This window comes from Chenopodium quinoa, unplaced genomic scaffold (genome assembly GCF_001683475.1).
Source record: "Chenopodium quinoa cultivar QQ74 unplaced genomic scaffold, ASM168347v1, whole genome shotgun sequence".
Taxonomy (NCBI): Eukaryota; Viridiplantae; Streptophyta; class Magnoliopsida; order Caryophyllales; family Amaranthaceae; genus Chenopodium; species Chenopodium quinoa.
In genome coordinates this window covers 2156354-2228442 of record NW_018745684.1, presented here as the reverse complement: position 1 = coordinate 2228442, position 72089 = coordinate 2156354, and the positions used below count along the sequence as shown (strand labels likewise).

General features: G+C 33.7%; 4 protein-coding genes and 3 pseudogenes across 6 annotated transcripts; 1 reads left to right on the top strand and 6 right to left on the bottom strand.

Moving 5' to 3' along the window:
- Positions 1 to 1857: 1857 nt before the first annotated feature.
- On the bottom strand, positions 1858 to 3802 carry LOC110717628 (deacetoxyvindoline 4-hydroxylase-like). Its single transcript, XM_021896375.1, has 3 exons — positions 3180 to 3802; positions 2547 to 2868; positions 1858 to 2421 (listed from the first exon to the last, which is right to left on the bottom strand). The coding sequence occupies exons 1-3, from the start codon at positions 3713 to 3715 to the stop codon at positions 2164 to 2166; spliced, it is 1116 nt and encodes a 371-aa protein (XP_021752067.1). The 5' UTR covers positions 3716 to 3802; the 3' UTR covers positions 1858 to 2163.
- Positions 3803 to 6429: 2627 nt separating this feature from the next.
- On the bottom strand, positions 6430 to 8444 carry LOC110717539 (annotated as a pseudogene).
- Positions 8445 to 16948: 8504 nt separating this feature from the next.
- On the bottom strand, positions 16949 to 21974 carry LOC110718185 (annotated as a pseudogene).
- A 1047-nt stretch (positions 21975 to 23021) lies between these two features.
- LOC110717756 (deacetoxyvindoline 4-hydroxylase-like) lies at positions 23022 to 25211 on the bottom strand. The gene is made up of 3 exons (XM_021896520.1): positions 24418 to 25211; positions 23695 to 24016; positions 23022 to 23587 (listed from the first exon to the last, which is right to left on the bottom strand). The coding sequence occupies exons 1-3, from the start codon at positions 24945 to 24947 to the stop codon at positions 23321 to 23323; spliced, it is 1119 nt and encodes a 372-aa protein (XP_021752212.1). The 5' UTR covers positions 24948 to 25211; the 3' UTR covers positions 23022 to 23320.
- A 1665-nt stretch (positions 25212 to 26876) lies between these two features.
- On the bottom strand, positions 26877 to 29142 carry LOC110717552 (1-aminocyclopropane-1-carboxylate oxidase homolog 1-like). 3 transcript variants are annotated; one of them, XM_021896283.1, is made up of 4 exons: positions 28821 to 29141; positions 28204 to 28749; positions 27658 to 27979; positions 26877 to 27428 (listed from the first exon to the last, which is right to left on the bottom strand). In XM_021896283.1, the coding sequence occupies exons 2-4, from the start codon at positions 28728 to 28730 to the stop codon at positions 27162 to 27164; spliced, it is 1116 nt and encodes a 371-aa protein (XP_021751975.1). In that variant the 5' UTR covers positions 28731 to 28749; positions 28821 to 29141; the 3' UTR covers positions 26877 to 27161. The 3 variants fall into 3 exon arrangements, with proteins under 3 accessions (XP_021751975.1, XP_021751977.1, XP_021751976.1); XM_021896285.1 differs by having other exon boundaries at positions 28204 to 28743; XM_021896284.1 differs by having other exon boundaries at positions 28204 to 29142.
- Positions 29143 to 30079: 937 nt separating this feature from the next.
- Positions 30080 to 33239, bottom strand: LOC110718176 (1-aminocyclopropane-1-carboxylate oxidase homolog 1-like). Its single transcript, XM_021896983.1, has 3 exons — positions 32267 to 33239; positions 31770 to 32091; positions 30080 to 31423 (listed from the first exon to the last, which is right to left on the bottom strand). Exons 1-3 carry the CDS (start codon positions 32803 to 32805, stop codon positions 31175 to 31177), a joined length of 1110 nt encoding a protein of 369 aa, XP_021752675.1. The 5' UTR covers positions 32806 to 33239; the 3' UTR covers positions 30080 to 31174.
- A 14179-nt stretch (positions 33240 to 47418) lies between these two features.
- LOC110717538 lies at positions 47419 to 51415 on the top strand (annotated as a pseudogene).
- Positions 51416 to 72089: the final 20674 nt, after the last annotated feature.

The following is a 72089-nucleotide window of genomic DNA, read 5'->3' as shown; positions in this document are numbered from 1 at the left end:
TCCACAACGGGAATAAAGGCATGCACTGGGTAAGTAGGGCTATTACTCAAATTCCTAAAAGTATGGGAGGTTTAGGAATTTGGGATATGCCCTCCTTTTCAAACAATCAACAAGGATGCACCACAATCCGCAGCTTCTGCTCTCAAGGGTGCATAGAGGGTTCCAACCATGTGGAATTTGCAATATGCCTAGACCTTATGTTAGAATAGGGAACCCCTCAATGGGAGGGACAAGCCCACAAAAAGTTACTCAGTCCTTCAAGGAAGGCTTCGTTTAGAAAGTCGGTAATGGGAGGGATATTAAAGCAATCAGTATGCCTTGGGTGAAAGGGGAAGTCCCACTTCTTAACTCAAATCAAACGCTAGGGCTCTCCTTGAATTGGAAAGTGAAGGATTTTATCAATGAAGAAATGATCTCTTGGAACACGGGAAAGGTAAGGGAATGTTTTGACCGGAACAGTGCAAAATCAATTCTGTCAATGGAGCTGCCATATTCAAGGGAGGATGATTTCCTTTATTGGAAACACCACCCATCGGTGAGATACACGGTCAAGATGGGGTACTACTACCTTTCAGAGGAATTGGGCTTGAAAGATCCTCCGTCTCCACTACGGATCAGAATTTTGTGAAGCTTGTTTGGAGAATGAATATTCAGCTAAAATGGAAGCTTTTCTTATGAAGACTTTTCATGACGGTATTGTAGTTAAGGTTAACTTAGCTAGAAGAGGAATACAAGTCAATGAAACTTATGACTTTTGTGGGATGGAAAGGAATGATAGCCAACATCTCTTTCGATTCTGTATTCTGGCAAAGGAAGTCTGGGAGAATGGCTCCCTGACAATTTGCCTTGACTTTCCTAGGTCCAACTCTTTGAGGAAATGGATCCAGAGCTATATCTTGCTCTTTTATAGCGAGGATGGTAAGCATGGCAACACCCGTAGTGTTCTGTTCATTGCAACTTTATGGGGGTTATGGAAGACTAGGAACGCAAGATGCTTCAATGGTGCTAATGGAACCGCTAGCTTAGTTGCGGAATTCACCAACTTAGCAATGAATGACCATGAGGTTTTCACCCAGCATAGTAGCCACCACAATGTCGACATGGTCGTGATAAGGGACGACCCAATCATTCCACCAAGCTTCAACCATGTGCAACTAGGAAAAGAAAAGGTGGGTTATGACAACTTCATTGTGGAAGTGGATGGTTCATGGGATAAGAATACTACCGAGCGGGGGTTGGTTGGGCAGTCCCAGGAAATAACCAAGGCAACACAATGGATGAGGGTGGGAAACACGGAGCAGCCTCGTCAGTAATTCAATGTGAAGCTTGGGCATGCCTTGAAGTCATGAAATGGGCCCAAGCAAAAGGAAAACAGGGGATCATGATCCTGTCACACTCTATCTCCCTCCTCAACAATTTACAGGATAACCTTGGTAAGGACATCACGATAACTTGGATCTTAAAGGAGATAAGGGAAGTGTGGGCCAAATTCCAAAGATGTGCAATCTTAAAGGTTCCAAGAGAGCAGTACAAAGGGCAAACGACATAGCAAGAAGATGTCGTTTTTCCATGTCTAATTATGTGTAGTTCTTTGTGTGTTGCCATTTGCTATTGTGTAAAAAAAAAAAAACAAAAAAAAAAATGTAAAATAATTAAAGTATTTTTACTCTTTGATTGAACTAATGTTACTTCCACCCATATCTAGTGGTAAATCTACTTGTAGACCACTTTAAATGTCTATAAAAGAGTTTCACGACTTTATCTTTATTAAGGTAAAAGGAAAAATTAAGGAGACTATAATAAATATGTAAAGGTTTAATAAAATGGTTCGGTATTAGTTTTTGATGTATTGCTGAATTTCCTTAATCAACTAATTAAGTATAGCTGAAATCATCAAATAGAAAATATTACGGAGTACATTGATAAAGCATCACACCAAGTAAAATAATGGCTAATAGTTTATCATAAGAGCCTTTATTTTCTATATAAATGTCTTCCCAAACATTTGGCCCTTAGAAATCACAACTTAAAATAACGATTATAATGCGAATTTTGATTGCTACATATAGCTCTTTAACAAGTACAAATTATGATGGTATTCATAACAATATTGTTGTAAGTTGTGGTTGTAATACCATCTCTGATCAAATTAACCCTACATCTTCAGGACAATGAATGTAGCTTGAAATGATCAATTCCGATCTCATCAAGGGATTTGGAGAAGAAGTGTGTGAGGTTCTCCTCAGTTGAGAATTCACGGTAAATAGGTGGGTTTTCTTCTGATGTTAGCTCCTTGATTGGACCATATATTTTCTTAGACGAGAAAAAGCCTTGGACAAAAAATGGAACAGAAATTCTTGGTCCAACGCTGTTCACAGTTGATCTGTGGTAGACACTCTTTAATCGGCCATTAGATACAATCTGTGTTCAAATTGAAGTAATTAAGTATTAGATCACTAGTTTAGACTAAAAAATAATTCACCCAGCATGTATTTCAACTTTAGAACTATAATTAAAATAAAAAAAAATAAAAACAGAAACAATACCTGAAGTGCATCTCCAATGTTAACAATCAAGGCACCAGTAATAGGTTCAACATTAACCCATTGGTTTTCATGAAGAACTTGGAGACCCCCCACTTGATCTTGTAAAAGTACTGTGAGGAATGTGATATCAGCATGTCCATTAGTTCCCAAGGTCAATTGTGGCTCTGGACAAGCCGGGTAGTAGTGGCAACCTAAGGACCATCCTTTGCTGATATCGAGTTCTTCAAGATGCTTTGGTTTAAGTCCAAGACCCATTGATAACAACTGAAGTATGTTGTTAACAAATTTGACCATATGGTCGACATACTCTAGTGTCACATCCCTGCGAAAATAATTTGTATTTAATATATTTGATCGAGTGAAACTTAAATAACAAATAGTAACATGAACTAGTCCTACATACTTAATAAGAATTCAAAAATTGAAAAATTGGGACACAACAAAGATACATGGGATACATAGATTTAATTTGTTATAGTCAAAGCAGAAATTTTATGCAAGTTGTTGATTTGGGTAATCGCGCGGGTTCCTTTTAGGCAATAATAGAGGATGCGTAAGGGTAATATGTAAATACGATGTATTCATATATATACTTAAAAAATAATCTGATTTACAACATAACAAGGAACTCACTTGCATATTGGAGGTAACTCTTGAGGATCAACTTCACCGGTCAGAGCATTGAAATAGAAAGTATCCCTCCAGTTAGCAGCCTTTGATTTATACAAGTCATGGTTGGAAAGAAAAGAGGCCTTTTTCGAGAAAAAATCACGACTATAAATTTGCTTCTTAGCCTCATCATCTTGTTCATGAAACATTCGAGCTCCTTCAATCATTTTTTCCAACAATTCCAAGGGAATTTCATGATTTATCACTTGAAAAAATCCCCATTTTTTAGATGCTGAAATGATTTCGTTTACGACCTTATCAATTTGACCATCACTTTCACCAACATGAGCAAAATCTATGACGGGTACACCTATATTTTCAGCATTAGTACCCAAATCCTTAGAGCGATCCTCGAGTGGTCTAACAAATATGCTAGGAACTTTTTCAACTCCTCCATCTACCAACCCCTTTACCCCTGTTTTTTCTTCATCAAATGCCTTGAGATTGTTAATTCGATCATAACTACTTTGTGTTTCATTCATGAATGGGTAGTTGCTCATTGAATCTTTCAAGCTTTACAGTATGAAATGGATCGGAAATTGTTTTTTGGACTTATTAGGAGTTAGTGCGTTATGTATTAGCTAATAAAACAAATTTATAGTCAAGTGTAATTATTCATTTCGCTTTCCACTCACATACGTAGAAGAGTAGAAATCCATGTGCATTTAATAAAATTTAGATTAATCTAAGCATTGACTCGATTGACTTAGCCTAATCAAATATACATTAACGTTATTAACATTCAATGCTATCTATACTAAAAGACGTTAATATCTAAGAGAGTTTATGTTCCGCATAAAACCCTGGCCTACTCTAAGCTAGACAAAAAGGTTTTTATATTAAATGTCACATGTCAACCCTTCAATATAAAAAGTAAACATGGTTGTTGCTATGGGTGAGCAAAAATTTCGGGTACTCAGAATTGAAACCGGTGGTTTCAATTCAGAGTAATTAATTAAGGAACCGATAGCAACCAGTTCCAATTCCAATTCTCATTTTTTTGGACCGGAAATCGGTTGAGTATCCGGTTACCCATTATATATTAAACTAAATATATTTTAAAAAAAAAACAAAATATGTTGAATATATGTAGTTAGTAAAATAAAAAATTGTATTATTAATACCTAACATAAATAAAATAGCTTCATGCATATATATTAAACTAAATATATTTAAAAAAAAAACAAAAATATGTTGAATATATGTAGTTAGTAAAATAAAAAATTGTATTATTAATACCTAACATAAATAAAATAGCATCATGCATATATAAATATAAGTATTAATTTAAATGCTAAAAATGAAAACAGATCAAATTAAATAATTGTATTAAATTTTAACATTTATGTACAAATTAAAGTGGGTACTCGGAACCGGAATCGGTATCCGGCGGTTCTAATTTCAATTCCTAAGTTTTAGGATCTGGTTGAAGTGATTCCAATTCCAATTCCGAATTTTAGGAACTGGTCCCAACCACTTTTGGATCCGATAACTAAAATTTTGACCAGATATCCGATTCGCTCACCCCTAGTTGTTGCTAGGAATTGAACTTGTGACCATTCAAATGAAAAACAAAAATTTAATTACCATTAATGTTTTAAGATACTAAAAAATAAAGTCTTACAAGTTACAAATGTATAAGTGTTAGACCTGTATATCTCCGATGCCTTAATTTTAATACAAATTGTTTTGACAAATAATATTATACCTTTATTTATTGCAAAAATTATATTAATATAAATTTTTAATATTTAAAAAGTTGTAAGAGTAATTCTAATATATACTAACACACATTATGTGTTTTATATTAGACAAAAAAAAAAAAAAAAAACACCTTAGTGCATTGCCTGTAGCACCCATTAGTTATAAAGATTAAAAAATTGATTATGCTTATCAATTCGTCCATATACAAATAATAATTAGCAAGTTGCGCACCATAAGTGCTGCATGCCTTTATTGTTATTGGGTAAGCTACCATACCTTTCTACTTCCACTAAAACCCAAAAAGTTTATTTCTAGAAGATTAGTTGCATCTATCCTTAATTGTAATTAGAAAACTAAAGGCAAATAATGTAAGTTAGTCCATATTTTGTATTTGTTGGATCAGGAATCTTATTAAATACGGATTTGGGTCGCATCCGTCACTCAGAGAGAGTCCACTTCACAAACTAAAGAAGGTTCTATCTCAAAACTATATAGCAATATAAAAAGTAGTCCCTTAACATTATAAAGTGTTTAACTCTCTCTTATATTCTCAATATGAGATTAATGTAGGACACTTATATGTAATGTTATTTGGAAAATTTATACTTCAAAACAAATCTTAACCTTATACAAATTGAAGAATGTTACTGTATTGCTTCTGCCATATGATCGATCATTTGTCGATTCAGCTAAATTTATTTATTTTTACGTAATAATTGTGAAGTCTTTTAAACACTTTTTTTAATTAACGAGTGACTATATAGGCACTTATATAAAATAACTCATCAATTTGTTTCTTAATTGTCCCAAACCTGCTTTCAAATTTTATACGCAACACGATCATTCATTGTAATTAATAGTTAACTCCTCTTTCTTTGATCTAAACCACCATACAATTTTGGTGTGTTGAATGAGTTTGTTGTCTAAATTTTTTGAATTAACACTAATAAATTCTTTTTGCATGTATTTCTCTTTTTTTTTTTTAAGAGATAAGAGAAAGAGAGGGCGATACCAATGCATGTATTACTTCGTTCTTTACGTATTTTAAGCCGAATTAACCGCTTTTCACTGAACTACATACATATTTCAAAATTATGTTGTGATAAAAAACTTTCTATCAATAATGTAATATATATCATGCTTTAATAAATTTGTAGGGGGTGCTGACCATTACTTCACTACATCATCCGCATATAAGTAAATTTTTGGTATCTTAACTAATTGATTCAAGTTTTGAAGGTATAGTACTTAAAATTTTAAATCGAATTCCATTTACATCATTGATTGTTATCTCGATTTCTACCAAAAAAAAAAAAGACAATTAAACTATTAGTGATAATTAAAATATACAGAATTACGGAGTTTCAATTCAACTTATTTATGCCTTAACTGTTACCATAAAGTATTTTATTATGATCCAAAAAAGTAAAAGTACAACATATTTCAGATTTAAGCATATAAGATTTTACTTGTACAATTCTTTGATCATAGTAAAAGTACTACATACAAGTCAAAAATAAAAGTTAATAGAATAACAAGCAAGTCTAATAATGATAAGAACATTAATGTGGAGTACAATGCGCACCATGCATGCTAAGCTCCCAGTGCACCATATAACAATTAACTTCACATATCAAGAAATTTCAAGCAATTTAACAAATTAACAACACCCACTAAGCTGCCACGAGTAAATTTATCTACTATCTTTAAGTTTGAAATAATCAATTCCAATATCATCAAGAGGTTTGGAGAAAAAGTATGTAAGGAACTCCTCAATTGTAGGTGGATTTTCTTTTGATATCAACTCTTTTATAGGACCATATATCTTCTTAGATAAGAGCGAACCATGAAAAAAGAATGTAGTAGAAATTCTTGATCCAACACTTTTTGTAATCACTCTATGATACACACTTTTCAATATGTCATTTGATAAAACCTGTATGCATGATCGATAGAAGATAAATATTAGACATACATAGTGTATTACAACAATAGAGAGCCAAAAAGTTAAGGAAAAGAGATAATAGATCGAACCTGCAATACATCTCCGTTGTTAACAACCAAGGCCCCAGACACAGGCTCAACATTCACCCATTGATTTTCATGCATAATTTGGAGGGCGCCAATTTGATCTTGTAAAAGTATTGTGAAGAAGGAGAAATCAGAATGTCCAGGGGCTCCTAAGGTCAATTGTGGCTCTGGACATGCTGGGTAGTAGTGGCAACCATAAGACCAACCTTTACTAATTTCCAATAATTCTTCAAGATAATCAGGTTTGAGTCCAAGACCCATTGATAGTAGCATAAGTATGCGTTTGCCAAGCTTTAGGATATGGCTCACATATGCCAATATCACATCCCTGAAAAAAAAATTGTTATACGACATATAGTTGTACGTTTATTTTTTTACATGGTAAGGAGACCCTGACTAGACCTCAATCCTAACAATTTTTTTTGATCCAATATTTGCGAGCTAGACAACTTAGTAGTAGAGGGGAGGGTAAGAGAATCCCTACTCCCAAGTACCCTCACTTGGTAGAATTCAAACCCAAACCTCTAAGATCTAAGGTAAGAACCTTACCAAGTGAGCCAACACTTTATTGGTATATAGTTGTAAGTTTATTTGCCAATGTGTAAATCTGACCATTAATATTTTCAGTTTTTCATTGTTATAAATTACAAAATGTTGATATTATGAAAATAAGCATTTTAAGATTTGTAACCAATTCAACAACAAATTACATGATAATATTTACTTCATATAATTTATAAATTATTTTTAAAATTCAAGTCAATGTCGTTTAATGAATATTGCACCAAATACATATATTGTACTTTAAAAAACAAAGGGAGTATATGATATATATGGATGCATATATAAAGCAAATCTATGAACTCATGAAACCGTTTACTTAAAACAAAGAAAATGAGACAAACAACATGCTTGATCAAACAAATAAATTAAATTACAAGGTTAAAACAAAGAACTTACTTGCATATTGACGGCAACTCTTCAGGATTAAGTTCACCGACCAGAGTGTTGACATACAATGTATCTCTCCAAGTAGCAACTTTTGATTTATACAAGTCATGGTTAGAAAGAAATGTGACCCTCTTTGAGAAATAATCTTGACTAGCACTTGTACAATATAGTTGCTTCGTAGTCTCAGCATCTTGTTCATGAAACATTTGAGCATCTTTAACCATCTTCTCCAACAATTCCAAGGGAATCCCATGATTCACGACTTGAAAAAATCCCCATTTTTTGTGATGCTGAAATTATTTCTTTTACGATCTCATCAGTTTGATCATCACTTTCACCAACACGAGCGAAATCTATGACGGGTACACTTATATTCTCAAGACATGTCTCCAAGTCTTTAGAACGATCCTCTAGTGGTCTAACAAATACGTTAGGAACCTTATCTATTCCTGCATCAACCACCCCTTTCACCCCGGTTTTTCGTTCATCAAATGTCTTTAGATCGTTAATTCGATCATAACTTCTTTGTGTTTCATTATTCATGATGCTATGGCGGTATGGCCACTCTTTGAATCTTAAAAGCTTTCTTGTAGAAGAATAGTTTGGAATGGAGTTTTTTTAGTAGATCATATACAAGTGAAATTATTACAAAAGTTGACGCCACCTGAGTTCTCTTATTATTAACGTAATGCATGTGAATAATCCATGTGCATTAACAAAATTAACAAAAATCAAGAAATTTTTTTTTGACTTATTTAGCAAGTGATCAATTATATATTTACCGGTGGTGAAGAGGAAGCGGAAAATTTGTCCTTTCCACTGACGGCAAGCTCGTCCTTTTCCGTCACCTACAAAGTTTCGTGGGCTTGTTATAACCAGTGGATCAAGGGGTTTTGTTTTTATATAAAAGTTTCTGCTAAGTAGGTCCTTTAGTTTTGTTGGTAGTGTTGTTATTTTGCTTATGGTTTTTGTTTGATGATTTAGAGTGTATGAGAGAATTGTGATCGTTTGACTTATTTCGGATGATTTAGGGCCGCTGCTTAGCGCGCTTGCGCTGAGGTCGCGCTTGATCCGCGGACCATTCTGGATCCAAAGTTGATTTTCGAGAAATCGATATGGCGCGCCCGCGATGTTGATCGCGCCTAAACCGCGCACCCTTTTGGATCGAAGCAGCAATTTTGCAGAATTTGGGAGGCGCGCCCGCGCCTACTGTGTCGCGCTCGCGCTGTCTCCAAATTCTGTGGTTTTTGCTTGCGGTTATTTCTCTTATTAAAAGAGGTTTTCATTTTTACGAAAAGTGGGACAGTATTTTTGTTAATTTTTCTTCTCCCCAAGGATTCTCCACATTTTTCTCTCAAACTTCTTGCAAACTTTTGTGAGAAAAATTCTTGAAATTTAGCCAACTTTGTGAATTGTTCATCGTATTTCGATTCTAGTGCTAAGAACGAAATTTACCGTCAATTGTATCTCAAAGAGGATTTATGGTTTAACCCAAGCACCGTGTGGGGGAAATAAACCTCTTTAGGAAAGTGTATACACGTCTTTGACAGTGTATCAAGGATTGAGTCTTACGGGACATTATTATTCTCATGTTCATGCTTGTTGTCTTCTGTTTGGAGGAAAGGCAAGTTTGATCTTTTTACACTAGTGTAGTCTTTGTAAATTTCTGTAATTTCTTAGATTTTGATAATACTTGATTGAAATACTTTGTGTTGTATTTGATATTTACAATTTATATTGTAATCATATAATTTAGGATTTGTTTCCACATATATTTTTAAGTGTTTTCTTTATTGAAATCACTGTAATCCTAACAGTTTTAAGTATAATGGATGCTTTTGAAGAACTTAGGGGGGATTTGTGTTTTGCTCATATTTAAGAGGATGATTTGACCTCTAATAAGTTAGAGCAGACAGTCGGGGAGTTGGAGAATCCCTTTGGTATTCTGAAGTATGTTAGGAGTTTAAAAGATGAGGGAAACCAATTTTACAAACACAGTAATATGGTTTCAGCAATTGCAAAAATACTCTTTTGCACTCAAAATTTTATCTTTTGTTCTGCTTTGTAACGATGAAGATAAATCAGTTTTCTCGAGCGTTGCTATGTCACTTAATCTGAACTTGGGGGCTTGTTATGTCAAAGAGAGAAACTTTGACAAGGTGGGTCAATTGTGTTCGGCAGTGTTGTGTTATGATACTTCAAATGTGAAAGCTTACTTCAGAAGAGCAGTGGAAGCTTTAGAGCAGAACAAACCCGACTTAGCTTTCATGGATCTTTCACAAGCAATTAAGATTGATTCTAACAACAAAGAGTTTCAACAAAAAACTCAATGAGGTGACCTCTAAATTGGGCTGGTCTCATGCGGTTACAACAGAGGATGAGAGGTTTAGAGATTTCATTCAATTTGAGACGAATGAAGAAAAAAGAAAGTTAGTAAAGAAAGGGAAAGACGAGGAGGATACGATCATGGAAATGGCTGCGGTCGTAGATGTGTTGGTGTAAAAGATGACACCAAAGTGGAAAAGAATGTTGTGGAAAATCATTGGATTTGGAGGGTAAGGTCAACCCTACCGATCAAGATGAAAGGCCCAACATTATTGATACCAATTATGTTCTGAATTCAACTTCAGAAGAAAAAAACTCAAATCTTACAGGGTCAAGTTATCGGTTTTCGAATCGAAAACGAATTGATTCTTATTTGCATCTCACCCCGACAATGTATGGGGCAGTTTCCAAGGGACGAACACTACTCTGCTATTGTTCTTCTAGGAAGAATTTTATTAGCATCCGAGTACTTGATCCTCCAAAGAAGATGGATGGTATTGAAAATCAAGAAGTTTCTACACCAATGGAGATTAGTCACCCCCTATTGAAGGGCATGATAGGTGTGAAACAACTCCAATTTTGACGCAAGAAGATCCGACTATAGGCATAGTCACTCAAGCATCATCTTATGAAAGTACGACGATGTCCTTCCCGATGCACCAGTCCTTTCCCCGTTGAAGTCTACTACGAACCACAGAACCTGCTCCTCTCAGACAACACTGATTTTTGCCTCCTCCCGCCGTTCTAGATCTAGAAGGAAAATTGATTTTCAAGGAAGTAAAACTCCCTCTGTTATTACTAACTCCTTGTTTTGCAGGATCAGTGGCTCTAAAAGAAGAGCATCTTGTTCCTTTGAAAACATCTGGTTTCACAATAGAAAAAGATTGTATGGTCCTACCCCTAATGTTGTAGTGTGTAATTTGTTTTATGATTAACATTATGCTTTTTCCGATATCAAAAAAAAAAAATTATTACTCACTTTATAAATAGGTCATGTTTCAATATAATATTAAATGATGACAACAAAAAAAAAACATGCATAGCATATATAAAACCAAGAGTAGTATTCTTTCAAAGCGGTCAATATCATACTAAAGTGGAGTAAAGGCAAAGGCGAGTGTTTGGCTCAACACGTTGAATGAAGCACTTAGCTAGTAAAGAAATGTAAGGTATAGAACGAATACTATAAATTAAGAAAATATTTATTACCAGACAAAATTCATGTAAGTTTAATATTTATGTAGCAATTTAACACAATGTTGTAATTCCATCCCTCGTAAATTAGTTGCCATCTCTAGGATGTTGAAGTTTGAAATGATCGGTCCCAAACTCACCAAGAGACTTGGAGAAGAAGTATGAGGTGGATTCCCTCAATTGTAATATCCCTATAAATAGGAGGAATTTTTTTTGAGGTTAGCTCTTTAATTGGACCATAGGTCTTTTTAGATGAGAAATTACCACGAAAAAAGAATGCAACAGAAGTCCTCGGTCCAACACATTTTGCAATCACTCTATGGTAGACGCTTTTTAACACGTCATTAGCTATAATCTATCAAAATATATAGAAGACAAAAATTAGAACTAGTGTGTCATCACAATGATATATAGCTAAAATTAACTCACTAATTAAAAAATAGACTTTTTAATTATTACTTAACCAATTTAAGTCCCGTGCAACACACGATTTTTACTTAACCTAATTATAAAATACAATGTCAATTAACAATAATTTTTTAAAAAAATTCAATATTTTTAATTGAAACAAATACTTGAATTTCTTTCAACAAAAGTTAACTTGAATTTTATATATATTGTATCGAAAGTTAGATCATTAGACATTTAAAAAAAAACGCAAAATTAATGATTATAGGTTTTATATAAAAATGAAATTTTATGTTAATTATAACCAATGCAATGTATTTATAAACCCCATATGTCCCTATTTTGTTGGCATGTTTTAACCAACACAATGTTTTATAGTATACTTAATTTGATCGGAAAAATATTTTATACAAATTTAATTGACTTATTTTTGTGACAATTAATAATCAAGGTTTTTTATTTTTAGTTTATATTAATAGTTATTGAATTGTAGATTTATCATTATAAATAAATCAATAAATATATAATAAAAGCTAGAGTGTCAATCCTCGTTGGAGCTAAAAAAAAAATTCAAAGAAAAAAATACGATGTAGAATGATATGAAATACGGGAGTAGTGCATTATTCTAATATATTACCTTATACGTAGTATATGTTTGTTAATTATAGAAAAATACCAATTATAAATATATGAAAGATATGTTATAATATTTTCATTAAATGCATATAAAATATACTTCGTATATAGTTGCCAAAGTTAAATATTATAGGATGTATAAATTAGTATTCATGAAGATTTTTGTAATAAAAAAAAAGGAAAGTAAAAGTGGCGGAAAAATTGGTTGCTTCTTATTATTAATGGTATTTAAGAAATAGGAGGAAAAAGTGGATAAATTACATTAATAAAAGTGAACAATACAATTATAGACAAAAGATAGAGGGAGAAAGTGGAAAAAAGTACGAGGCATGTGCAAAATTCAAGGGTAATTTAGAAAGTACAATGAATAAATTTAAAAAAGTGAGGGAATAATGGTCTTTACATACTATCCAAAAATAGAAACATGAACAACATTTTGGATCTTCAAAATAAGAAAACAGGAACTATATTATGGAACGGAGGGAGTATATAGGAAGATCAAATGCAAATGGAAGTACAATTAATAATTAAAATACAACACTACAAGAAATAGCTCGAATTCCAACGGACACGAAAATCCGTCGAAAATTACGAATTTTTCGATGAATTTAAATTCCGTCAGAAATTTCCGGCAAATTCAAAAATTCCGTCGAAAATCCGTCGCAACTTTCTGACGGATTTTAAATCAGTCAAAAAATACCAAATTTCCGACGGATTTTTTCCGTCGGAATTCCGAATTTCCGACGGAATTAATTTCTTAGGAAATTTCCGAGGGATTTTCCGTCAGATTTTCCGTCGGAAACTATTCACAATATGAAAAAGAGAATCTAAACCCTAAACTTCTCTCCAGCCGTCACTTTCCCTTGTTTCCCCTCTCTCTTCTTCTCTTCCCTTTCTCTCTCTTCTTCTCAGTTCTCACTCCTCTCCTCTCCTTTCCTCTTCTTTCTCCGCCCTTTCTTTCTCCTCTTCCCAGTTCTCAATCTCTCTCTTTTCCTCTTCTCTTTTCCGCCCTTTCTCTCTCCTCTTCGATCTCTTCTCCACTTTCACTCTCCTCTCCTTTCCTCTTTTCCCCACCAGCCTTCATCACCATCAGTGAACATTTCGAGGTTTTTCGAACGCCATCAACTGAGTAGCTAAAGGAAGGTTCATTTCAAACACCATCAACTAAAGGTTTTTCATGTCAAATTCGGCCATGAAAACTCTAGATCTAGAGTTTTCATGGTCGAATTGGACCTTTAAAACCCAAATTCGAGGTTTTTCGGTGGAATGTGAGGTATGTCCTCTTTTTCTTTCATTTAATTTGGTTTGAGTTTTTTTTTCCTACTTTATTTTATGGTGGTGTGTGATTTATATACAATGGTGGTGGGTAGTTTTGGGTCAATCTAGGGTTAGGGTTTGGGTGGAAAGGATGAAATAAGGTGGGTTGTGGGTTGTGGTGGGTGCGGATCTGGGTTAGGGGTTTTGGTGGTGGTGGTGGGTGTGGCTAATGTGTGTGCGTGTGTGATGTGTGTCCGTGTGGTGGGTGGCACTAGGTTTGTGGTGGCTGTGGCTTAGGTGGGTTTAGGGTTAGGGTGGGGATAGTTCAGATCTGGGCTTAGGGTTAGTTTGGGGAGAGATGCGGTCTGGGCTTAGGGTTAAGGTTAGTTAGGGGCAGGTGGTGGTCTGATGTAGGGGGGTAGCGGCGGTGGTGGTCTGATGTTGGGGTTAAAGTTAGTTAAGGGTTGGAGGTGGTGATACGCCGTGCCGGTGGTGGTGCGGCGTGTTTTTTTTTATAATTTGATTGAAGCATTTTCCGACGGAATTTCTGTTGGAAATTTCTGGCAGAATTGTATCTGTCAAAATTTTCGACGAACTTTTTCGGGGCCGGAAAATCTTTTCCGACGAAGGAATTCCGTCGTAAAAGTTTTTCCGACGGAAAAGGTCGTTTTCCTATAAAATCTTTTCCGACAACCAGTTTCGATGGAAATTCCGTTGGAAACGGGTTTTCTGACGGAATTCACGGATTCCGTCGGAAATGGCCTGTTTTCTAGTAGTGCAAGTATACACCGATCCACATGCTTACTCATGTGCGTTAATCTCTATTATAGTAAATCTAAATGCATGTGATGTGTGATTTACATAAAACATGTACAACAAGCTCATACGTACTCCTTTCTTTCTATAATATAATCGCAAATTCTGTGGCTGGTCATACGGTGTGACCAACCATCATAGAGGTTACTTCGTTATTGTTATAGGGGTTACTAGTTAAGTATAACAGGATTACTCGGTCAATGTTATAGGGGTTACTCGGTCATGTCATAGGGGTTACTATGTTTTTTTACAAGTGACCAGCAACACACAAGATGGGCTGTAATATAATACTCCGCACCTATTTCTATTTTTAAGGTCAAACTTTTTTAAAAAAACTTGCTACATCTTCTATTTTAAAATCTTTTCTAAAGGTGTGAAGCTTAAAAAAACTAAAAATAGATACCAAAATCCTAAAAATTCTCTGTTCTCTCTCTTCAAACTTAGCCACCATAGTAAAGCCCCTAATTCTTCTTCAATCTAATGTTGTTAGCCAATAAATATCACCAACAGAATGGTGATTACAATCAATCCCTCCATGTAGGGTTTAGTTGGTTCCCTAATGGCATAGTGGAATTTTTAGTATTGTTTGTTTGTTGTTTGTTTTTCATGTGTGCAAGGATACAAATTTGGAAGATTCGTCTTGCAAATTTGTGGAAATGCGGGTATGTTGGCTTAGGGTGCAGATTTAGAAGATTTGTTTTGCAAATTCGCCGATCTTGGTGACCAATCAAGTTTTATCACTTTCGCCACTATACATCAATGGAGCTCTGTCAAGAACGATGCAAAGATATCTAAAATTATTTAAGAGCAGTTCAGAAGTGATGTCATTAGTTTAGAGGTGTTAAATACTTGTATTGAGCATTTAGATCTCTTAAGGGATGATTATAAGTGCGAATGACTATTATTATTATTTGATGAAATCACCCCTCCCTATTCCATTCAAATAAAAATCTTTTCTAAAGGTTTTAATTATTTGTCACTTGTGAAATAATTTGGTCCCTAAAATCTTTTTTTTTTGTAGAGAGTCACAAGGGCAGATGATGAGAATCAATCCCAAGATCTCTTGGGAACGAGAGGGAAGCTCTAACCACTTGAGCTATCCCTCACTCTGGTCTCTAAAATCTTAACATATATATTTCTTTTTTTTTTTTGCATGATTTTTTTCATTTTTCTTATGACAACGGTTTAGATAAATATAAAAGTATTCAAATTACGAGTCATACTAGCTCCTTTGTGATAAATATTAAACCATTATTTTGGGATATTTGGGATGCGTTTACTATAGAACTCCAACATATAGTTTGTGTTTTTGTGTGCTTTATCCAAGTTAGACTCGATTTCTTTTATTCTGGTTGTTATGTTGTAATTTAGGATGAAGTAGAGCATTTGGAGTGATGATGAACAAGCGATGACATTTTGAGAAGGGTTGTTGAACTTCATAAGATGATTTGCAAGTCATAAGAAGCTAGCCGTATGTTAGAGTGCAAGATGATGACTACTACATGGTCATGTACCTCTAACTACACGGTCATGTAATATTTTCCATGTACGACTATTTGCTACATGGTCGTGTACCATGAGCTACATGGTCGTGTGATCTCCTCTCTATATGAACTCTGCCTACATGGTCATGTACTCCTTAATTACACGATCGTGCACATACATGACATAATTTGGGATCGAGTAGAGACTAGCTACAGGGTCGTGTACCCATCAATACACGACCGTGTACGTGTGCGCAAAAGATAATTTTTGTTTTTATTATTTAATGTTTATTTTTAGGAAAGTATAAATAGTGGTCTTAACCCTATTTTAAAACATCGTATTTTTTCATTATAGTTTTCCTATTCTACGTTGTTTTGTGAGAGAATACATAGAACTCCATTGAAGCATTCAACTTAATTCAATTTCAAGTATTTCTCTTTCATCTTTAATCTCTTTATTCTTCTATTGTTATTATGTATTCCTTAATTATTTGTCTTGTTATTTCTATTATCATGTTTGAGTAGTTTCATAATCTAGTGTTAGGTTGAACCTTAATATGAATTAATGTGTTATTTGATTCCCAATTCTCAATTCAATTAATTTTATAATTCTTCTTTGTTAGGGTTGGTTTTATAATCAGTAATTAACTAAAAATAGTATTATTGAATGTGATTATGTTTATAACGAAAGTTGATTCTTAATTGATTTTAGAACCCTAATTAAAAGTAAGAGCCTTTATGCATGAAAATAGCTAATTGTTCTTGCTAGGACTTATAGGTTACCGTTTTTAATATATTTGATATGTATGACTCCATATAGGTATGTTTGCATGTTAGGAAAGCCACTTGTTGATCAAAAGAAACTCTTGGTATTGTTATATGGTGCATCCGTCCTGTGGAATATTCATTGATTTAATTGAGGGAAAGGGATTGTTTTAGTGCATTGATTTGTGTTAGTGGGGATACTTAATCTTAGATGTCTTTAGTTCTTGATTAATTATGTAATATTTTCATTGCTTATTAGTTAATATTTGTTTAGTATAGATTTCTCAACTTTGATTTGGTTACTTGTTTTGTATTAATTTGAGTCAGTGTAATTTGTTAATCCATAGTCTTTTGGGATTCGATCCTTACTTGTCCTTCTACATAGTTAGTGGTCTAGTTAGATTTATTTTTGTTAGGTGCGCGACACACCTATCACTTTGTTACAGGGAGAATATATTAAATGTGTTTTTCAATTTGTCTTGTTAAGCCCTGGTTGCTTTGTTTTCCTATCCCATTTACTTAAATATTTTTTTTTTCGATTTTTCACTGAACTATATCACATCATAACTAGATTTTATTTAAAACAAAAACTTAAAACACATCCAATTACCAGGTCTCATTACTTTTCTTTATTGTTAGCCCAGCCCATTCAATGACTGTTGAGGCCCGCAATTTTACTTTCAAGTTTTGTGAAACCATTTACAATATTTTGTCAACATTGAAATAAGATACGAATGGAAGAAGTGATTCAAAGATAGTACATTACACATGAGTAGTACATGACATTAAACAACGCCAATAAAAATGTATTCACTGGTTACATGTTGATATACACATAGGTACCCAAAATATTCATGTACATTTGATCATCAAGCAATTTAATACAATGATCAATGGTGAAACATAAACCATCTCATCCAAAAATCTGATTGCCGTCTTCATAATCGAATTTTGAAAAGATCGATTCCTGGCTGATCTAGTGGTCTTGAGACAAAGTGTGTGAGGAACTCCTCGAGTGTAAATTCCCTATAAATAGGTAGATTTCCTTCTGTTATTAGCTCTTTAATTGGACCATATAACTTTGGCGATGAAAAAAGACCTTTGAAAAAAAAGCTATAGAAATCCTTGGGCCTACACTTTTTGCAATCACTATATGATACAACACTTCTAAATTTGTCATTGGATACCATCTATACAAATTAAAGATAATAAAAGGTCGATGTTAATATATTATCAAATGTAAGACAAGTCACGTGTGGATAACAAAAAAGTTTAATTTAGACTCAAATTAATAATCTAATCTAATATATATAAAAATAAAGTAGGCATTTTTGGAGAGCATTCGGAGCGCCACATAAGAAATATACTTATTTCGACCAATAAGAAGAAAAATTTATATTTTATTTTTGATTTAAAAAATTATGTCGCCACCTAGATAAAAGTAACGAATTACATTTGATATATCTAAAATTTTAATGTCACGTAGATTATAATCCATGAATTAAATTATATTAATGAAAAAAATAAAGTAAAAATATAGGAAAAGATAAATTTATTAATTCAATACTACGAGTATAAAAAATCCAAAAAAAATATACTAAAAAATATTTAAATGATAAACGCTTATAATAAAGTTTGATACCTATCATTATAAGATAAATTTTGATAGTATTTATGATAAGAAATACAAATTGTTCGTTAATTATAATTAAATTAAAATTTGTGACACCTACCATTATAAATTGATACATCATACGACACAAACAAAATTTTGTATCAATAAAAAACCCCATCAAGCGAATTTTGTGTTAATTTTTGGTCATCTATGGCCGGGTAATTTTTAGCTTAATTTTTAAAATCCTATGTTTAAATTAGTATTTCTAATTACTACTTACATTGTATTAATTTGGGATACTCAACGATTATATGTTTATGTTTTATTTACTAAATGTTTTTTTCTATGCAGATCTAACACATCATATCATTACAAAACCCCATCAACTGAATTTTGTGTTAGCTTTAGGTCATCAATGTTCGGGTAATTTTTAAAATCTTATGTTTAAATTTATGTTTGTAATTATTAGTTACATTGTATTTGTTTAGGATACTTAACGATTATTTGTTTATGTAATGACATACGATTAAATGTTGTATACTTAATATATAGATGACTTTGGTTATTTTTGGAGATGATGAAAAAATTCCAATGCATAGATTTGATTTTATATCGCAACAATTTTTCATTTATTGGTAAATATATTGATTTATTTTATATAAATGTAAAGACTTAATTTATATCAATTTCAGTTTGGCTAACATATCACGGTTCACTTTATCCATTGATGTAGTAGGTTGGTTATGGACGAGGTTGGTGATTCTATCGAAATAAAAGATATGGTAAAACAATGAATAATGATTTAGGATTTAAATTATTAAAAATTTATCATTTCACATTAAAGATTTTATATAACGTAAAAAATATCATATTTAAAATTTATTTATAGTTAATAAATTCATTATAAATTATAGTAAAAATAAGTAAATATTAAACTTTTGTAATTTTGTCTGAAATTATTAAATACAATAAATCAAATAATTAAAAATCTTAAATGAAAAAACCATACATCGCATGGGCTTCCATCTAGTCAATCAATAACTTAATACTAAAAGCAAAACCAGTGATGACACATGTCATCCACTGGTTGAAAATTTTCCCTCTAATTTTTTTTTTGTGTCAATACTTTATGAAAGATATCTAAATCCTTTAATATTCTCCTTCCATTTTGGCGATTATATATATTTTTTTATACACACTCAAATGGAATATTTTATATGTATATTAAAAATGAGCATAAATGTTACTCCGTATAAAAACAACATAAATAAATAGTATATTAAAATAATAATAATAATATTATTATTATTATTATTATTATTATCATTATTGTTATTATTATTATTATTATCACCTTACTTCTAAATTATAATTAAAACCTACGTACTACTCACTCATATATAAAAATTTGATTCTATATATAGTAGAAAAATAAAATAAAAGTTTATTAAATTTGCATAAACCAATGTGTGGTGTATGTCAAATTCTGTCAGCAAGATAGGGACATGATAGTGTATATAGCATGGGTTCTAAATAATCAATACTCACTTATTTTCTTTCACATTTATAAAGTCTAACGCACCACTAGCCTTTACATCATTGTCAAATACAGATAATTAAAAAAATTAATTTATTTTATTTAAATATGATTTTTTTTTTAGTATATAATTGCTAAATTAATGTTGTACTTCACTATATAATTTAGTAAAACTCGTGCATTGTACGGGACTTTAACTAGTAATCATATATTCATACACTAAAACAATAATGATTACCCTCCAATTGATTAGAAGTATTTGTAATAAACTAGGCAAAAGAGATCAAACCTGTAGTGCATCTCCAATGTTAACAATCAACGCACCCTTTACAGGCTCGACATTAACCCATTGGTTTTCATGAAGAACTTGGAGGCCTCCGATTAGATCTTGCAAAAGTGTTGTAATAAAGGAGGCATCGGCGTGTTTGCTAGTTCCTAATGAAAGATCTGGCTCCGGACACTCCGGCTAGTAGTGGCAAACTAAGTTCCAAGCTTTTGTACTTTCCAATTCTTGTAAACAGTCTGGTTTTAATCCAAGACCCATTGATAACAACATGAGTATAAGATCACCTAACTTAATGACATGGTTGATATAATCCAGTATCACATCCCTGCAAAAGCTACCTTTTAGCAACATACTTCAAGAGTTGAAACTACAATGTGAGTAGAAGAATGAGCTAATTACAAACATATAAAAATAGCTCATTAGTCTCTAGTACTGATAAAATTGTGTAAATATAAATCCGAATCAAATTCTAAGAATTTATTATTATGAGGATAAAACTAATAAAAAAAAATGAAAATAAAGAGTGTGAATTGAATGAATGTCAACTAAATAGGTTTATTGTAATTGAAAAAGGACTTGTAATTAGATTTGTTATTGAATCTCGTTTATATCATTGTCTATCTATATGACTCTGTTTTTAAGTCAAACCGCTAATAAAAATCAAGAGATTTTAAACAAAGGTGATTACTCCTTAAAATGACCAATACATCCAATTGTTCCAAAATCATGTATAGTACGATCAAATTCAAGCTCTACTTTTTCCGGGATTACTTTTAATTATCTCAAAATTAAAGATCAAATGGCAAGATAACAATTAATAAATAAATAAAAAACTTGCATATAGGAGGTAACTCTTGAGCATCAACTTCACCGGTAAAAGTAGTGTTAACTGACAAACTATCCCTCCAATTTGCCGCATTCGATTTATAAAAATCATAATTAGAATTAAAGGTGACAACCTTTGATTTATCGCTACTATAAAACTTCTTCTTATGCTCATCATCTTGCTCATGAAATATTCGAGCACCTTCAATCATCTTATCCAACGCTTCCAAGGGAATCTGTATGATTTACAACTCGAAAAAATCCCCATTTTTCTGATGCCGAAACAATTTCTTTCGCAATCTCTGTTGTTCTATCATTACTTTCATGATCAACTAAGCTAAATCTATAATCGGAACACTTATATCTTTATGACATGTACCTAAATCTTTTGAACGATCTTCATGTGGTCGTACAAATATGCTAGGAATTTCCTTTGTTCCTTCCTCAACTAGCCCCTTAACACCTGTTTTTCGAGCATCGAACACCTTAAGATCCTTCGTTCGATCATAACTTTCAGGTTGGGTTCCAATGAGGGTATCTTGGCTGTCCATTATTTTCACCTGTTTAAAATGGAGTTTATTGTTTCAAAATGATTGTGAGTTGGTTCAAACTGCAAAGGTTTCTAGAAAGCCTAGAAATTGAGTTCATTGACTTTATTTGTTAAAGAAACCTCCACCCAAAATAAAATAATTAAAAAATTCATTTATGAAAATTCCCCAACAACTCTTAAAGACTCTTTAAAGTTATTTTAATGATAAATTTCCATATTTTAATGCGTGACACATATGTTAGATTCAATTATAAAATACTCCACTTGTTCCCAAATACTACAGGAAAATACAAGTTCATCTTTATGATAAACAAATGTGTTTATCATGAGGGTATAATTGTCAATTTGTATACTTAAATCTGGACAGCCTTGTAATTTCAACAATAAAAAAAGTTAACAGCGTTAACTTTGTGAAGAATGTCGTTAATGAAGGAAAACCTTCAATAGAAATTTCAGAAGCTTCAATGGAAAAAGTGGAACTCAAAATTAGCTTCAATGGAGGAGGATAACACCCTTACCCTTAGGGGTTCACCATGCCCTTAATTTCACCCTTTTTTCATAAGGTTTTTGTCTTATTTGGCGGCGAAGCCACCAGAGATGGTGGTGTTGGTGTAAGGGATGGAGATCGCGAAAGGAAGAAGAAGATGGAGGTAGAAGGAGAAGTCAGTTTCAATGGAGGAAGCAAGAGGTTGAAGGAAGAAGAAGGAGAATGAAGGATGAAGTTGGGTAACGTCGTTAATTTTACAAGTTGAAAAATTGACAGCTGGAATCAACTCAGTCGAAGAAAGTATTATTTAAATCAATTTATACAATTTCCAAGACAAGATAACATCCCATGTTTATCATAAAGATAAATTGGGGCTCCACAAATACTACCAACACGTATTTGTATGCTCGAGCTTTATTTTTATTACTTCCTCTGTTTTTTTAGTTGCATCACTTTTTTAAAAGAAGTTTTAAATTAGTTGTATCATTTTCATTTTTCACTAATAAATTATCTGTATCTCTTTCATACCACATGGGCCCCATTTATTTTTTCTGTCTTCCTCTCTCTACTCCAAAAATTGCTCATAAATCCGTGAAAATAAAAGTGATCCAACTAAAAAAACGGAGAGATATTTAAAAATTGAACTTATTAGTACATGCATGAAAATGACTAAATTATAGTGTGCACGCAGATGAAGTTAAGTATTTGTGGGATAAAAACAATAAAAATTTAATGCATGTAAGGTTAGTGAAAGAGATAAACAACTACGAGTAAAACAATAGCTAGAGTAATGATATAAGTAGTTTTGGGGCTATATATAAGTTGGAATATACTTCCTAAATGGAATTCAGTTAGGAATTCATGACAAAATCACGCGTATATCGGTATAATTAATGTTAATTTATCCTTAATATTCCTTTTTTAGCTCTTATACATAGCCGTATCATTTTCCTTATATTATGTCAAAATGATATTGCAATTGTTTTGGAAACGAAACAGCTGAGCTTTTAAGAACATAGTGAGTATGCAGTGCTTACACTCATATGTAATTGGTATAAACTAGAATGGAATCAAGAATAAGGGACAGCAGATTAGTGAACGCAAATTATACAATAACCACCTTAGAATCGAGACATGAAACAATGACATGAAAATCATACAGCACGCAGCCAGATTTTGATGATCGGAAAATGAACATGACTTTGTCAAGGATGTTGATTAGATTGTAGTGTTACTACTCTCCAACTTTATGATTATGTAGCTTGAAGTATTCGAATCCTGGTTCATCAAGGGGCCGAGAGAAGAAATATATCAGAAATTCACTGAGGGTGAACTGTCTATAAACAGCTGAATTTTCATCAGACAGCAGCTCTTGAATTGGCCCATACAACTTTTGTGATGAACGAAGGCCTTGTAGAAAAAATGCTACTGAAATTCTAGGTCCGATACGATTAGCAGATACGCGATGGTACACACTCTTGAACTTGTCGTTGGAGATCATCTGCATAGTAAAAACAGATTAAAAAACAGTAAATCAGACATTAGTACTTAGCTGATCTGACAAGAACCAAAGACAGGATGACAGATTGAACAAAATTAATAAGAAACCTGAAGAATATCTCCAATGTTTACGACAAGGGCACCAGGTTTAGGCTGAACGTCCACCCATTGATTTTCATGGAGAATTTGGAGACCGCCAATTTGATCTTGTAGAAGTATAGTGAGAAATGAGGAATCAGAGTGTTTGCTTATCCCTTGAGTCAATTCTGGAGCAGGGCAAGCAGGGTAGTAGAGGTTTACGGCGGTCCATCCTTTGTTACATTCCATATCTTTCAGATGATTTGGTTCGAGTCCAATAGCAATAGATAATAACTCTAGAAGAAGATCACTTAGCTTAAGTACTTGGTTGTAGTAGTCTAACAACACATCCCTGCAAATTATCAAATGGACACTCTAATTTGGCAATAATCATACCATACACTAAAATTAGACTAGAAAAATATAGGATTTTGAACATATTCAAAAATGGAAAAAGTAATTATATACTTCTTAACACAATTTATCATTGTACCAAACTGAATTAGCCTGACTCGAAACCAACCTGACCAACTGATATGATAGGCTTATCTTCGGGTTATTAATTTAGGAGTAATAGCGAAAGATTGCTTTACATTGTAATGATCATATTCTAATGTATATTGTACTACCTCCATTTCATGTTTTTTGCAACTTTGGAATATTTTATAATCTCACAAATAATACCCTAAAGTTGCAAAAAATATGAAATGGAGGTAGTATATGTACAAAAATGGCAGTGATGAACAAAAGTACCTGCATATTTCTGGTAACTCTTTGGGATCAAGATGACCAGAATGTTTTGATGTGTCAACTGTCAAAGTATCCCTCCAATTCGCAGTCCTTGAAGTATATAGGTCGTAATTGGATTGATACAATAGTTGTTTGTTCCTGTCACGGGTGTACATTTTCTTCTTTACCTCGGCATCTTGTTCATGAAACAACCGAACCCCTTGTACCATCTTATTTAGCAAATCCAAAGGGATTCCGTGATTTATCACTTGAAAAAATCCCCATTTTTCTGATGCATTAAGGACTTCTTTGACAATCTCAGCATACCGATCTTTGTTATGAATTTCTTCTAAATTTATCACCGGTACTTGGAGTTTCACACACGGAATATTCAATTCTTCTAAGAGCTCGTGAGTTGGTCGAATGAATATCTTAGGAAGGGTTTTTACACCTGAATCTACTAGTCCCTTCACCCCTGTCTTTGTATCATCGAAAGCCTTCACCTCTTTAGCGCAATCATAGTCGAATTGGGAGCCATTGGTGTATCCGTCCATGCTAAATGTCCTCAAATTCAGCTATAGACTAGAACAATGACTTAGCACCACTAAATTCAGTACCCGAGCCCCTAGTGATTAATGTTAAGGATACAACATGATTCGATAAATGGCCCTTAAAGAACGATTGTGAGTCGATAACATATTTACAAGGTCTAGTTATAAAAAATCATTTGAGTTACTCAGGACTTTTTCCGAATATTCTAAAATAATAATGATCTGCATACGAGTATGTGATTTATTAATTTGGGGCCGAAAGAGTAATATGCCGCATGTGCAGCCAAAGCTAACAGATAAACATTGAAGATATTTAATTAATGACGGAGCAAACAAGACCATATAGCTAATTGAAAATGACGCATCGAATTCCTGTGGCTCACCTTGAGTTGAACCTCGATAAGAAAATAAATAACAAGTGTTGATATAGAAATAAAATATTACTCGTACAATCTATGAAAGTTGTCATTTTATGCACCTACTAGAATAAAATCTCAATTATATTTGATAAGGGTTAAGGAAGGGGTTGTTAAACGACGCCCTCATTTTATCAGGTAATGCCCGCATTTAAATATGAATGGACCGAACACACCCTCGTCTGTATTCCACGTTTTTCTTCCCTCTAACTCAATGAAACATTCTCTCATCCCAACAAACCACCACCAACCACCACTGATCGAGGGCGAGGTCATCGCTGAAAATTTATGCCGTGTTTTTTTGGGTGTAGGCTAAACGCCTAGTTTTTTTTAAAAAACCAAGGAGAAAACGCCTAGAATTTTTGAAATTCCTTGGGAGAAACTAAAATTCTAGGCGTTTGTCCCCATGGAGTTTCGAAAATTTAAGGCGTTTATTTTGCAGTTTTTGCGGTTTTTATTTTTATCATAACTTTTGATCCCGAACTTGAATTAAGACAAATAATATACCGTTGAAAATTTCTATATGTCTACTTTCCAACCCATTTAAAATCAGGTCAATATCATTTTTAGATATTAAAATATGACCAAAATAGGGCAAGGGTATCGGTTTTCGATCGAGTTTAGTATTTTAGCCATATCCTAAAGTCTAGAAATGATTTTAACTTGATTCTAATTTGGTTAGAAAGTAGAAACCCAGAGCTTTCAAACTATATATTATTTGTCTTAATTCGAATTCGGGATAAAAAGTTATGATAAAAAACAAAAAAGGCAAAAAAAAATTAGGAAAAAACATCTAAAATTTTCAAAACTCCACGGGGAGAAACGCCTAGAATTTTAGTTTCTCCCTAGGAATTTCGAAAATTCTAAGCATTTTCTCTTAGGATTTTTGAAAATATTAGGCGTTTGGCCTCCACCAAAAAAGAGAAAAAAAAACCGACTTAAACTTCTGGCCTCAGTCAGTGATGGTTGGTTAGGATGAGAGAATGTTAAAATATTGAGTTAGAGGGAAAAAAATGTGGTATATATGCGAGGGTATGTTCGTCCATTCATGTTTAAATGCGGACATTACCCAATAAAATGAGGGTGTCATTTACCTTTCCACTTAAGGAACTAATGCAAGTAATGACAAGAAGTAAATAATTGAGTTTAACCTTCTAGAAATTAATAATAATGCAAAGTGCACTACAACCACTAAAATTTAAAGAAGCTCCAACCAATTATTAAGTAAAGGCATCCTGTGACAAGACATGATTAAAAATTACTAATCCTGTTTGATAGATTGTTACTGGTTTTTTTTTTCAGCGAATTATTAGGGTTTAGATGTCAGTTATATGTATTATTATCATGTATTTTTCTCGATCTGTTTCTTAATAATTGCTATGAATTAATTTTTACATTTGTTGATGCAAAATTTTAACCATTAATGACGTTAATATCAATAACTTAAGTAAAAGTTGAGATTGACTAAGTTATAAAATAGTTAGTAGATTCGGTTATAGGTTGTTAGATATTAAAATGTAAAAATGACTCGCATAATCCTTTATTTTTTCTATTGAAAAAGCTTGCCCTAAGCAGCTCATGTCTAGATTTTCAATTTGTCTTGAAAGCCTACTTTGCAAGCAATTTAGTCCTTTGCCCCAAAACAAGAAAGCATGTTACAAACGGTAACCTATACATAAGTAATAACATAATTTGGAATAGCAAGACATCAACAACGAACCACCAAGAAAGAGCACACAATTGGATCCCAGAACAATGCCCCTACTCCACCATCTCAAATCATCAACCTTGGATTTTTTTTCTACCTGCCAACTCCATGATTTTGTATTTTCAAATACTCAAATCCAGCATCATCAAGGGGTCGTGAGTAGAAATGTGCATAAAATGCATCGAGAGTGAACTCTCTATAAATAGCTGGATTTTTTTCCGACAACAACTCTTTAATCGGTCCATACAACTTTGAGGATGATGAAACACCTTTAAGAAAGAATGCTGACGAAATTCTTGGTCCAACTTGATTAGCAATCACTCTATGATAAACACTTTTAAGTTTGTCATTGGAAATAATCTGCATCATAATAAAAGTTATCAAGAAAAAAAATATTCAATGTTGCATCCAATTTCTAGATAACATGTAACATTTCTATTTTAGACCGGCCTAAAAATAAGGGCTACTTTCATCATTTAGTAGCTAAATTGCATTTGTTTTCCTTTATATGCGCTTACTAGTACGTGAATTAAATGTAGCCAATTATTTACGAACAAGAGTATAAATGAGTTTGATATAATTAAAGTACCTGAAAGATATCACCGATATTTATAACAAGGGCTCCCGGTATTGGCTGAACGTCGACCCATTGATTTTTGTGAAGGACTTGGAGCCCACCAATTTGGTCTTGCAATAGTACAGTGAGGAATGCAGGATCAGTGTGTTTGCTTGTTCCTAAGGTCAATTCTGGAGCAGGACAAGCAGGGTAGTAGTGGTTTACTGAAGCCCATTGCTTGTTACATTCGATTTCTTTCAAATAATCTGGTTCGAGTCCAAGACCCATAGATAATAACTCTAATAGAACATCACTTAGCTTCAGTACTTGGTTAAAATAGTCCAACATCGTATCCCTACAAATCAACAAATGGACACATTGATTTCAAAAATAATCACAGAATAAAACAACTGTTACGTCTGTAGTAGTTCAAATTAAACAATCAACTTGATTGTTCATTCTGCATAAAAAGTATCTACACGAACACTTACATAATCACATAATGATATAATTGTCACATTATAAATTAGTTAAAATTAAACTATTAACGTGGCTACTAATTTCAGACGATGTACATACCTGCATATTTCAGGTAACTCATTGGGATCGGGATGATCAAAATTATAAGTGTCAACTACGAAAGTATCCCTCCAATTCGCAGCCCGAGAATTATAAAGATCATAATTAGACATATACTTAACTTGTTTTGTCATGTCACGGCTATAAAAATTCTTCTTTACCTCAGCATCCTGCTCAAAAAAACTCCGGATCCCCTGCAGCATATTATCCAACACCTTCGAAGAAATTCCATGATTTATAACTTGAAAGAATCCCCAATTTTCTGCTGCATCAATGACTTGCTCGACGACCTCATTGTAACGATCTTTACAATCAATTCCTTCAAAATTTATCACCGGAACCTCAAGCTTAACACAAGGAGTGCTAAGCTCTTGTACGAGCTCCTCAGGCGGTCGAATGAATATCTTAGGAATCGCTTTTGTACCTAAATCAACCAGCCCTTTCACCCCTGCCTTCGTAGCATCAAAGGCTTCCAACTCTTTTACGCGATCATAGTCGAGTTGGGAGCCGTTGGTGCATACGTCCATGCCAAATTTTACTCTGCACCTTTCAAAGATAAACTAGTATGAGTAGAATATAGAATGAGAACGAATTATTATTTGTATGGGTAATATTACCTGATACGTAGTACGAGTATACTTTATTACGCAAAATGGGTATGGGTACACAATTTAATTTGCTACCTAGTTTTGCAAAAGTCGATAGTGCACCAATTTACATGTTCATTAGACAAATTCACATATATAATCATCGACAAGGGACGACAACATGATAGTTTTCCTGGCTGACCAATTTTGGCAATAATTGAAATGTTATCTTCTACTATAGAAAAAATAAAATAAAATAAATAAAATAAAAATAAAAAATAAAAAAATTTGGAGCTAATATTTGTGAAAGATAAAGTGTTTTGAGAACCTAGAATAGATATGTGGAGATCTATGTACCACGTATTAAGGATTTTAACCATGGAAGATTTGAAATCTTTAATAACACGCAACAAACAGGATTACATATTTATATCTTTATAAACTAACAAACAATAATGATGTGTGGGTAGGATAATCTTGAATCTCACACAAAACTCTCCAAAAATTTATCTACATCTAAAGATGGCATTAGGCCGGGTCGGATCGAAGCACGGCATGACACGGGCACGAAAAAAGCACGACACGGCACTGTACTGTGTGTGTGGGTCGTGGGTCAGGCCTAGGCCACCTTTATTTGGGAGAAGCACGATATGGTACGGCATGGTCGGGCCCGGCACGACAAAGCATGCATTAAAGTAATGCAGTTTTTCTTAGGCACGCAAGCCCGACACAGCTCGACACGATGGCATGTGGGCCTGGGCCATGCACGGGCCAACCTTTTAAAAACTTAACCCCGGCACGACACGAAACTCGTGAGCCGAGTCATGGGCGGGCCGAACCTAACTAACCCCAAAGCACGTGAGTCTGGCACAAGGCACGACCCGGCATGGCCCAGAGCCATCTTTATCTACACCTTCGGAGTTCGGTATAAAAGCGGATTAGGAATTTAAAAATGGGATATACTGTAATTCTTTAGCTAGTGATAACATAAGTAGTTGGTTATAAGCTTGGTAATTTAGTTCGTCCTTCCTTTTAATTACAACATGGAGAGAGGATGCACATTTTAACGGTAGAGAAAAGGGATTCATGAGTTGAGGACAAAGATAAAGTAACCCTGTTTTTTAGTGCTGCTCTGCTCTGTTGAAATTTAATTTGCTCAGTTGAACCCTGTTTTGCTCTGCTAAAATCTGCTCTGCTATGTCCAGAAGCTCAAAAAAACAGGACTTTAACACTGTCTAAAAATATTAAACACTAGCCTTAAAAGTTTCTACAGTTATTCTACATCTTTCTTCTCAAGAAAGATTTTTAAAAAGCTCAGATTTGGACAAATTTTCTTAGGTTGGGCTGACCTCAATATTTGCATTTTTATCCAAGCTTTGGACAAGCGTTTTAGGCCCTAACAATGACTTTTAAGCTTTGGGCCCAAAAATCCCAGGTTGGCCGAACCATAGGCCTTAAAATGGGCCTCTCTTATACCTAATGCCCGAGCTGCCCCAGTAATTTGACAACTATCTGTTTGTTTCTTACTATTCTTCATCCCCCAAATTGTTTTTTTTTTTGACGAGTTCCTCCCATTTGTTTCCGCATTGTATTTTTGTGAGTCAAAACTTAAGAACTTTTAACATAAATTATCCTAGATCAATAATGTTGATTCCGTTTCAATGTTGACTTTTGGAATATTATTTGCATAAATAAAATTAGATCGAAATATTTACGTTTTAATACGTGTCTTGAAAATCATAAAATTTTCAATAAGGCAAACAAAAGGAAAAGAGGAAGCACTTCTTGTCAACCTTTATGGCTGTTGTAATAACATAATATGCTCCCTTTATTATGACTTTAGAAATAAAAAAAAATAAGAAAAAAAAGGGCCCATCACAATACTAAACTATTAATTTATCGCAACCATTTGTACTGCCCTCAACTAACAACTTTTATTTATTAAAATTATTGTATATAAATTATACAACCTTAATTTGAGCACTACTAATAAAAATAAATAAATAAAAAAATAAAATAAAAAACTCCTAAAGACTAGGAGAGAAACTGTACTTTATTGCCATGCACATAACACACATTAAACACATATATGGAACATAAAGGTATATGATGCACAAAAGTCTATTATTCATTCTTATTTTGACCTAAGCAATTAGGATGAGTGACTGTATCTCTGTCCATTAGAAATATGAGATATTCGAAATGTAGGATAATATCTTATATCTCTAACTACGTTACATCCGACTCATCGTGAAGTATTCCTCTATTCAACCTAGGAAGGCCAATTATTTTTTACTTGTTACTAACATAAGTACTTAAGTAGCATATATCAAAGTAGGGAAAGGCTTATTATTAGCATTCTATAAGAAAATACACGAAATTGATCATTTCTTGAAAAAGTCAAGGGCAGGGCTTCCATCTTGACCTTTGTTGAAGTAATGGCCAAGGTACTCCTGAATTGTGATCTCCCGGTAAATTGGTGGATTTTCTTCGGACAGTAACTCTTTAATTGGACCGTAAATCCTTGTGTTCGAAGGATCTGGCTTGAAAAATGCTGCCACTGAAACCCTTGGACCCACTGTTTTTGCCTTCACTCTATGGTACACACTCTTGATCTTGTCATTCGTAATCAACTACATATAGATAAGTAAGATAACATCAATAAATAATACATTTGCCCTAAACTTTCCTTTGATATATATTTTCTATCCTTCATTTCAACACTCAAGAATATTACTTTAAAACTTTAAATTCCTTTAAACAATTAATTCTACCAAATAATGTAGTTCATTTAGTCGGTTCAACATACATTTTTATCACTTTCAAGTACAACCCTTTTTCTTTCTTTTTTTTTTTTTTTTTTTTTTTTTTTTTTTTTTTTTTTTTTTTTACGTAGTTTACTTTTATCAGGTTCAACTCCTTAAGCTAGTACTGTGATGTATCTTTATCATTGTAAAATTTTGTCAAAGTGCAAGTTACCTGAAGAAGATCTCCCGTATTGATGACAAGTGCACCAGGAACATGAGGAACATCAACTAGTTGATCTTGGTGCCAAACTTGAAGACCACCAACTTGGTCTTGTATGAGGATGGTTAGCACATCATTATCAGCATGTTTGCCAAACCCAATGGCTACATCAGGCTCAGGGCACGGTGGGTAGTAGTGTCCTAACAACATCACGTGTTGGGCACAATCCATGTCTTTCAAGTGATTAGGGTTTAGCCCTAGCGCCCTCGAGATTAGTTCAAACAAAGTATGGGACAACTTTGTCACTTGCTTACTATACTCCAATACTATGTCCCTGTAACACAAGTACATTATAACATTAATACGTGTCATTTTGTAACATCACGTCTTATTCTAAAAGACAATGTTACAATGATTTATATTCAAAGTTGATTGACGAGTATTATAATTAATTATTAGGAAGGTATTTGTATAAAACTAATTAGGTACGTCGATAGCATATATTATACCTGCACACAAGAGGCAGTTCCTCGGGTTTAGGAGGTTCAGGGGCTGTAACGAATGTTATTGTATCCCTCCAATTGGTCACGGGTCCAGTGTACAAGTAATAGTTAGAAAAATAAACACATTTTTTACCAGCATATTCACGAGTGTAGTATTGTTTCTTGACCTCAGGGTCTTCCTCATGGAACCTACGTACGCTATCAACAACACCATCGACGACATCTTGAGGGATACCGTGGTTAACCACTTGGAAAAAACCCCAATTCACACAAGCATTCTCGATTTCTTTGATCACCTCCTTAAGCTTTTCAGGATCGTTTTCAATCCCTTCGAGGTTGATCGTGGGAATGGTGAAATCGGAGTTGTTGGGCTCAATATCAGAGCGATTGTGGTTTAGGTTATTAACGAACATACGAGGGACCTTAGACAAACCCGAGTCAATGAGTCCCTTAACACCTAATCTAGCCTCATCAAAGGATTTTAGCTCACTCTTTCGGTCGTATTGGTCTTTCATTGTTGCGGTTGTGGCTTGTGTTAGGCTCATTATTTTTTTCTTGGTTTTTTTGGTTTTTCTTGATAGTTTTTTGGTGGTAGTTTTCTATGTATTTTTTGCCACAAACTAGGAAATATGAGCAAGTGTAATGAGGTAAGTCTTTCTTGTGCCTCCTCATTTTATAGCAAGCTAAGTGTAGACTTCAGAATAATATTATTCAATGGTCTTCCTCGTAGACTAATATATATTGCATACTTATAAAGATTAGTCACTAACATTAATGTGATTATTGACTTGGGAATACTCTAATTTACCTCCTTAACTAATTCAAAATTCTTAATTATTAGTGAAATATTTATATGGCCAAGGTTTATGAAATCAAATAAAGAAACAAATTTGTGATAGATAGAGTATCGAATTGCAAGGACTTGTTTGACATCGTTTTTTTCCTTTTCTTTTAAACAATAAACTAAAACAGGAAACAAGAAAAAGTATTTCCACTTTTTTGTTGTCATTTTTAAAATTATTATAATTTTAATAAATTTGGCTAATTTTTAATTTATTATAGTATAACATGTCATAACTTTACCAAGCGAACCCTTGGTGTTAGTTTTAATATTCAACATGCATGATAGTGTCTGACTTTACATGCATGAAAAGTGACAATGCATATTCGAACCTAATTTTCAAGAATTTAAGCTACTAAATTAGTTAACATTATGACATCCACACGGAATATTGAAATACTACTTACGGAGTAATTAACAACTACTTACATCCATATAAATGGAGGCCAGCTTAGCAATATAAGTTTCTCCCTAAAATTAATAGCAGAGGCGGCAAATAAATGTAGACCTGGTGTTAATAATTGACCACTGACAAAATACTGTACAGTAATAAGGTTATGTTCCTATTTGGTTCTTTGTTTGTTATGTTTCATTGTTTTAGGGAGGGGAATAGAGTGGCAGACAAGCTTGCTAATTTGGGTGTTATTCTTTAAGAGAAGGTGGTTTATTTCGATAATTCTCCAATTGAAATAAAGAACTTTCTTTGGGAGGATATGGTGGGTGTGGCCTTGCCACGTTTGGTTGTGTAATTTTATTAGTTTTGTTTGGGTTCATACCCTCTTTTGCATCAAAAAAAAAAAAATATTAGGGTAATGTTCCTTGTCAAAAAAAAAATATATAAAAAAATAAAAAAGAGGTTTTGTTCAGTTTAGTTATAAGCAAATAACTATTTATTTTAGAAATATATTAATTAGATCATCAAATTAAAGCATGCAGTTCTTATTTTTTAATATTTGTATTTACTTATCAGAGTAATCACTACACATTTTTGGCTATGTAACTTACAAAAATAGGAATTATTTCTTTTTTTTTTTCTATGTTTGGAATGTATACATTAATACAAAACTAACGATTTGTCTTAGAATATTTTTTTTCATAAGAATTGGTACACAAATAATGCCAAAGTTTAGTTAATTAAAATTAAATAATCAGATCAACCCAATCAAATCATCATATCAAATGAATAGAATATAGCTAGCCTAATAAGTTTTACTTCATATCCTATCGATCACCCAAATAAATGGTATATCATTGTTATATACAAATTCAATAGTTACTTACCATTTAGAATATACTCATATGACAATCATTAATACTCTTTTATAAAAAAAATGAGTATATAGATTGTATCTCTCAACCTTAAATTTGTGAATCATTCCTTTACCCTTCACCCTGGCCACTTTTAAGGGATCTTGCTCACTAATCCAAATCGGATTGACCTGTATGACTATGGAGTGTGATAGATATTATAGTAAGATAATATTTTGTTGCAGATTCAGAATATATTTTGTATACTTATCGTACTAAGTTTCCTAACAGAATGAGGACTAGTCTTATAAACCATTATATATATTGATCAATGGTACACACTCCAATTTGAGGAGTTTTCCCAAAATCTAACATTTTCCTTATATTGTATTTCGTAGAAGGTAGAGGGTGAGAATGTGAACAGTTTAATGCGATGAATAATCATCTTCATGTCTATGTACTTAAACTCTGAAATTTAGGGGATGAACTTCATTTTAAGATTTCAGTCAATGTTGATTGGCTACCTTCTTAGCTAGTCCGCCGAAAGTAATGAAATTAAAATCATTTTTACTGTATTGAATTTCAAGCAATTATGTAATTAAATTCTAGAAATTTCAATTTTCAATCTTGATAAGAAAAATATATATTAACGGTAAAAGGCAGCAGCTCTCCAAATTCTTCTATCTTCTAGAGATATTTTTATACTATTGACTATTATGGCCGAAAATAGTTCAATTTCCAACAATTTTGTTTAAGTGTTAGGGCTATATATTTCATTTCAATGTGTTATATATATATATATATACCTTCTCAGCTAGTCCAGCCGAAAGTATTGAAATTAAAATCATTTTACTGTATTGAATTTCAAGCAAATATGTAATTAAATTCTAGAAATTTCAATTTTCAATCTTGATAAGAAAAATTATATATTAACGGTAAAAGGCAGCAGCTCTCCAAATTCTTCTATCTTCTTAAGATATTTTTATATTATTGACTATTTTGGCCAAAAATAGTTCAATTTCCAACAATTTTGTTTAAGTGTTGTTATAAACGAAACTACAGAAAAACGAAGAACAAGAATAATGTTACCGGGAATTAGACTGAGTCACGGACTCTGTCGCTCTCTTTAGAACATTCACGGTACTGCCCTTAGAATGTGCAAGCAGATCGTACACCACCGGATGTCCCCCGGGGTAAAACAGTCTCTCGAATTTAATATACCGATGGATTTGCACAAAGCCACCGGGCGAACAAAACACCAAAAAATATTAGGAACTGCTTGAACTGATTATTTTTTTTTTTTTGAGAAGAGAGGAGATTATTTTTCAGTATATGAATTGCTTAACACGGTCTGTTTTATAGCTGAGGGCAGAAAGCCGTTTTTAAAGACCATTGATTGCACAACGGCATATAAGCACGAATTACGCCCAAAACGGGTAGAAAATCAATTTTTTTCAAAACAGTCAAAAACTAATAAACACAAATAATGGGATTTAAAACGGTTAGCATAAATCAAGGCACTAATTATGTAATTAAAAAGTTAATTCTGTTTTAATCATCCAACCAACCCAACCCAACCCGGCCCGACTCGGCGCACGCGTGTGTTAGGTTGGTTCGGTAGGGTAACTCGACATTTTGAACCCTATCTCTGACAACGTACCACACACGACCTACTCTTGGTGTTGTCATATACCCGTGCTATTACGGCCATGCACGTCTATCCCAATATAGTGAACGCTTTAGAAATGCTGCCACACATTTCATAGGAAGCGGCCTAACTTCCATATTCACATAGGTGAATATATCAAGAGTACTCCTGTAGCTAGATACTCCACTCCAAATGGAGTATAGATTTCATTAAGAGTTCCTGCTAACTCATCCTTGACCGCTTCAGGAATTTATGTCTTTTGAATGTTGATAATTTAGAGTGTCGGAGGAGCGCTCGCGCTTCTGAATCGCGCTCGCGCCAGTTAGGCGCGACCCGCGACAAAATCGCGCATAAACCGCTATGAGTTTATGAAAATTCTGGAAAAGTTTGGAGGTGCGCCCGCGCCATGGCATGGCGCGGCCCGCGCCTAAATCGCGTCAAATTTCTGGAAAATCAGAAAGTTGAGATTTTAGAAGAGGAGCGCCCGCTCCACATTGAGGAGCGCCCGCTCCTCCTTGTGGAGCGCCCGCGCCTCTTCGCACGCGCCCGCGCTTCTTGCTGTTTTGCGGTTTTATACGACGGTTGATCCTATTATATAGGATGATGTTGTTTCGAAAGAAAGACAGAACTTTTCTCTGTAATTCTCCCTAAGTAAATTTCTCCATTTTTCTCTCTAAAAACTTGCAATCTTTTGTGAGAAATCTTCTTGATTTTAGTCTTTCTTGTGAATTATTTTATCATCAATTTGTTCTTAGTGCAAAGATCAATTGGGCTGACTTTTGTATCTCAAAGAGTATTTCCGGATCAAATCCCAAGCACCATTGTGGGAGAAATTAAACTCTTTAGGTATGTATTCATACGCCTAAGTCAGTGTATCAAGGATTGAGACTTAAGTGGTCACCGATTTCTCATGTTCATGTTGGATGTAATAGCTTGGAGTAGAGGCAAGTAAAATATCTTTCACAACTAGTGTTTTCTTTGTGTTTTTCTGTATTACTTTGATAAATTGGTGTTTGGTTGTAATACATTGAATTGTATTTGGTTGTTTGTATAATTCATTATCAATTATACATAGTTAGGTTTTGTTCCCACAATTGTTAAAGTACTTTTTGTTATTGAATTACTTGTAAACCTAACAATCTAAAGATTTTTAAATTTAGAAGTAATCAAGCATGTCTAGTGTGAAAGATTTGACCACAAATTTTGTCAAACCCAAGAAGTTTGACGGTGTGGAGTTTCGGAGATGGAAGAAGAAGATGTACTTTCTTCTTACATCTTTGAAAGTAGCCTATGTTATTAGTACTCCAAGGCCTAGTGAACATGAGAAAGAATCCTTGGAAAATGTTCGGGAAATGTCAAAATGGGACAACGATGACTTTATTTGTCGTGGTCATATTTTGAATGGTATGGAAGATGATCTTTTTGATGTGTATCAAAATGTGGAGTCGGCTAAGGAGTTTTGGGAGTCCTTAGATGGCAAATATATGGCTGAAGATGCTTCAAGTAAGAAGTTTTTAGTAAGTAATTTTAATAATTTTAAGTTTGTTGATGGTCGGTCCATAATGGACCAATTTCATGAATTACAACGAATCTATGGGAACTTGAAACAACATGGTATTTCTATGGATGAATTGTTTGTTGTTTCAAGTATAATTGACAAGTTGCCTGCTAGTTGGAAAAGTGTTAAGCATGAGCTTAAACACAAGAAAGAGGACATGTCTTTGTCCGAGTTGGCCACCCATCTTCAAGTTGAAGAAGGGATAAGAGCCATGGAAAGTGCTAAGGATGGGAATCCTAGCTCATCTACCATTAATTTGGTAGAGGAAGGAAAAACTAGTGCTTCCACTAGTGGAAAGAGGAAGTATAATACCTCTTTCAAGGGAAAGTCCAAGAAGCAAGCAAACAATAACAAGTTTGCTTGTTGGGAATGCGGTAAAGTTGGTCACCGCGAGAAGGACTGCTTTTCTTTTAAGAAAAGGATGGAGAAAGCCAAGGAGGGACATGCTAGCACTAGCAAGGGCCAACCCACCAAAGGTAATCCAATTCATAAGGTTGAATTTAATTCCGGTTTGGATTTAAATGCAACGGATCCTAACATTTTTATGGTGCAGGATGATGACTCATGGTGGATGGATTCGGGGGCTTCAAGGCATGTATGCAAGATGAGGCATTGGTTCAAAACCTTTCACAAGGTTGGTGATGGAGAAGATCTCTTTATGGGAAACAATTCAACCATCAAGGTCCTTGGTAGAGGACAAGTAGAACTAATGTTTAGTTCGGGGAATGCAATCATTCTTAGGGATGTGTTGTATGCTCCGGATATTAGTCGGAATCTTGTATCGGGGCCTTCCCTGAATAGTCTTGGCTATAAACTAGTGTTTGAAGCTAATAGGTGTATTATTACTAGAGGAACAAATTTCATAGGTCGTTGTTATTTATGTAATGGATTATTTAAGCTTTCTTTGAAAGACATGTATGGATTTGATGATGTTTGTTTGAATGTTGATGCAAGTGATAATCATGTTGATTTAAATTTGTTTGATTTGTGGCATTCTAGATTAGGACATGTGAATTATAATAAAATGCTTTTCATGTCCAAACAAGAGTTGATTCCATGTTGTGATATTTCTCCTAATAAGTGTTCTACTTGCATGTTGAACAAGATCACTAGAACTCCATTTAAGAGAGTTGAGAGAAGTTCTAACATTTTAGAACTAATCCATAGTGACTTGTGTGATTTTCATAGTACGCCTTCTTTGGGGAACAAAAGATACATTGTCACTTTTATAGATGATTATTCTAGGTTTTGTTACGTGTATCTTTTGCATTCCAAAGATGAAGCTTTAACCAAGTTTGATATTTATAAAAGGGAAGTAGAATTGCAAGTAGATTCATTTATTAAGAGAATTTGAACTGATAAGGGAGGGGAATACTATGATCCAAGTTATTTCCAATATTTGGGTATAATTCATGAGACTACAGTTGGTTATGCACCACAATCAAATGGTGTAGCTGAAAGGAAAAACAGAACTCTTGAAGAAATGGTTAATTCCATGTTGTCTTACTCAGGTTTGAGTGAAGGGTTCTGGGGTGAAGCTATGTTGACAGCATGTCACATTCTTAACCGGGTTCCCACAAAGGGAAAAGAATCTACTCCTTATGAACTTTGGTACAAGATAAAGTCAAACTTGAAGTATCTCAAGGTTTGGGGTTGTAGGGCAGTCGTAAGAGTGTCCGGCAACAAGAAAAAAAAGCTCAGTGAAAGGGGCTTGGATTGCATATTTATAGGGTATGCTGAGCATAGAAAAACTTATAGGTTCTATGTAATAGAACAAAATGACTATATATCTGGTCATTCAGTTATAGAGTCAAGAGATGCAATTTTTTATGAAAATCGATTTTCATCAATGAGTAGACCGAAAGATCTACAAATTAGTGCCAATGATAGGGAGATAGTAGAGTTGAATGATCAACTTGAAACTCATGAAAGTACATTCAATAATGAGAATGTTGAAACTCCTCAATTAAGGAGAAGTACTAGAGAAAGGAAAATTAGGAATCCTCTAGATGACTTCATAATTTATTTGGTTGAAGGATCTAGGGATGTCCTTAGTTCCACTACTCCCTATTGTTTCAATGTGGATAGTGACCCAAAAACTTATAGTGAAGCAATATCTTCCCAAGATAGTGCATTTTGGAAAGAGGCTATAAATGATGAGATGGATTCCATCATGGGAAATAACACTTGGGTCTTAGAGGATTTACCTTCCAGTTGCAAACCTCTTGGTTGCAAGTGGATTTTCACTAGGAAAAGGAGACTGGATGGCTCCATAGTGAAATTTAAAGCCAGATTGGTTATCCAAGGCTTTAGGCAAAAGCATGGTGTTGATTATTTTGACACCTATGCACCGGTTGCAAGAATAACCTCGATAAGGTTGTTAATTGCAATGGCTTCGGTATATAATCTAGTAATCCATCAAATGGATGTCAAAACGACATTCCTTTATGGAGATCTAGAGGAAGAAGTGTACATGAAACAACCCGAAGGGTTTGTTTTGGAAGGACAAGAAGATAAGGTGTGTAAATTGGTTAAGTCATTGTATGGACTTAAACAAGCACCAAAACAGTGGCATCGAAAATTTGATGACACAATTTTGTCTTTTGGATTCAAGGTGAATCAAGCTGATAAGCGTATATATAGCAAATTTGATGACAAAGGTCATGGTGTCATCATTTGTCTATATGTTGATGATATGATTATCTTTGGTACAAGTCTACACAAGTAGAATTGACCAAGGAATTCTTATCCTCATCTTTTCAGATGAAGGATTTGGGGGAGGCGGATGTCATATTGGGCATCAAGATAATTCGGGACAATGGAAGACTTATTTTAAGTCAATCTCACTATGTTGAGAAGATGATCAAACGGTTCAACATGTTTGATAAGTGTCCCGTGAACACCCCCATGGAACCAAATGTCAAATTGGTTAAGAATTCGGGGAAAACAATTTCCCAATTGAAATATGCAAGGATAATTGGATCCTTGATGTATACCATGACTAGTACAAGACCAGATATTGCATTGGCTGTGGGAAAACTAAGTAGATATACTAGTAACCCGGGTACACAACATTGGTTTGCAATAAGGAGAGTCTTGAGGTACCTTAAGGGTACATTAGACTATGGTCTAGCTTATAGTGGATTTCCTTCGGTTTTAGAAGGGTATTCTGATGCTAGTTGGATCACTTACAAAGAGGATGACTCTTCTGTAAGTGGTTGGGTATTTATGTTTGGAGGAGGTGCCATTTCATGGTCTTCCAAGAAACAAACTTGCATCGCTGATTCCACTATGGCAGCAGAGTTTATAGCTCTTGCATCAGCTAGTAAAGAAGCTGAGTGGTTGAGGAATCTCATGATAGAGTTTCCTTTATTTCCAAAGCCAATGCCACCGGTGGCAATCCATTGTGATTCCAATTCGGCGTTGATAAAGGCTTATAGTCAAGTGTACAATGGTAAGTCTCGGCATATTTCACTAAGGCATAGCCTAGTGAAAGAGCTTATCAATGATGGGGTCATAAGTCTTGACTATGTTCCAACAAAGATGAATTTGGCAGATTGCTTTACCAAGGCAATGCCAAGACATTCCATCATATTTTCTATGAATGGAATGGGTTTATGTCCAAAAACACAAACTTGTGAAACCCAATCTAACGCTTGAAGAAACATCAAGTCTTAGATTCAATGTGGTTGAATCGCAATATTGATGTTTGTTAAGCAATGTTTAATGACCCATATTGCTATGGTACTTGTGATGTATGAGGTAGCGTCAATGAAAAGTTCTCAAAGGTTTAGAGTTGAGAAGTTCTAAATGTAAGTGTCTTGTCACAAGGGCACAATTACGTATATGAGAACCTACCTATATAAGTTCGAAGTTTAGCCGCTTCAAGAAGTCTAAAAGGACATATAGACTTCGATGAACTTATGAAAGATACGGACACATGGCTGTTTAAAAGTGTCAAGTGATGAATGATTCGATTTATCTTATGTGTACTTCACCTTCGAATGGTTGGATATATCCGTGTGATTCAATCCATATGGAAATCATAGGATATGATCATCGTTAAGTGTGTTGTACTAGGTGTTAATTCAATCCGAAGGGACATTAACATTGATGCATAAGATGTGGCTAAATGATAGATTTGGAGAATGTATAAAGAAGAAACTCTAAATGGGGGAGGATTGTTGATAATTTAGAGTGTCGGAGGAGCGCTCGCGCTTCTGAATCGCGCTCGCGCCAGTTAGGCGCGACCCGCGACAAAACCGCGCATAAACCGCGATGAGTTTCTGAAAATTCTGGAAAAGTTTGGAGGCGCGCCCGCGCCATGGCATGGCGCGGCCCGCGCCTAAATCACGACAAAATCGCGTCAACTTTCTGGAAAATCAGAAAGTTGAGATTTCAGAAGAGGAGCGCCCGCTCCACATTGAGGAGCGCCCGCTCCACATTGAGGAGCGCCCGCTCCACATTGAGGAGCGCCCGCTCCACATTGAGGAGCGCCCGCTCCACATTGAGGAGCGCCCGCTCCTCCTTGTGGAGCGCCCGCGCCTCTTCGCACGCGCCCTCGCTTCTTGCTGTTTTGCGGTTTTATACGACGGTTGATCCTATTATATAGGATGATGTTGTTTCGAAAGAAAGACAAAACTTTTCTCTGTAATTCTCCCTAAGTAAATTTCTCCATTTTTCTCTCTAAAAACTTGCAATCTTTTGTGAGAAATCTTCTTGATTTTAGTCTTTCTTGTGAATTATTTTATCATCAATTTGTTCTTAGTGCAAAGAACAATTGGGCTGACTTTTGTATCTCAAAGAGTATTTCCGGATCAAACCCAAGCACCATTGTGGGGGAAATTAAACTCTTTAGGGATGTATTCATACGCCTAAGTCGGTGTATCAAGGATTGAGACTTAAGTGGTCACCGATTTCTCATGTTCATGTTGGATGTAATAGCTTAGAGTAGAGGCAAGTAAAATATCTTTCACAACTAGTGTTTTCTTTGTGTTTTTCTGTATTACTTTGATAAATTGGTGTTTGGTTGTAATACATTGAATTGTATTTGGTTGTTTGTATAATTCATTATCAATTATACATAGTTAGGTTTTGTTCCCACAATTGTTAAAGTACTTCTTGTTATAGAATTACTTGTAAATCTAACATTGAATATAATCAACTCATATCACTCCATAACTTGTTATTACCCGTTGAACCTATTTCTTGGGATCTCCAGTCTATAGGTTGGGTTACCATTATGAGTGACTCACTTTAATGGCAATAGTCCCATTTTCTTAGAAAAATTATGGACTTTCTCTTTAGCCAATTCTTTCGTCAAAGGATCGGCCAAATTATTTTCAGTGTGTACATAATCCACTCTAACAGCTCCGATTGAGAGATATTCTCTCACAGTGTTGTGCTTACGACGTATCTGTCGCCTCTTTCCGTTGTAATAACGGTTCAGAACTTTTGTAATAGCCGCAGTACTATCGCAATGGATAAAGACAGCCAGTAATGGTTTTTCCCATAAGGGAATCTCACCTAGCAGGTCTCTTAACCAACCCGCTTCTTCACTAGCTGTGGCTAGTGCTATCATTTTTGACTCCATGGTGGACTGAGCTAAAATAGTCTGTTTCTTAGACTTCCAAGATACAGCTGCACCAGTTATAGTAAAAATATATCCGCTGGTAGCCTTAGAGTCATCTGATAAGGTGTTCCAGTCAGCATCACTATATCCTTCTAGTACAGCTGGAAACCTTTCATAATGTAACCCTAATTTCATGGTCCTCTTAAGGTATCTCATGACCCTTTCAATAGCATGCCGGTGCTCATTACCAGGACAACTAGTAAACCTGCCCAATAATCCCACGACATAGGCAATGTTGGGTCTAGTACAATTAGTGGCATACTGAAGGCTACTAATGACGCTTGCATAATCAGATTTCCTAACGGCATCACTAGTGTTCTTAAATAATTTTACACTGGGATCATAAGGTGTGTTTGCAGGTTTACAATCAAAGTAACCATATTTCTTTAGGATTTTCTCAATGTAATGAGATTGATCTAAAGAAATTCCATTTTCTGTCCTAGTAATCTTAATCCCAAGGATTACATTTGCTTCTCCTAGATCTTTCATGTCAAACTCAGCATTCAGTAATAACTTTTACGTTGTTCACATCATGAATATTTGAACCAAAAATTAACAAATCATCCACATACAAACAAATTATAGTGCAAATGTCATTCTCAAATTTCAAATATATGCATTTGTCACTACCATTTATCTAAAAATCATGTGAAATGACTAAGTTATCAAATTTTTCATGCCATTGTTTCGATGCTTGTTTGAGACCATAAAGAGACTTATCTAATTTACATACCAGATGCTTTTTTCCTGGAATGACAAAGCCCTCTGATTGGTCCATGTAGATTTCCTCTTCCAACTCACCGTTCAAATATGCAGTCTTTACATCCATCTGATGCACTACAAGATAATAAACAAAAGCAAGAGACATTAGTACTCTAATAGAAGATACTCTAGTTACAGGTGAATAAGTATCAAAGAAATTAACAATCTCCCTTTGTCTGTAGCCTTTAGCTACCAAACGAGATTTATACTTATCAACAATGCCATCAACTTTTAGCTTTCGTTTCAGGACCCATTAGCAACCTATTGTCTTGCAACCTGGTGGCAACTCAGTTAGGTGCCAAGTTCGATTAGACTCAAGTGAGTCCATTTCGTCATTTATAGCTTCTTGCCATAAATCAGCATCAATTGAGGCTAGGGCTTCTTGGAGGGTAGATGGATCCTCCTCTACATTGAGAACTTCAAAGTCCGGGCCAAAGTCTTTTGCTACTCTAGCCTGTTTGCTCCTTCTTAGTTCGGGTTCAGCATCCAAGTCTTGTGAATTAGACCTAACTTCAGAAATAATAGAGGAGGAGGAACCCCCACTATTTCTAGATTTAAAAGGAATCCTGTCCTTATAAAAAATCAGCATCATTAGATTCAATAATTACACGTGCATTTAAATCAAAAAATCTATATGCTTTACTGTTAACAGCATATCCAATAAACACACATTCATAAGCTCTACTAACTAACTTAACTCTTTTAGGATCAGGAATCCTAACATATGCTAGACAACCCCAGGCCAAGTTCTGAAATAAGAAGTATTAGGTTATTTGTTACGAATTTCATAAGGAGAAACCTTACTCTTAGTCTTTGGAACACGGTTCAAGACATAACAAACGGTAAGAAGGATTTCACCCCACCAATGATAAGCAGCACCAGAATTTAAGGAAATAGCAACTACTAACTCAGTAAAAGTTCTAGTTTTTCTTTCAGCCATACCATTCATTTCTGGAAAATAAGGGGCAGACCTTTCATGTATGATATCATGTGAATTATAAAATTCCACAAAAGAATTAGTATCATACTCAGTTCCACATCACTTCGTAACCTTTTTAGTTTCTTGTTAAACTGATTTTCAAATTCTGTTACAAACAACTTAAACATTTCAAAAGCATCACTTTTATTTTTCATCAAATAAAAGTATAATCAGAACAATCATCAATAAAAGTGATAAAATATCGTTGACCATTTATGGTCAATGTTCCGTCAAATTCACAAATATCCGAATGATTAAGTCTAATGGTTCTGAATTTCTAATAACTGACTTATGAGGTGTTTTTGTAATTTTAGCCTGACTACAAAATACGCATTTGTCAAAGTCATTAAGTGAAAACTTAGGAATAAGGCCTAGGTTGCTCATATTTTTTATGAGTCTTTTCTTTACATGACAAAGTCTAACATGCCAAACATTAATACCAGAACACAACATATAAGTAGAATCAAAAATTTTATTAATCTCAACATTCAGTTTAAACATACCATCAGTAGCATATCCTTTTCCTACAAACATTTCATTCTTAGTTAAAGTAAACAAATCAGAACCTATGGTTTGCGTAAAACCAGCCTTATTAAGAAGAAAACAAGAAACTAAATTCTTTCTCATTTCCGGAGTGTGCAGTACATAGTCCTGCCAGAAGTAAACTTCAACTCAACATTTCCAATACCAGCAACATTGGTGGAATGGGAATTGCCCAACAACACTTTCTTATCATCGGTCTTTTCAGTGTATGTTTTAAACATCTGACGATCATAGCAAACATGGCGTGTAGCGCCAGTGTCTACCCACCACCCTTCGGATCCACAAACAAGGTTGATCTCAGTAATCATAGCCACAAGGGGCTCTTCAATCATGCTTACCTGCGCAAGTGCAGGGTTAGGCATGTTCCTGCACTTTCGTGCCATATGGCCTGTTTTTCCTCACCTATAGCATAAAAATTAACCAGTACCATTCTTAGGGGGGGTGAGACTGTTGCTATCCATTGTTCTTTTGAACATTCTATTTGTCTCTATTGGAGTTATTCTTCCTATTCTGAGGTTTGAAATTCTTACCATCAGGCTTGAGAACTGCAGCCGACCTTTTTGGAGCATTGTTCGCATTGACCTGTAAGATTTCTTCCTTCTAGTCCCGTTTCGTGGATTCTTCTTCTATACAAAGCCGAGTGATCAAACTCTCCAAGGAAAATTCCTTATTATTGTGCCTCAGATTATTTTTGAAATCTTTCCATGAAGGGGGTAATTTTTCAATAATAACAACAATATGAAATTGCTCATCTAGATCCATACCTTCGGAAATGATCTCATGTGCAATTTCTGAAGTTCATGAGATTGCATTTCCACAGACTTTTCATCGGTCATATGAAATTTCAAATACTTGCTCACAACATATTTCTTGGTTCCGACTTCTTCGGTATTATATTTCTTTTGCAAGGCATCCCAAAGATCCTTAGCAGAGTTTTCCATATTGTAATAATCATACAAATTATTGTAATAATCCCAAAGAGCCATTAAGTATATAATTTTTGCACATAAAATCTTTTTCATTCCAGGTTTCAATTTCACTATTCAGATAAACCTTTTCATCTTCATCAGCATTATCAGGAATAACAGGCCTAGGAACGGTCAATATAGAATGAACCTTTTTAACAGTCAAGAAAAATTGCATTTTCTGTTTTCATCTTTTAAAGTGAGCGCCTTCAAAACGGAAGGGTTTGTTGAGGTCGTTGGACACAGTCATATCATCGACAGACATTACAATAACGAAGGCAGAAAAAGAATGTTCTAAAATTGTTATAAACGAAACTGCAGAAAAACGAAGAACAAGAACAATGTTACCGGGAATTAGACTGAGTCGCGGACTAAGTCGCTTTCTTTAGAACATTCACAGTACTACACTTAGAATGTGCAAGCAGATCGCACACCACCGAATGTCCCCCAGGATAAAACAGTCTCTCGAATTTAATATACCGATGGATTTGCACAAAACCACCGGGCGAGCAAAACACCAAATAATATTAGGAACTGCTCGAACTGATTAATTTTTTTTTAAGAATAGAGGAGATTATTTTTCTGTATATGAAATGCTTAACACGGTCTATTTTATAGCCGAGGGCAGAAAACCGTTTTTAAAGACCATTGATTGCACAACGACAGATAAGCACGAATTACGCCCAAAACGGGCAGAAAATCAACTTTTTTCAAAACAGTCAAAAACTAATGAACACAAATAATGGGATTTAAAACGGTTAGCATAAATCAAGGCACTAATTATGTAATTAAATAGTTAATTCTGTTTTAATCATCCGACCAACCCAACCCAACCCGGCCCGACTCGGCGCACGCGTGTGTTAGGTTGGTTTTGTAGGCATGTCCTTCCTCTCCACAAAATGTGGGTAGCCCGTGTATTTTAATACGAATATTTTTTTCTCTCCCATTAAACTTCCTACAAAATATTATCACTTCAAAATAAATGTCTTCATCCAAAATGCAAAGCCAAAACGGGAGAGTATATGATGAAGATGTGGAAAATAATACATGTTCATTATTTGCATTGTCTCTTTTAAATTCTTCAGTTACTCCAATCGTACTACAAGCAGTACTTGAGCTCGAAGTTTTCGAAATCATTAAGAACCTCGGCTCTAACGGAGGCCAAGTTTCTGCCACGGAGATCGTGGCACACCTGCCCGCCAAGAATCCGTAGGCGGCCAACATGCTGGACCGCATGCTCCGCCTCCTAGCTAGCCACTCCATCATTAATTGCACCACCAGGAGCCTTCCTGATGGGGTCGTCGAGAGGCTCTATGGCCTAGCTCCCGTTTGTAAATTCTTGATCAAGGATGACAGTGGTGTTAGCTTGGCTCCTTTGGCTAGTATTTCCAAGATCATTATTAATAGCAGGTATGTAACATGTGTATCTTATTAAATTGTGAATGTTAAAAGGATCAACTCAATAAAAAGCTAAAGCTAATAGTAAAAGCCCATGATCGCATTTTGAAAGGAGGGGTGTATGAGATTCGAACCTATGACCTTTGTGTCACGTTGACTCTTGATACCATATTAGAGGACCAACTAAACCAAAAAACTTACTATCTAAATTGAATGTCAATATTTATGTCTTCTTGAAGCACTCGACCTTATTGTATAACTCCGAACTTGATTTAATTAGTCTCTTTCACATAAAGTGGATCATATTTGTGGTGTGTAATATATGCGCAATTATAGGAATAATTTCACGGTTGTGAGTGCGATTGTTGCAACTATCAATTGAAGGATTCGATTTTGGAAGGAGGACATGCATTTGAAAGAGCATACGGTGTGTCACATTATGTCTATAATGGGCAAAACCCGGATATGAACGAGAAATTCAACAATGCAATGGCTAGTCATTCAACAATTACCGTGGACAAAATCCTTAAAACCTACAAGGGATTCGAGGGTCTTTCCTCCTTGGTCGATGTTGGTGGAGGTAACGGAGCTACTCTTACTAAGATACTTTCAAAGTATCCGAATGTTCGTGGTATCAATTTTGATCTGCCTCATGTCATCAACGTCGCTCCACCTTGTACTGGTATGAATTATGAAATGACTAGCTAGGATCGTAAATATGAACATTCGGAGTAGTATATAAGCAAATATACTTACGAAATTTTCGTGTACAGGTGTGGAACATGTTGGAGGAGACATGTCTGAGAGTACTCCAAAAGGTGATGCTGTTTTCATGAAGGTGAGTCTCCATTCGACGAAATAATTGTTATTATTAGTTGTTAATGAGTATGTATGTAGTATTATTATAAGTTTTTTCTTAAAATATAGTCATAAATCTTGACACCTTGTATGAACTTGATAAAACTAGTGCTTATTAGAATATTTACAAAGATAATATAAAACACAAATGAACTACTACAAAGTATTGATTATTAGCTCTTATGAATTTAACTTAGCTACCATTACCACAAAAGTTAGATTTATTAATTGGAAAATTTGTTAAAAATCATCTTATAAAAAACAAAACTCAAAAAAAAAAAAAAAATAACTTGTAAAAAACAGATTTTGTTGAAAACCATCTTATAAATTTTTTTGGAAAATTGGCTTAAAGTAGTACCAACTATCAACGGTGTGTGCAAAATAATACGACCCCAACTATTTGCTTTTAGTGGTACCACCTTTTGTACTATATGTGGAAAATAGTATGCTTATCACCGAAAAAGTATCGCGAAGAATATTCCATCTATATTTATTATTATTATATTTTGTTATTAATTTTTTGTTTTCTTTTCAAAATACATACGAAGTATTATATTAAAAAAAATTCTTTACAGTACAATCCAAATTAATAATGCCCCACCCCTTTGTAAGTGTATTTTATTTTTTTTTCTCTTTTGGGTTGGTGAATGTGGGAAAATTTGGGATTTTTGAAACTAATAATATCAACCTTTTTTTTAAGGCAAAACTAGTTATATCAACATAATAATACATTTAAATACCTTGTTTACTATTGTGTGATTGTAGTAGAAATTACTACAGGTATTTTAAAAAGAAAATATTTAAACACATATTGACAATTCAAAAAAAAAAAAAAAAAAAAAAAAAAAAAAAAAAAAAAAAAAAAAAAAAACCTAACAAAGGGGTGGGGCATTATTAATTTGGATTGTAAAGGAAATTGTTAACAATTATATGTATTTAGAAAAGAAAAATAGAAAAATAATTAATTTATATGCGGAATATTCCTCGAAATACTTTTTAGGTGACCGGCGTACTATTTGCACATATTGTACAAAAGATGGTACCACTATTAGCAAATAGTTGAGTTCGTATTATTTTGCACACACCGTTGATAGTTGATATTATTTTAAGCCAGTTTTCCAAATTTTTTTTGTCAAAGCACACCTATTTTAAAATTATTTTTGTTAAGTCCCACCACTTTTCCGGATTCCGACTCTTGACTTAAGTTTTTGGCGTGATCGGCATGTGCACCTCACGTGACCCACTTAACTTCCCTTTTTCTTTTCTCTTTTTTTTTTCCCCTTTTCCCTCCATTTTTTTCCCCTCTCTCACCTCTCTGCTTCATCTCTTCATTTACTCCTCTCTGCTTCATCATTTGTAGTGGTGAAAGAACAAGATCCTGATAATAGTTTCCCCAATCCTTACCCCCTGACTTCCCTCTCTGCTATTATCTTCCTCGTCATCAAAAGATTGAGTTTGGTCAACATATGGAACGCGACAGGGCTTGTTATCATCACATCGCAAAACACAAACCCTAAATTTCGCATACAACTAAATAGTTCAATTGGTGTACTACAAATTCGAATTACTAAGGAAAGGCTAACCAACTTCATTATTCGAATGCGTTTGTATACAAACCCTAATTTTCGGAAACCTTTAATTAATTGTTCAAACTTTACAAAATACAGAAATCCGTATATAAACTTGCTTGAATTGCGTCTTGCCTTTGCGTTTGAAGCGATTATGATGTGCAAGATCTGAGCTTTTAATGGTGGTTTAAGTGGCAGTTTAAGTGAGTCATGTGACTTGCACGTGCAAGTCAATGCCGGAAAATGTAGTCAAAGGTCGAAATCCAGGAAGTGGTGGGACTTCACAAAAATTTTTAAAAACAAGTGTGCTTTGACCAAAAAAAAATTATAAGATAGTTTTTAACAAAAATTGTTTTTTATAAGATGATTTTTAACAAAAATTGGTTTTTATAAGATGGTTTTTAACAAGATTTCCTTAATAATTTATTAGCTCTTATAAAATTAGATTTATTAATTTATTAGGTGTGCGTTCATAACAATGATCAATGTTGCTGATAAAACGAAATAAAACTCCATTTCTCAACATCATTAAAACCTTGTTCAGTTTTAATTTCTTGGCTAGATGGTCTAAGATTTGTAATAGCATATATGAAAAGAAATTCTATCGCAAATTTAGGATTTATTAGGTGAATATTGTACTTTTTATCTTGTGAGATTTCCTAACAAAGTTATGACTCACATTGTAACCCTTATATATGTATTGATCAATGGAAATCACTTAAATTTGTTTCACAAAATCTAACATGATATCAGAGATTAGGTTTTAAATCCAACCTTAGTTTTCGTAATTTTACTTTATTTTACTTTTTTCTTTTTCTCTAAAGTATGGTCATATTTCAGTGGATATGTCACGCTTGGAGTGACGAGCAGTGCATAAAATTCCTGAAGAACTGCTATGAAGCAATTCCGGATGACGGAAGAGTAATTGTTTCTGAACATGTCCTCCCAGAAGAAGTAGAAACAAGCTATGCTGCGAAATTTGCGTTTCAGTTCGACGGGATAATGATGGCTGTACCAAATGGGAAAGAGAGGACTGAGAAAGAATTTCAAGCCTTGGCCAAAGCAGCTGGGTTTAAAGGCTTCAGGGTTGCTTGTTCAGCTTATGATACCAAACTAACCAAAGTCATGGAATTTCTTAAAAAGAATACGGAGTAGTTATTTAATATTAGGGAATTTTAAGCTTCTTATGTTTGCATTTAGTTGAGATCAACTATGAATTGGTGGTGAGAATAATTCAAAGATTTATTTAAATTGATTGGTACCGAGTAATAATTAAAGATCTAGTGAAAACTAGGATTTCATGCATGATTGAAGCTATGAAAGTCTGAAGAGAGAAATTATATAAATGGCTGGTTACATCATAAAATCTTGGATTTTCAATTAATATAAGAAGCACTTCATCTTACTTCATCTAATTTGGAATAGAGGAAGTATATTTTTTCTTTTTATATAACATGTTAGTACGAATTATTTACACTTTGTATTTACATATTAATAAAATTTTTAATTTCAGTTGCACAATGCATCGGACCACTCAGGTTCATAGTTCACGCTCAGGATTTACCTAAAATAAATAGAAGAATGCATGATTAGATTGATTACGTAATTAATGACTACTTCGCACTTATTTAGTTTATCTACTAGATGAATGCTCGTGCGATGCTCGGATTTTTAAGGTGTGTTTTATTCATCTGATTTTCATTTATCTGAACTTAATTAAACTTAATTGAACTTGTATGAACTTATTAAAATTTATTTTAGTTGTAAGGCCTTCTTCACTTCACCTTACAAAAATAATATTCAGTAAAAATAAGTTTAGTTTCGTAAAAATAAGTTCAATTCACTAAAATCAGTAATTGTAAAGAAGAAATATAATAGAGAATCAGTAAAAATAATTTCAGTTTAGTAAAAATAATTTCAGTTTAGTAAAATTAATTTAAGTTTAGTAAAAAAAATTTAAGCTCTGCAAATATAATTTCAGTTCAATAAAATTAATTTTAGTTCCGTAAAAATAAGGTGAAGTGAACATGGCCTAATTCGAACTTGGATAACCCTTATCAGAAGTTATCACTAGTAGAAAAAAGCAAATGGGCAGCGGTTCGAAATTCTAAATGGGCTGCGGTTTAGAAGAAACCGCCGCCCAAATTATTTTTTTTTTAAAAAAAAAGAATATTGACAGCGGCTCTTAAGGGCAGCGGTTCAAACCGCAGCCCGTATCCAACAGTAGGATATGGGCTGCGGTTTGAACCGCTGCCCATATTTCAACTTATGTTAGGTTTTTCACAATTCAATATTTCATTCAGCGCCCTATCGTTGCTAAACCGACTGTTTCTTCCCTCCCAAATTTCACACCCTAACCCATTTCGTTGGTGTCGTTGGTTGGTGCTGCTAGTGGTTGTCGTTGTCATTGGTGCGTTAGGGCGGTGGTTGAAGTGGTTGTCGTTGGTGTCGGTAGGTTGGTGGCAGTGGCGGAGCTAGGGTGGGTTCAAGTGGGTTCATTGAACCCACTGATTTTTTGAAAAAAATTAAAAACTTCTTCCTCCTTCTCTTAATCTCTTCCCGTTCTTCCTCCTTCAGTCCTTCTCTTCCCGTTCTTCCTCCTTCTCTTCCCGGCGCAGCACGGCAGTAGTCAGCAGAATACGGCGGCAGCGGCAGCGCACCAGCCACTCACCCAGACCCAGTAGGCCAGCAGACCCACCGTCATCCGTCACAGCACTGACAGCCTCACAGCCGTGTATCGGTGTATGTAGGGGTAAGTGAATTTGGGGATTTTTTTTTTTGCAAAATTGCAAATGTAATTTACTTCTCAATTTGGGGATTTTTTTTTGCTAAATCATTGAATACTTGAAATTCATATGCTAAATTGCTAATATACATTAAGAATTGCCAATTTTTTGTAAATTGCTGAAGTTTGGTTATAATTATCTAATTTACTTCTCAAGTTCTCAATTTGGGGATTTTTTTTTGTTACATTGTTGAATTTCATATGCTATTTTCTGTATTTCGTTTTCTGCCTTCTAGTTTTCATAATTTCATATGCTATTTCGTTTTCTGTCGTCTAGATTTCGTTTACTAATTGAGTAATTGACTGTAATCTTTAATTACGATAGTTTTAATTAGCCTTCTAGATTTATCATTCATTCATTGATTTCATTCTGCATTTATCGGGTAGAAATGTTTATAAGTGTTATTGATTTACAACTTCAAGAGCTCAATAGTTGATTTGATGAAGAAAATATGGAGTTACTTATTTGTGTGTCATGCTTAAACCCGATCAATTCATTTGCGGCATTTGATATGCAAAAGTTGTTGAGACTTGCTGAGTTATATCCCAAAGAGTTTCCAATTGTTTTAGTACAATTTTATCTCTAAATGCTATTAGTATATATGTCAATTTTATATATTAGTCATTGTTAGTTTATAGATTATTTATTGTTAGAATAGAAATAATTGAACATAGGTTTGTATTTTGAATTAATTAGTGAATACTTGTTAAATTAGTTTGTTAAATTTATAATGTTACGTTGTTTAATTTAGTTGAAATTTGGGCATTTTATTATTGGATAAAATAACAAAATTTGTGGTTATATATGTATTATATGAAGTGATATTGTCAAGTAAGTATATGAGGTAATTTGTTGTAGGTACTATAAGTAGATAAATGTAAATAATTTGTTTGAAATGCACATAAAGTGTTATATATGAAAGTTTTAGAAATTATTATGTATATATTATTATTGGTATTACTTTATTAGTGATGGGTTTGGAATTGACAATGTAGGTACTAATAAGAAGTATTACGTACTAAGCGGGAAGCTCGAATCCATTTGGCACGTGTTTTGAATTTGAAGAGCTAGGTACGTATGAGTTATAAAACCTATTACTAAGCTATATTTGTTACTTTAACTTCTTAAATTTAATAAAGTTTGATTACTTATATACATGATTTATGTTGTTATGTAAATTGACATGTAAATGTGCATATCTGAACCTGTGTATAATGAAATATTGACCATGAATAATGCAAATCATAGAATAGTTATGCATATATATATATATATATATATATATATATTATCATCATGTTATGCCTAGATACCCGTTCAAGACTTTCTCATTAGGAGAAAGTCTTGAATAGTCCCCGGTTGGGACTGTTCTTGGACGTTTGATCTCACTTAGGTGGTGAATGTATGTCCTATTTCGATTTTAAGGAATATCTTGGCTAATCATTTCCTCCCCTTGTTCTCTGGGTGCATATGTAGGAAAGTAATTACCTACATCGTGTACTTGGAGAACTGGGGGGGAAATGCTGCCGAATTTTCCTTAAAACTAAAAAAGGTGACATACATTCACTAGTGAGATTAGATGTTCAAGGATGGGTTAGGTTGGAGTGATAAGGACCCTTTGGATGCATGCATTTTTTCATTAAATATGTGGATGATATATATCGCTTGTACTTATACAACAATCGTAATATGTTGGCATGTGTAGTCCTATTATAAAACCAAAATGGATCGTGGGTGAATGTATGGTAGACGTGATACATTGGAATTTCTTCATGGGGTTCAAGACTTTTGCAAGAAAGCATCACAACATCAGTCCGAGATGGGTGTCAATTACCTTTACTGTCCTTGTGTCGACTGCAATAATGTGAAGATGGTCACTAGCGTTGATGCTATCTTGGATCATGTTTTGCGTCGTGGCTTTAGGGCTGAATACCACGTGTGGGTTTGGCACGGTGAAGAGGGAGAGTATAGAGGGAATGTTGATCGGAAAAATTGGGATGGACATAACCTAAATGAGATGAATCGTGATTTTATGCATAACATAATGTAGGAGATTTGTGAGGATGACGAGTATGAGGATGATATACAAATTAGTGATGATAAAAATGCTGAGTATGAGGATGAGGTTGAGGACGGTGACCAAATGGATGAGATGATACATGATGTTGAAGGTGAGTTTAGTCACCGACCTGATGTATTTGAGTCATTATCTGAGGCTGCCAAAAATCCTTTGTATCCAGGGTGTAAGACGTACACCAAACTTTCAGGTGTTCTAACACTCTTTAACATTAAGTGCAAGATGGTTAGACGGACGCTAGTTTTACAACTTTGTTGGATGCCCTAAGTGACATGTTTCCAGAAGGCAATGAAGTTCCGAATTTGTACTATTATGCAAAGAAGCTCATGTGTCCTTTTGGTTTGGAGTATAAGAAGATACATGCATGTCCTAATGATTGTGTGTTGTATCGAAAAGAGAATGAACACAAGGACAACTGTCCACAGTGTGGGAAGTCACGTTATAGGCGCACTAGTTCCGTTGTTGGTAAAAAAGGACCCCCTGCGAAGGTTCTGTGGTATCTTCCCATTATTCCAAGGTTTAAGCGTCTATTTTCGATAGAGAAAGACACTAAAAACTTGAGATGGCATGCAGAAGGGAGGAAGAAAAACGGGTAGTTGAAACATCCAGCGGACTCTCCGGAATGGAAAAACATTGATATGAAGTTTAGGTCATTTGGTAATGAGGTGAGAAATTTAAGGCTTGGGTTGTGCACGGACGGTATGAATCCATTTGGCACACTTAGTACTCAGCATAGCACATGGCCGGTACTTCTAGTGATCTACAACTTGCCTCCTTGGTTGTGTATGAAACGTAAATATATGATGCTTTCACTTTTAATCACTGGGCCAAGGCAACCTGGAAACGACATAGATGTCTATCTCGAGCCACTTGTTGATGATCTAAGACAGTTATGGGATGTAGGTGTTTCCGTTTTTGATGCTCACAAGAATGAGATGTTCACATTGCGTGCGGCACTTATGTGGACTCTTAATGATTTCCCTGCATATGGAAACTTGTCTGGGTACAAGAACAAGGGGAACAAAGCATGCCCCATTTGTATCGAAGACACATCGAACATATACCTTAGTAATTGGGGAAAAGTTGCATATGTGCGTAACCGAAGGTTGCTTAGACGGGATCACCCTTATCGTAGGAAGAAAGTACTTGTAAGACGTTTACTAATTGCATAAGTTATGTTTATTGAAATAGTATATTGTACATTATACTCTCTAATACCATCTATTATTATTGTAATATTTGATGATATGTATATGTGCAATTTATAGGAAAAAAGTGCAAAAGCATCTGAAAGTGCAAAACAAAATAAGCACAACCACGTCATGGGTCCTCGAACATTTGAGGATTGTAGAGATAAATGGATCGCAGCGGGTTTGTACCCATCCATTACAGTGGATCATCTACATCTTCAACTACTTCAACGGTTAGTGAATTAAAGGTCCGTGCATATGATTGGTGGGCGTCAAAGCATAAGCTTGACAAAAAGACTGGGAAATACGTCATCGAAGACCAGGAAACCAAAAAAACAGCGGATGCACTGGTAATTACTATGTCCAAAAGATATTTATTTATTTTTATGATATGGTTTTTGAAAAGTCAACTAATTACGAGCTATGAACTTTGATAATTTGAAATTTTTTCAGATGACATATACGAACGATATGCTAGAAGGGAAAATCACCCCAACACTTGATAATGACCCTTTTACCTTGGCTTTTCAAAAACCTTACCATCCAGGACGAGTAGTTGGTGCTGGAGGTACAAGGCTAGGTTTGGAAGCGGTCATGGGTTCGGATTATACTAGGACTAGATCTCGCAAATCACAATCTAGTGTTAATACACCACAATGCACGGACTCCACCAAAGAGGAAATTAAGCAGGAGCTACGGCAAGAGATGCAAGAACAATTCAATGCCATTTTGAAGCACTTGAACTTGCCTACCATGCCATTACCCATGCATACACCTGGAGATTCATGTAGCCGCCCAGGTGAACAAAATAATAAGGAACAAGTTGATAAGGAAGAGGTACTCTAAAATTTTAAGCATTTATTGTCAAAATATTACTAGTGAATTGAAATAGTCACATTATCTCAATATATTAACATTTCAGATTGAGGGTCCTGGAAATGAGGACTCATTGGATGTTGAAGTCCTTCAGGTCCAGACACCAACTCCTATTGCAGATGTTGAGGTTAAAATCTTTTCATTTCTTATGACATTGCATTGATTGTGTAGGTGTAATTATGTTTAGTTGCGAGTATTCATTGAGCTTGTACCACCCTTTATTTGACATTCGTAGGAGGAGACCGCATGTAGGTTGTACCACCCTCGAGATTTATCTAGTCCAGCACAATTGGACCTGGTGGCGTATGGACGCATCCAGCCACCTCATGATGTGATTCATTGCCGGAGGAGAAGTTCTACACATGTCTCAGTTGGAATTGATTTTGTACTAGCGGGGTTTGAGGACTTACCATTGCCGATTCCCAATGAAGAAGCTGAGATACGTGTACTTAATCAAGCGAGAGGTTCCTTCGTGCAATGGCCACGACATTGGGTAAAGTTGATGGAACAGGTAAAGGACGTGCACTTCCCTAAAAACATTGTTTCCATATAGGTATTAATGTATGCATATACCATATCATCCATTTGTAATATGACATGTTTCTACATAGGAATTGAAAGAAAGTCAATGCTCTACGAAGATGAAGGCGGGGAAACAAAAAACCAAAGGTGCCAAACCTCTATCAAAGACAACTGATCAAGGGTCGAAGAACCACTCTTCCCAGTCAAGAGCATCTAAGTTGATAGCTGCACCACTAATAGATGACTTTCTCCGTAACTCATTGTCGAAAGAGTGTGCATTCCTACACTTGACTGTAGGTGATTTGCCTACTGATGAAATTATTCATGTGCCACTGCCTAAGGCTATGTTCCACTATGATGAGGATGTCACCATACCACTTGTAAGAGAGGATATCAAAGAATTCCTCGAAGGTGCAGTGCTTATATTTCCATCGTTCAAGTTTTTATGAGGTAATTTGATGTACACAATTCGAACATTTATTATTGTTTTGTCTTCGACCAAAAATTTAATCACACTTCCAATATGCAGGTCACTACAAGACCAGATGAGCAGTAGTAGCAAGTCTCATCCTAAAGTTGGATGGTTATGCCCGAACAAATCGCTGCACCTAAAATCTTGGGCAATCCTGCTGAGGTCAAAGAATACACTCAAAGGGGTATTACAGAATCACGTCGATCAGGAGACAAGTTTATATTCGCCCCATGTTTTGAGGAGTAAGTCAAAACATGTGATAACATTGTAGCTTTTTAAGTATATATGTCAATATAAGCTGATATGTATTTTATCAATGTTGTAGTTCACATTGGAGCCTATTGGTGATTTGTGTTTCAAATAACACAATCTACCAATTTGACTCAGCTCGAGTGTCAAGTTCACGGAAGTTGCTTTTCAAGAACATATTGAAGAAGTAATTATAAAACCCCTTCATAGTATAGATTGTTTTCATTTCACTGATCGAAAGTTTATATTCTGACATATAGTTTACATGTGGTTTTGACTATAGCGTTATGAAAAGGATAAACATTCGAGCTCCTGAAGGTCCTAAGTGGATATCTCCAATGGTAATTAATACTCTAAACACTGATTTTGGTTTGAAGTCATTTTTTCCTTTGTTAACAATGTATGTGATATATTGTGTTATTGTTTCTGAAAACATATGGATATGACATGATGACTTTTTCCTATGTTAGTGTGCGCAACAAGACAATGGAGTTGATTGTGCCCTCTACGTGTGTCGCTTCATGTATGAGATAACCAACACTTATGAAGAGGTTAAAGATCTTGATGAGGTATGTATTTCGTTGTAAACAGCCCGTGAAACCATCAAACACTATTAACTATGTGATTTAGGCATGTACAAGTGAAAACTAGGTTGAAATGAATTGATATGTAAGAATTAGGCAAGTAAACCCCAAAAAATGACTTGAAAGGCCTATTTTTGGACTTTTTGAGCTAGAACTCGTTTATATTGTGTTTTATTGTCCATGAAACCATAAAACACTATTAACTATGTGATTTAGGCATGTACAAGTGAAAACTAGGTTGAAATGAATTGATATGTAAGAATTAGGCAAGTAAACCCCAAAAAATGACTTGAAAGGCCTATTTTTGGACTTTTTGAGCTAGAACTCGTTTATATTGTGTTTTTTTGTCCATGAAACCATCAAACACTATTAACTATGTGATTTAGGCATGTACAAGTGAAAACTAGGTTGAAATGAATTGATATGTAAGAATTAGGCAAGTAAACCCCAAAAAATGACTTGAATTGCCTATTTTTGGACTTTTTGAGCTAGAACTCGTTTATATTGTGTTTTATTGTCCATGAAACCATCAAACACTATTAAATATGTGATTTAGGCATGTACAAGTGAAAACTAGGTTGAAATGAATTGATATGTAAGAATTAGGCAAGTAAACCCCAAAAAATGACTTGAATTGCCTATTTTTGGATTTTTTGACCTAAAACTCGTTTATATTGTGTTTTTTTGTCCTTGAAACCATCAAACACTATTAACTATGTGATTTAGGCATGTAGAAGTAAAAAATAGGTTGAAATGAATTGATATGTAAGAATTAGGCTAGTAAACACCAAAAAATGACTTGAATTGCCAATTTTAGGATTTTTTTAACTAGAACTCGTTTAAATTGCCTTTTCTTTGTCCATTAAACTATCAAACACTATTAATTTGTTTGAACTTCTTTGTTTCCAAGGTTTGCAAGAAGCTTCAAAGAGAAGGGCCCTTCACAACCAAGGAAATCAACGACATTCGCAACATGTGGGCATCTTATGTTACTTTTGATTGTATGTAGAACAATTCCATAGCAAGTATAAACGACTATGTATGATGCTATATATGGTTGAGTTTATTGTAACTTATGGTAAATTTGAATTTTTGTTGTATGTTTATGTCCTTTTTTAGAATTATGTAACCAATTTTACCAAGTGTACAATATATTGAGGTTTATATAATAACACGGACAGGATTGCATTGCAGGGACAGGAAACATAACAGGAACTATTATTTTAAATCATTTTGGCAATATTAGGAATTTTTTTTAAAAAAATATATATAATTATGGGCGGCGGTTATGGTGCTGAACCGCAGCCCATTTATAAATATACTTCGCGCTTTTTTTACATATGGGCTGCGGTTTTAACATGAACCGCTGCCCATAAATGGCTATTGGGGCTGCCCATAAATTTCTTTTGGGGCTGCGGTTTTACCATGAACCGCTGCCCATATTAAATTAGGGCTGCGGTTTTGAACCGCCGCCCATAAATTCATGCTATGGGCTGCGCTGGAATGGGCTGCGGTTCAAAACCGCCGCTCATGGCTGTTTTTGAACCGCAGCCCATTTACATTTTTCTACTAGTGTATTTTTCCTGAACTGAACTTATCAAAACTTATTTTTCCTAAACTTATCTTAACATATTTGAATTTATTAGACCTAAAATAAGTGAAAATAAGGTGAACAGAACATGCCCTTAATACATGAATTTCAAAAAAAAAATACTCCGTATATTTCTTAGTTAGACTCTAAGATTTTTTTTTTTTTGGTAATTATTTGATTCATTTATTACTTCCTCCGATTCTTTTTAGTTGACACGTTTCTTTAGTCACGTTTGCCAATGCACAACTTCAAACACTAATATCTTTAATTACCAATAAAAAAAATTTATAAAAAGTTGATATTTTGAAACTATATATAGTGACGGGTCTAACAAGCTCCCTCATGATAATATTTTTCATTACATATAAAACACAAAACACGGTCAAATGAGAGTAAGTGAATAGTGCTAAAAACAAAACGTATCAACTAAAAAAACAGAGGTAGTATATAATAGTTTTGGACAAAAAAAATAATTTAATTAAATTGCTATTGCCTATTCAAAAATTTTAAGTTTTAAATTTATTTTAATGTAGTTTATGATGCGACCTTATTCTCTATGGATAGTTACGTGTTCATTTTTATTAAAAATAAATTAATTTTAAATAAGCTATGTCATTTGTAGGATTATTCTTATGTGAAAAGATATTTTTTTTTTTAAATAATTTAAATTCTAAAATACTATTCGTCGTTTTTTACCTTTAAAATTAAATTTTCAAATTTGCGATTGTAATTTTTTAATTCTAAAATAAAATATGAATCTCTTTTATCATTAGTTAAAATAATCCCTTGCTTATACATTTAGTTAATAAAATACAATAATGATATCAATTATTAACGATAAGGATTAGTTTTTTTAAATATGATTTTTGTATGATTAATTGTATTCAAGTTAATTTTTGAAAAATCATAATCTATGTGGAGATTTTTTTTTAAAATCATAATATTACATGGTGCCCTAATTTTAAAAATCATAATATTACATGGTGCTTTAATTATTGTTAAAAAAATTGAAATCCTACTCAACGCTCTGAAATCAAACAGTGATTAATTAAATAATCCTAGGTGTCATTTGATAATTTTTTTAATTTATTATAAAATTTATTATTAGTCACGATTTTTTTGTATTTTTTAAAACAAACATTTTATGTATTTATGTGATAAAATTTATTATTTTATTCGTTGTACATAATATATCATTTAAAAATTTTATTTTAAAATAAATTGAGAATTGCCTATATTTTTTTTTAAAAGAAAAAAAAAAGATAAATTGCAAATTGCCTATATTTAAAATAAATTGTGAATTGGCTATATTTAGATAAAGTTTCTAATGTCAAAAGATAATATTTTATATTTAATTAATTTAAACTCTAAAATCCCATTCACTAATTTTTTTTATGTGGCACTTGAATTATTTAATTCTAAAAGAAATCACATCTCATTTAACTGGCTATAAATAAAATTTAAAATTCTACATGGCGCGTTAAAAAATTATAACTTATGTGGTGCTCTAAAATCTCGGGGAAAAACTCCCCTTTATATATATACTAGTTTTGTGCCTAGGCAATGTCCAGATGGTTAATAAAATTTTAGGATAAACTTTTTGGCTTGAATATTACATACGGTCATATAACCCTTTTAGATAATTTAAGATATTTAGACATACGATATCATATCGCTTATTTATATTATAGTGTACTTTTGGTATCTACTTGTATGTTATCGTTAACTTGAAATTATTTTTATTGAACTTAAATTATTTCTTATTGAACTGAAAGTATTTTTATCCAACTAAAATTATTTATACTGATTAAAACTTATTTTTACTGATTCTTAATTTTTTTTTAAATAAATTAAATATATTATAAATGGATATTATTTTTAAAAACTTTTTAAAACGAATTTTGTGATGGAAATAGAACCTAGTTATAGGATATTTATTAAAATTTGCGGTGCTTTTTCTGTGTGGACGGGGTTACTTATAGGGGTTACTAATTTAGGGTTACTCGATTGGTCATGGGTTACTTATTCAGGGGTTACTTATTCTAGGGTTACTCGGTCGATCAAGGGTTACTTATTCTGGGGTTACTCGGTCGATCAGGACTTATTTATTCAGGGGGCTTGGTCGGCCAGGGGTTACTCTCCCACAAAAAACACGCTAACCGACTAAGTAACCCCTGACCGACTTAGTAACCCCTAAATAAGTAACTCGGAATAAGTAACCCCATAATAAGTAACTCCGAATAAGTAATCCTAGAATAAGTAACCCATAATAAGTAACCCCTATAAGTAACCCCAGCCACAAGGTGTACCCAGCCAAATATAAAAATTTGTGTTTTGTATATATAAGAAATATTAGAAGTATATCAATTAGGGCTAGCCATTTCGGATATCCGATCCGATCTGAAATTTCGGATCGAAAAAATTACTATCTGAATCCGATCCGAAAAAAATCGGATATCTGATTTTTGGATATCCGAAATTTCAGATTGGATCACCGGATATCCGATCTGCAAACTAATATTGCAATTTTGGTATTTCTTTTGGTAAAATACCCTTGATTTGAGTTTTTTAAATTAAAATCTTATATTTATGAACTTTCATGATAATTATAAAAAAATTAAATAAACGCAAAAAAATTCAACCACAATAATGCAATAAGGTTCACTTGATTATTAAGGCAACCAAAAAATACTTGTAAAAATAAAAAAAAAATTAAAAAATCACTTCCTAAAAATCCAAGATTACAAATATAGTATTACATTATAATTAGAGCTAACATTCTAAGTGAGAGTTTGTTGCAAGTTAGTTAATTTTTTATAATTTTATTTTATATTGAAAAATCGGATCAAATTGAATATTCGATTTTTCTAAATTCGTGATCCGAATCCAATCCGAAAATTTTCGGACGATATCCGGTCCGAAATATCCGAAATCGAAAAACCCGGATCATATATCCAATGATCGGATCAACCGGATCACGGATCGGATCGGATTTTGTTGCCCACCCCTATCGGTAATTAAACTCCATACAAAATTTTTATCTTACAAAATCTATCCAAAATTCGCTTACTTAGCATCATATGTGTCACAATTAAACATATTTGTTGCTTACATGGCACAACACTTGGCAAAAAACTAGAATGTCAAATGTTGTTGTCTCATGGCCTAACTACGAAATCTGGCTTTATTTATTAGTGATATTGTAACACCCCAATAATTATCTCTTAAAAATCTATTAATACCTTTATCAATTTGCAAGAGAATTACTGACGTGCTACCGCCACGTGTTCAAACGTTAAGGCTAGTTCAGAATTTAGCAGCGGAAAAACTAACTCAGTTATCAATAAGTTTCAAAATCAGAAATCAAAACCAAATTTAGTCTTACAAGTTGGAACCATTAAAGCCCTTATTCAAACCCGATTAAAAGTAGTAAATAAATCAAATCAGAGTTAAATCCAACTTAAGAGTTGTAATAAACTGTGAAAATATCCAACACTCCACTCAAAATCCCACCACCTTGATGCAAGTTCTAATTGAGTAAAAACTTGTGATTAGTCTGCTCCCCAATATTACAAGTGTAAAAATTGGATCATTATAGGGTCATTGAAAGGCGAAGGCTATGACCAAGAAAAAGACACACAAAAACACGCAATCAGCAACGCTGATTACATACAAGCTACGTAATATAACATGGTCTCACACCACTCCATCATTGATAAATCTATCTAATTCTCACAGGGAAAATCTATCTATCTTCCTTTCATCTCACACACCAGTGATCAGCTTGCTTGATAATTTCCAAGGGGGATACCACGACATTCCTGAAAATAGCTTGGTTCCTTCAAACCAAATACTCCAGAAACTTACCAATCTCACTTACACAATAACAACAATAAAAGAAATAATAATGCCCCTGATCAAACGATGTAACATCAAGCTGAAAACAATTACACCCAAAACTATCATCAAAATCTTATCTGTCAAATCCAAATTCAGAATTATTAGTACTAAAATTTTAGACTGACCTCGTAAGTTGTAACTGTACGTAACAAGTGTAATGAGCAAGAAATGTAACGAAATCAATAGAGGACCTCACATCCCTTGCCCCTATTGCCTGCAAAACGAAGCCAACCTCAGTCCCTATCCTCTCTCTTCATCTATTTAAGAGCCGTAATATAATTTATGGTTGGTCATAAAAGAGTATTGTGAGCTTCATAACAGGACTAACAGTGCAAGTCTGCAATTATTCTTTAAGGTTTTGCCATCAAGTTGTATGTATACCATCCTATCCAAGATCATTTTAACTCCATGGACAATGAAAAAAATCGAATACCTTTGTATAGCAGAAGAAATTTACCTAGAAAAAACTTTGATGATGGTAGTGAGTACCCAGCAAAGAACTCTTAGAGGGGAGCACAATATACATGGGAGCCCGAGGTGAGGTTAACAAATGTAAAAGCGAGCATAGGGAGCAACTCTGGGATGTGATTTTGCTTCCCCATAAAGAGCTAGGTAAGCATGATCAGCAAGTCAGTGTGCCTGCAAAAACAAGTAATTAAGACTAAAAGCATAAAGAGACAATTCATACTTTCTTTGATAAACTTATCCCTACAATTCTGCAAAAAACACAAGTAAAAAATTAATAACAGTTCTACCAATTTTAAAATTGAAATAATAACTATCAAATGATTTATAATTCATACACCATTTTTCTTTTCTTTTTGTTTGCTATATGAAACTAGAAAAAGGTGGAGTGAAGAGCAGTATTTCACCTACACAGCTGCATCTGCCTTCATATCCTCTCCAAATCAACCCGAATAACATGGAAATGCTTCTTACAAAAAACCAAGTTTATAAAACAAAATGTATATATAACAAAAATATATGTATGTCTATTCAGCCCAAAATCTAATTCTCAAATGTTTATAATTCCAAACTCTGACATGGATGTTGTAAAAATATCAATCAACACACAAAATCCCCAAGATCTTATAATATTTGTGTCTAATTGGTATATATACCATATATCAGTGAGAATACTAATACTTACAATTACCTAATTTTAGTTACCAACATGAGTTCACCCAAAGTAAAATTTTCTCAACTAATTCTTATTCAAAAGTTCAATTTAACAAACACTTTTGCAATCAAACAAAACCAAATTGCTTAAGCTAGAATGCTTGATTAAGCATGACATAAATTTTACAAAGTAGCTGAAAGAATTCAGCATAGTTTTACCCGAGTTGCTGCTGCTGCCTGCAGCTTGCAACTGCATGCGGCTGGCGGCTGTCTGCTGCCAGCGGCTAGCTGCTGCTGCAGCTGACGACTGCCTGCTGGTGGCGGCTAGCTGCGTCCTGTGGCTGGCGGCCAGATGCTGCCTGCTGGTGGCTCCTAGCTGCTGCCTGCTACTGGCTCCTAGCTGGCTGTAGGCTGCTAGCTGCTGCTGCTGGCGGCTAGAATCAAAATAGCGACTGCCTGAGCACACCATAATCTTAATTATCTAATTTCTTACAAAAAAAATCTCATATTTCCATACTCACAATTAAATTACTCCTTTAAGGACATGCTTGGATTGGGGAGATGTATTAATAGGGTAATAAAAGTCAAATTAAGAAAAATAAAAGTGAATACAGGAAAGGAGGAGATAGTGACGGTGTGATTGTAAGGAAAATTATGTAGTGATGTTGTAGCATGAGGCGAAGAAAGAGGAACTAATACCCTAAGTTAGGAGGTAATAGGTTACATTATGGGAAAGGTGGGTAACTATTACCCTCGTTACGAGGATAATAATCCTCCATCTATCTCTTTACCTTATGGCACAACTATTTTTTTTTTCATCTGTAAACACCCTGTCTCCTATAAAAACCCTTCTAATTACTTATGTTTTTTCAAGTTTGCCTTTTATTACCCCTTAATATATTACCTCCAATCCAAGTATGCCCTAATTAATATACTAAGAATCAAAATAGCAATTATGAAATTAGGAAAATTCATAACCTGACTCTTGTAAAAGATAAAGAAATATTCATGTATTATCACAAGAACACAATTTTAACTCATATTAAATTAGTTTCAAAAGCCAACAATTGGATATGCTACTACAATGTATAAAATCTGCAAACCCAATACAAGTTATTCCAGAAATTTAAGTTGACGAAATACCAAATTAACGAACAGGAATTAGCAAGTTTAGTCGAATTGCCGGACTTACTTGTCTTTGTTTCTGCCTCGATCTACCCACGCACTGCTACCTTCAGGTTGCACCAAGATATGGTACCAAAGTATCTATTTTTAATTCTTCAGTATCTTCAATCTACACCAACAAATTACAAGTTGATATCTATTCGAAATCAAAATCAAATTTGATGCTATTTTGAGGTTGATTTATTAGGAATAGGTGAGCGAAATTCTGAGAGTTGGAATAACAGAGGGGCAATTTGGTTTGGTTTGTTCGATTTAGTGCGAAAAAAAGTTGGGGTTTTTTTATTTTTTTTGAAAAAAAACGGGTTAGTTGGGGGTTTGTTTAATTTGTAAGTGATTTTTTTTCAATCATTAGTGATATAATAATAATAATAATAATCCTTTCAAAAAAAAAAGAAAAATCTATCTATAACTATAACTAAAATAAAAACCGCTTACATCATAGTACACATGTCAATTTGTCATGAAAAAATTTCCCTCCAAAATTTCTTATGACATCTTTTATTCCATATTTTTTTCCTTCCAAATTCAATATTGGAAAAATAATTCTTAATAATAAATAAATAAAAGTGAGAACATCAATTAACCAAAAACGTATAAGTGATATTTCTCTTTATAAAAACCTTCATTACTCCGTATTTTATATCCTTTATTGATTTATTTTTATTCAAAATCGTGTGTCGCACGAGTACTAATCTAGTATATTAATAAATGAATACTATACCATTATAACATATTTTTGACTTAATTATCAATAATGATTAACTTATTTATCACCATTCCAAAATTAACTTATTTATCAAATAAGATTATAATCTATGGTCTGTCAAAAAGCTATTATACCCCATAACTAGTTTTTGGCCATGCCCGGCGTCATTATATGTATATTATAAATGAGCTTAAATTATGTGATGAAATATAAATATATATTAAATTAGTTACATTTACTTCGGTACTCGTATTATTTAAATATATATTTTTCTTATCATTATTGAACATCAAAATATATTATTCAATATTTAGTATCTAAAATTATAATTTGCTTCGTTCGACTTCAAATTTATGAATATGATTTACTCTGTTTAACAAAACATTGTAGAATGAGATGTGCCATTAGAGTAGTGGTTGAAGTTAAAGTATAATAATAAGCATGAGGTCATAGATTCGAGTATTAATGCTAACAATTCATTATTTTTGTAATAAATTATAGTAATTGTATGACATGTGCCTAGTCATAATGAGTCAAAGTTACCATTTTAATCCACCTGATCCGTTTGGATTAGATTAGGTCGTGTCAATTACATAACGGGCTAATTTAACATCAAATAGGCTTAAAATAGTTTGGATTACATGTATTGGTCAATGTTGAGTCGGGTTGAGTTCATGCTTGTCAAACTGGAATAAGTTGAGTTCAAATTTGGTCAAATCGACATTAGACTTATTAATATAATAAAACAATTTGACTTTCACATTTGTATAAAGCTTATTAATAAAATAAAACAATTTGACTTTCACATTTGTATAAAACTTAATAGTAAAACTCACTATGTTTCTTTTTATACAATAATTTGACTTTCACAATTGTATAAAATTAAAGATTGTCGCAATGGTCAAGGTTACCCTTTTAACCCACCTCGGTTTGGGTCAAAACAATTTTTGAGTTGGGGCAATAACTATCGGGCCCATGTCAAGTTTGTTTTAAGCCATCAACTTCGTATTGGTGCATGCTCAAATTAGAGTATTAGGTTCAAAACGGGGTTAGGTGTGTCTATTTTGCGTCAGTTGACTTGGGGTCTCTTTGATTACATTTTTGTTGATTTCGATTCAATATTACATTTGTATAAAACTTTGTCAAATATTATTACAAAACAAGACTTTATTTTTAGGGTAATAACTTTTAGAAAGAGAAACTACTCAGTTGTGGTCTGTTCACTTGGTTCCAAACCCTTCAATCTAATCCAATCCCAAAATTTGATTCTTTCTATAAACTTCAATACAATCCGATTCGACATAATAAACAAAAACTTATGTGTACATCCGGTTTACAATCAATATTAGTGTACATTGAATATTTTTAGGGTAATAACTTTTTGCCAATTTAGGAGGGCTTTTAATTTTCTTAAGTAACTTTAAAGCTGATAAGATTTTAATGTAAATAGTCAATGAAATAAGTTTTATAAGGATATTATAGTTACTAACCTTTGATTTTACCTATTTATAGAGTTACTTTATCATTAAATAGACAATGTTTATGTATATTGGGAGTAATCTATTATCATATCATATCATATCACTAATATATAAGGCCGGTCTCGCAGCCAGGCCACGAGACATCGACACTTGGCATCTTAGTTTTTCGCCAAGTGTCGAACCACATAGGCGACAAATAGGTTTTATTGTGACACATATGATGCTAAGTAAGCGAATTTTGGATGGATTTTTTTAAGATAAAATTGTTGTTGTTTTATTATCGATATACTTCTCATATTTCATATATACAAAATCAATCATAACTTTTAATTAATATGTTATAACTTAATTTTATTTCTATCATAAAATTCGTTTTAAAAGTTCTTTAAAATAAGATTCATTTATAATATATTTTAGTAAAAAAATTAGTAAAAATAAAGTAAAAGTACTTTCAGTTCATTATAAATAATTTAAGTGTAATAAAAAATTTCAAGTTAATTATAACATAGATATCTATTTACAAATAAAATTACAAAAAGTACACTAAATAAGCGATAAATATTTTACATTATCAAAAGGGGTTATATGATCGTATTTAACATTCAAGCTAAAATTTTTAAGAGAATTCGGGCATCGCCTCGAGCACAAAACTAGTATATATATAAAGGGGAGTTTTTTTCCCGAGTGTTTAGAGCGCCACCTGGGATTGTGTTTATTAAAAAGTTATTAGAGCGTCACTTAGGATTAATATTTTTGAAACGCTACAATCAGATTATCCACGTAAGATTAGTTTTTTTTAAAGAGCTACGTAGGATTATAATAAAAAAGCGCCACGTAGGATTAATAATTTTAAAACGATACAATAGGATTATGCCACATAAGATTAAATTTAGAGCATCACATAGAAAAATGTTATATTTTAGCCAATGAAAAATAAGAATTGCAATTTATTTTAGATTAAAAAATTTATATTAATTATAAAGATAAAATCAATGTGTTTTCTGTGTGGCTGCTCATATCGTGTGGCCGAATGAGACATACCCAAACACTGACCAAATAACCCCTGATCGATTGAGTAACCCTTGATCAACCAAGTAACTCCTGACAAAGTAATCCCGACCACACGGTGGGACCAGCTACATACGAAACTTTGTAAAATAAAATATTATCTATATATATTACGAATTTTATCTAAATATGAGAAAAAAAAAAGTTAATAATTCATTTTATAATAAACAATTCAAGTAGTAAGCAAGCGAATATCACAAAGTTTATTAGATAAATATATATTTAGTAAAATATTATATTTGAAAAATACAAACAAACCGTGCATCGCACGGGCTTCATCTAGTTTTTGTTAATAGCATAGTAACTTGTACTTATTGTAGGACAATATTACTATGGATATACAATATTTATTATACACCCGATTTCTTACAAAAACAAAAAATGTGTAGAATAAATTATTTTTAATTTAATTTGAATTTAAAATAATGTCACCATTGCCCCTTTTATCTCTCAAGTGAATTTAATCTTTATAACTGGTTAATTTCATGTTGGATTTGATTTTTAGATGTAATATCTTCTGGGTTGTCTTAATTCTAAGCCTTCGTATTTTTTTTTTATTTTTTTTGGTTTTGTTTCTGGGTTAGCTTTATGATTTATTGAATTACTGGGAATTTTCTAATTCTGGTTGTTGCTTGCGGTTATTATGCATTTGTTAAGGAGTGGCTATAGATATGACTGTAATTGGTTGATGATAGAAATAATTTTGGTGGGTTTTTTTTTTTGGAAAGATTTTGGATTTGGATTTCAATCAGTTTTATACAAAATATATGATTTGTCGATTGCTTTGAGTTGGTAGTGACAATGGAGATGAAATTAGCTTATAAGTAGTGATCAAGTTAAACTTGTGCAGTCATATCATGTAAAAGTTTTTTGGTAGTTTGCTTTGAACTTGATTAAACATATGAATTTTAAATGTTTCCAAGGAAGATACTTGTGTATGTGCATAATACTATTTTAGGGTCAATGCAGCTTAGGTACTTGATTTGTTTTTGTGTTAAATTATTGTCAAATACGGAATACTTTCTATACTCCTTGTGCAGAAAGAGGGAAAAGCTATGAGTGTGTTAAAATAGGAGTTAGGGTGTGCTGAATGGTAGGCGATTTGTTATTAGTAAATGGGATGATACCAAATTTCCAGAAATCATCCTATTAATCAGATTATTTTAATTTTTGATGAATATTTTGGTATTTGATAAATAAAATTATAATTTTTCATAAACTATGAAGAATACCAAATTATAAATTTTCTAGTTGAGTTTACTTGTCGGACTTGTCTTTGTTTCCTCTACTCGCTAATATCTTCAATCTTATCCAATAAGTTACAAGATGATACTGACAAAAATCTACAGAGTAGCTTTACTTCCCCACTATGTTCAATTTACTCCAAGAAATTATAAGATGATATCAAAAAATCAGATAGATATCAGTAAATCAATTTTGATATTAAAAAACCCAGATAATGGAATTTAGAGTGAAAATTTAAAGGAGAGTTTGGAACAAAAGAGGTTCTAATGTATTCAACTTATGCTAAACTGCTAGGGACTAGTAAAGTACTTGACGAAAGAATTGTCCCTATATGATGTCCCTTTATGCTGGGCTTTATAAAAAAACAAGGTATGGTTGAGATGTGTTAATTATAGCTTGAGGTCACAGCTCATCCCTTTTATCAACCGATTGAACTATGTGAGGGAATTTAAGGTCTATGTTACTGAAATATGCTTGTGAAGCATCAAACTATTTTTTTGATGGAGTCCATGTGTGTCATTTGGTATAGACTGATATTTTAAGACCAAATTTGTAATAACAATGTAAGAAAAAAATAAAGCTCGAGTCTTTTTGATTAACTGTGGTAACAAGGGATAACTTGACAACTTGTGGCGATCAGTCTCAACAATGGGTAACTTTCGGTTAACAATCTCTTTTACAAAATTCCTCTCAATGCTAACATAACGACTATTACTGCTTTAATTCCTATATATACTCAAGCTTACAAATAAACCTAAAATTAAAGGATTATGTATTA

What these genes read in the sequence shown, in the direction of transcription:
- LOC110717756 (XM_021896520.1), bottom strand. Translation starts at nt 24,947, where the DNA reads ATGGACGGATACACCAATGGCTCCCAATTCGACTATGATTGCGCTAAA. An exon ending in GAGTTACCAGAAATATGCAG is followed by an intron (nt 24,017 to 24,417) that starts GTACTTTTGTTC and finishes GATAATTTGCAG; the next exon opens with GGATGTGTTGTTAGACTACT. An exon ending in ACATTGGAGATATTCTTCAG is followed by an intron (nt 23,588 to 23,694) that starts GTTTCTTATTAA and finishes TTTACTATGCAG; the next exon opens with ATGATCTCCAACGACAAGTT.
- LOC110717628 (XM_021896375.1), bottom strand. Translation starts at nt 3,715, where the DNA reads ATGAGCAACTACCCATTCATGAATGAAACACAAAGTAGTTATGATCGA. An exon ending in GAGTTACCTCCAATATGCAA is followed by an intron (nt 2,869 to 3,179) that starts GTGAGTTCCTTG and finishes TTATTTTCGCAG; the next exon opens with GGATGTGACACTAGAGTATG. An exon ending in ACATTGGAGATGCACTTCAG is followed by an intron (nt 2,422 to 2,546) that starts GTATTGTTTCTG and finishes ATTTGAACACAG; the next exon opens with ATTGTATCTAATGGCCGATT.
- LOC110717552 (XM_021896284.1), bottom strand. Translation starts at nt 28,730, where the DNA reads ATGGACGTATGCACCAACGGCTCCCAACTCGACTATGATCGCGTAAAA. An exon ending in GAGTTACCTGAAATATGCAG is followed by an intron (nt 27,980 to 28,203) that starts GTATGTACATCG and finishes GTTGATTTGTAG; the next exon opens with GGATACGATGTTGGACTATT. An exon ending in ATATCGGTGATATCTTTCAG is followed by an intron (nt 27,429 to 27,657) that starts GTACTTTAATTA and finishes ATTATGATGCAG; the next exon opens with ATTATTTCCAATGACAAACT.
- LOC110718176 (XM_021896983.1), bottom strand. Translation starts at nt 32,805, where the DNA reads ATGAGCCTAACACAAGCCACAACCGCAACAATGAAAGACCAATACGAC. An exon ending in GAACTGCCTCTTGTGTGCAG is followed by an intron (nt 32,092 to 32,266) that starts GTATAATATATG and finishes CTTGTGTTACAG; the next exon opens with GGACATAGTATTGGAGTATA. An exon ending in ATACGGGAGATCTTCTTCAG is followed by an intron (nt 31,424 to 31,769) that starts GTAACTTGCACT and finishes ATCTATATGTAG; the next exon opens with TTGATTACGAATGACAAGAT.